This window comes from Staurois parvus, unplaced genomic scaffold (assembly GCF_062004578.1).
Source record: "Staurois parvus isolate SC_StPar_1 unplaced genomic scaffold, SC_StPar_1.0 ptg000030l, whole genome shotgun sequence".
NCBI lineage: Eukaryota > Metazoa > Chordata > Amphibia > Anura > Ranidae > Staurois > Staurois parvus.
The window spans coordinates 8,986,576-9,058,664 of NW_028317826.1; the positions used below are offsets into that span (position 1 = coordinate 8,986,576).

The 72,089-nt window shown below is 43.7% G+C and overlaps 1 long non-coding RNA gene and 2 pseudogenes across 1 annotated transcript; all 3 read left to right on the forward strand.

Annotated features, from left to right (window-relative positions):
- The first annotated feature begins 1,720 nt into the window (after nt 1-1,720).
- LOC149470872 (uncharacterized) lies at nt 1,721-32,876 on the forward strand. Its single transcript, XR_016307828.1, has 3 exons — nt 1,721-2,278; nt 11,623-11,830; nt 32,514-32,876. It is a non-coding gene; the product is annotated as an uncharacterized LOC149470872 (long non-coding RNA).
- Nucleotides 32,877-38,753: 5,877 nt separating this feature from the next.
- On the forward strand, nt 38,754-38,869 carry LOC149470873 (U2 spliceosomal RNA; annotated as a pseudogene).
- A 17,853-nt stretch (nt 38,870-56,722) lies between these two features.
- Nucleotides 56,723-57,574, forward strand: LOC149470874 (forkhead activin signal transducer 3 pseudogene; annotated as a pseudogene).
- Nucleotides 57,575-72,089: the final 14,515 nt, after the last annotated feature.

Here is a 72,089-nt window from a genome sequence, read left to right on the forward strand (position 1 = left end):
AATGGCCTCAGTGGGACGGATGCGATTTAATATTAGAACGACCCGGCCGCACAGAGGGAGCTGAAGATTTCAGCAATGTTCATGTAACTCATGCTGCTTCCCTCTCCGGAGTCTCTGCTGTGATAAGTAGGTGGAGGTCATTACAAATGCAGCCATGATTACCTCCACGGTATAAGTGCCACACACTACGCCGGGAAAGAGAGCGCCGTCCCCGAGACATAGGAGACACTTCTGGGGGTCAGCCCACCTAAACGGATCTTGTAGTTTTAGGTGGTTATAGGAAGACTGACTCTCCCGCGTACTTATTTTACCACCCACTTCCTTCATGGACGTCTGTGCTCAGACTATGCAGGGCAAAGCAACAAGTTCCCTTTAATGCACTTCTCCCCAGCAGCATACTCCATACTGACTTTCCTTGTACCTCTCCGCCGCTCCGTTCAGCTGCTGATAGGAAAGTCCAGTATAAGCTTCAAGTCATGGGGATTGTAGATGACACATTGCTGATTGGCCCAGCACGGTCACATGGGGTAAGTCACATGCTTCTTCATACCTGGGGCTACCTAGTATTGCCTTTGTTTCCCAGCACAGAAGTGAAGGAAATGGCAGTGGGTGGGATTAACCTGGGTATGTTTCTTCTATTGTCTCTTTCAGGTGGGTGGTTTCGGGGGTGTTAAAAACAAAAAGTTGAGCTGAAGTTTTACTGTCCACTCAGCTTGGCACAATACAGCCAGCTGGGGCTGTACGCATGCATGGCTGCAATGTTTTGGCATTTTTACTGTGGGGAGCAGATTTTGACAGACGGTACCTTCTGCCAAACTCACCCATTGAGTTCAGTGCATGCAATTGCAGGGCTGGAGTGCAGCATTACAGGGTAATATCAGGCAGTGAGGAGGTGATATCTCGCCTCCTCACTGCCTTTCAAATGTCCTCTGAAAATATGGATTGCTCTTCAGATGGCACTGCAGTTCTCCTTAAAGTGGTTGTAAAGTCTGAAGGATTGTTACCTTTATGTATTCTATGGATGAATGTAAAAAGCCTTCTTTGTGCAGCAGTGCCCCCATCCCCCCAATACTTAGCTGAGCCCCATCGAGATCCAGCAATATGAATGACAGCCTCGCTGTCCCAGGTCTCTGCCTCCGCATTGGCTGAGACAGCAAGCAGGAGCCATTGACTCCTACTGCTATCAATCACAGCCAGTCAGCCAATGAGGAGATAGAGAGGGTGGGGCTAAGCCTTGGCTCCCTGTGTGAATGGACACACGGAGCAGTGGGTGCCCCCATAGCAAGCTGTTTTCTGTGAGGGCACCCGACAGGATGAGCCAGGAGAGCCTGCGGGGGGACCCGAGAAGAGGAGGATCCGGGCTGCTCTGTGCAAACCGCAGGTAAGTATAGACATGTTTATTATTTATCCACTTGCCTACTGGGCCAATTCTGACATTCCTGTCCTACATGGAAAAATTCTCTTTTTTTGCTAGATAATTACTTAGAACCCCCACACATTATATTTTTTTAAGCAGAGGCCCTAGAGAATAAAATGATGGGGGTTACAATATTTTATGTCGCGTGGTATTTGCACAGTGGTTTTTCAAAAGCATATTTTTGGGGAAAAAAAACACTTTAATGAATTTTAGTGAACACAAACACAATATAATACCCAATTTCTTTGTAAAATATAAAAGATGATGTTATGCCGAGTAAATAGATACCACACAAGACATGCTTTAAAACTGCGCACACCAATGAAATGGCGGCAAACCGGTACTTTAGTTTATCATTAGGCAACGGTTTAAAAGGAGGGGCTCTGACGTCACGACGCTATTAGGAATCACACGGCGAGTACAGATAGTGTGCAGAGCACACACAGAGGATGGTTACTATTTCAGAAACACATTTAATATATAGATATGTGAGTGAAGTACTTATGCAGTATAAATAAACCTTTTACAGAAAGATAAGGCACTATATGTATTCTTTTTTTCATGGTCACCAACAATATGGAGGAATAAAGAGGAGAGGTGGAGGAAGTGGAAAGCCCCCTGGAGGATAGAGGGAGAAATCCATCCATCCATATTACAGACAGGGATCAGCAAGCCTAAGAGACCCCCTGAGGGAAAAGTGAATGATTACATCCAGCTACCCAACGGTTTACAAGTCTTTACAGGTTACCAAATGAGAGTTCCAGAGGAGATTTGGTGCTGGAATTATTGGTGTGACGTTGGCGGTGATACCTCGCATGTGTCGTGCGATCGCTGGGCCGACACGTGTGTTCACCTTTGCATGTAAGCACGAGGGGGATGGGGGTTGTTTTATTTTTATTATTTCTTTTTTTCACTTTCATTGCTATCAGAAGGGATGAACAACATGCTTTATGATCACATGGGCCATGACAGGTCCTCTTCTATCAGACCCCAGATTTCTCCACAGATTGGTCTGATTGGCTGCTTCCCCGGCTGGCAGGCGGAGAGTAAACCCAGAGCTGGAAGTGACAGAATCCTTGTTGCTTCCAGTTTCTCATTTCACATAGTGGGAAGAACAACATCAGTTCCTCCCATTGTGTGTGGGGGAGCCGATGCCACCGGTCGCATCTTTGCCGGGCTTCCCGATTGCACAAGATACACGGGAAAGGTGGCGGGGGGAGGGGATGAGACCCCCTTCTTCCACCTGAAAAGTAATCCAACGGCGCATAGTCGCTCAGATTACTTTTACATAAAAGAGAATCGTTGGCACTGAAAAATGATACGTGATCATGGTTGTCGCCTCAGCCATTGTCCCGGTATAACCACTTCAGTACCAGGCTGTGTATATATACGTGCATCCGTATTGAAGCGGTTAAAGAGACCCTGTCACCACCTTAAACAAATGACAGGTCACAGCACACACAGTATTTTATATGCCTACTTCTGGTGTTTTTACTTTCTGTGAATTAGTTTTTATTCACCTGCAATGTGTCTTTGAAGCTAAAAAATGTGATTAGCACAGCCCCCTCCCTTCTTGCATACCATAGCCCTCCCCTCTACTGCGAGTGTCTAATTACTATGTGTGCTGGCCCAGCTCCTCTGCCCCTCCCCTCACTATATAACCTTTTATGGAGGAGACGGAATACTATAGTGTGTCACTTGATTTACAGCTTGAAGTCAACATCCAAGATGGTGGCGACCAGCAGCCGATGCTCAGTTTGGTGTGTATTGATAGAGAGGTTTTTTGTTTTTTTTTGTTAGGAGAGTGCATGTGATCAGCATTGTCCAGACAGAGGGTCAGGGGTCCTGTAGTCTCATAGGACAGTCGGAGGAGAATGAAAACTCCTACAAGCTTTAACCACTGCTGGGTTAGACACTGAGAGAAGTCATAAGACTGCTATATATTGCTGATGAGAAAAGGTATTTAGCAGTTTATATTTACTAAAATAATTGTATTTCCATGCTGTGTGTACTGTGGGAGAGCGGATATAGTGGATGCAGGGTCCGGAGAGACCAGATATAGTGAATGCAGGGTCCGGGGAGAGCGGATATAGTGAGTGTAGGGTCCGGCGAGAGCGGATATAGTGAATGCAGGGTCCGGGGAGAGCGGATATAGTAAATGCGGGGTCCGGGGAGAGCGGATATAGTGAATGCGGGGTCCGGGCAGAGCGGATACAGTGAATGCGGGGTCCGGGGAGAGCGGATATAGTGAATGCGGGGTCCGGGGAGAGCGGATATAGTGAATGCGGGGTCCGGGGAGAGCGGATATAGTGAATATGGGGTCTGGGGACAGCGGATATAGTGAATGCAGGGTCCGGGGAGAGCGGATATAGTGAATGCAGGGTCCGGGGAGAGCGGATATAGTGAATGCAGGGTCCGGGGAGAGCGGATATAGTGAGTGTAGGGTCCGGCGAGAGCGGATATAGTGAATGCAGGGTCCGGGGAGAGCGGATATAGTGAATGCGGGGTCCGGGGAGAGCGGATATAGTGAATGCGGGGTCTGGGGAGAGCGGATACAGTGAATGCAGGGTCCGGGGAGAGCGGATATAGTGAATGCGGGGTCCAGGGAGAGCGGATATAGTGAATGCGGGGTCCGGGGAGAGCGGATATAGTGAATGCGGGGTCCGGGGAGAGCGGATATAGTGAATGCGGGGTCCGGGGAGAGCGGATATAGTGAATGCAGGGACCGGGGAGAGCGGATATAGTGAATGCAGGGTTCGGGGAGACCGGATATAGTGAATGCTGGGTCCGGGGTTTAGTAACACTTGAACTCCACTCTTATCTTCAGTCTTGCACAGTTGTAAAACGCTCAGCTCCTCTACGGAAATATCTAACTCTGATGCTACTGCGCTCTGTGAGATTCATACAGTTTGTATTAAAAGCTGCAGAAAGTTAAACCGAGCCTTCCTCATTTCCTGGCTGGTGGACATCCGGCATCATCTAGCACTTTTCTCCCCAACCTTACTGTCCCTGGCCCACTGCTTTCATTCATTGGATTTCCGTTCTTTCAGGCATAGAAGCTGCACATCACATGTCAGCGTTACCTAGAGACATCTGCATAGGAATGTTCACTACACCAGACTGACACCCACACAGCCAGGCAGATTGATATTTCCAGAACTCCCTCAGGAGCCAGCCCACTGATTGCATCAGGGCTGAGGACTCTTGGGGGGAGTACTGAGGAGGGGCCCTGATGTTTTCTGGGAACTATGTACAGCACCCTGCTAGCCCCTCCCACCAGCCATGACTTCATGACAAATGTTACCAGTGATGACATTTACATTCACCCAACACGTGCAGTACGGCCGGATTCACACTCTGCATTGTGACAATATACGTGGTTTTGTGCGCCGTTAGCAGTGCGTTCTCATTGGGTTGATGTGGTTTCCCGGTAACAATAAAACATGAAATCTAGTTGCGCTAGTCATGCAGTATGCGCTATAACACCTAAACAACACAGCACACCTTGCAGCAAGTAACTGGAATAAGTAGAGAACATGTAAAAGATGAAAGCTTGCTCTGGGATCAGAGGATTTATTAATGCCTCCTGATGGTCTTTGTGATGAGTGTAACTATACTCGGCCGAAGTCCCAACTATGAGCGGCTTACTGGACAGATGTCCCAAAATATGTAAGTGGTGGCAGCACAGGGGGGGTCTAATGGTCCTGAATACTGTTCCTTGTGCTGTCATCCAGTGAGCCGGTTACATTACTGACTTTGAGTGGCTTGGGCATACTAGGTCCTCTCTTTGCCTCCATGAAGATGAGTGAGTCTGGTGATGGAAGGACCATCCCCAAGACCATGGAGATGTATTATGAAGCCCTTTGAGCCCATGGGTTTGTGTCATTTTTGGTATTGTGTAGCTGCATGTATTACATTTACTGTGTGCTCTGTTCTTTTGTTAGCATGCTCTCGTTCCTGAGATTATTGCAGAGCTGCAATGAGAGGTGGCATGCCCTGTAGACCAGCCTTTCTCACCTTTTTTCAACAGTGAAACCCTTGAAATAATTTTCAGACGTCGAGGAACCCCTGCTAAAAACAGTTACTTGGGGATCAATTTGAAAAATGCCCCATTTGCAGTGCTGATTGCCCCCCTTAAAGACAGCTAAAAACATAATTGGTATCATGCCACTGGCCCTTCATAGTGACGTTGGCCCCAGAACTGTGCAGGCACCATCACATGGGAGCCAAGCAGCTATAGCTAAGGGATCCCCTGCCATGGCTAGAGGGAGCTGAAAATGTCCCGGCGTCAGTGGGAGTAAACAATGTCCTATCTTTGGTAATAGGGGAACTATTAGTGCCCCATTGTTAGTGTCACTGGGAGAAATAGTGTCCGATCATTGATGTCTCTGGAGGGAATAGTGCTCCATCATTGATGTCTGTGGAGGGAATAGTGCTCCATCATCGATGTCTGTGGAGGGAATAGTGCTCCATCATTGATGTCTCTGGAGGGAATAGTGCTCCATCATTGATGTCTGTGGAGGGAATAGTGCTCCATCATTGATGTCTCTGGAGGGAATAGTGCTCCATCATTGATGTCTGTGGAGGGAATAGTGCTCCATCATTGATGTCTGTGGAGGGAATAGTGCTCCATCATTGATGTCTGTGGAGGGAATAGTGCTCCATCATTGGTGTCTGTGGAGGGAATAGTGCTCCATCATTGATGTCTGTGGAGGGAATAGTGCTCCATCATTGATGTTTGTGGAGGGAATAGTGCTCCATCATTGATGTCTGTGGAGGGAATAGTGCTCCATCATTGATGTCTGTGGAGGGAATAGTGCTCCATCATTGATGTCTGTGGAGGGAATAGTGCTCCATCATCGATGTCTGTGGAGGGAATAGTGCTCCATCATTGATGTCTGTGGAGGGAATAGTGCTCCATCACTGATGTCTGTGGAGGGAATAGTGTTCCATCACTGATGTCTGTGGGAGATATAGTGTCCGATCATTGATGTCTGTGGAGGGAATAGTGCTCCATCATTGGTGTCTGTGGAGGGAATAGTGCTCCATCATTGGTGTCTGTGGAGGGAATAGTGCTCCATCATTGATGTCTGTGGAGGGAATAGTGCTCCATCATTGATGTTTGTGGAGGGAATAGTGCTCCATCATTGATGTCTGTGGAGGGAATAGTGCTCCATCACTGATGTCTGTGGAGGGAATAGTGCTCCATCATTGATGTCTGTGGAGGGAATAGTGCTCCATGATTGATGTCTGTGGAGAGAATAGTGCTCCATCACTGATGTCTGTGGAGGGAATAGTGCTCCATCATTGATGTCTGTGGAGGGAATAGTTCTCCATCATTGATGTCTGTGGAGGGAATAGTGCTCCATCACTGTTGTCTGTGGAGGGAATAGTGCTCCATCACTGATGTCTGTGGAGGGAATAGTGCTCCATGATTGATGTCTGTGGAGAGAATAGTGCTCCATCACTGATGTCTGTGGAGGGAATAGTGCTCCATCACTGATGTCTGTGGAGGGAATAGTGCTCCATCATTGATGTCTGTGGAGGGAATAGTGCTCCATCATTGATGTCTGTGGAGGGAATAGTGCTCCATCATTATAAAACAGAGAATAATAAGCGAGCGTTTTAAATGTACAAGTAGCTGAGGCACACAGGATAACCAAAATAATCCTCACATGAAAATAAAATAAAAGTGCAGCGCTAGGAGAATATATAAATGTTTCACAATAGATAAAAGTGATCAAAAAAGTCCCAACAACGGTGACCTAGGGTAACAATGCACACTAACCAGAAGTGCACATTATAAGTGCAATGTAGCCAAGATGGAGCTCATAGCGTAGTCATCCGCATGGAAAGGGTAGATGCATTCCCTTGGTCAGTGAAGATCCTCACGATGGTACAGAGCTGGGCAGAAGAAATCCACTAGATGGTAGAAAATGATCACTGCTCCACCAAAAGAGCACTGTTCCTCCACTGTGCAAGAACGATATCTGGGAGAAAAGGTGCTCCCCACAGGGGATCAAGAAAAAATGCCCATAGTGAAGTAAAGTTTAAAAACGAATTTATGCTCCATCATTGGTGTCTGTGGAAGGAATAGTGCTCCATCGTTGGTGTCTGTGGAGGGAATAGTGCTCCGTCATTGGTGTCTGTGGAGGGAATAGTGCTCCATCATTGGTGTCTGTGGAATGAATAGTGCTCCATCATTGATGTCTGTGGAGGGAATAGTGCTCCATCATTGATGTCTGTGGAGGGAATAGTGCTCCATCATTGGTGTCTGTGGAGGGAATAGTGCTCCATCATTGATGTCTGTGGAGGGAATAGTGCTCCATCATTGGTGTCTGTGGAGGGAATAGTGCTCCATCATTGGTGTCTGTGGAAGGAATAGTGCTCCATCATTGGTGTCTGTGGAATGAATAGTGCTCCATCATTGATGTCTGTGGAGGGAATAGTGCTCCATCACTGATGTCTGTGGAGGGAATAGTGCTCCATCATTGATGTCTGTGGAGGGAATAGTGCTCCATCATTGGTGTCTGTGGAGGGAATAGTGCTCCATCACTGATGTCTGTGGAGGGAATAGTGCTCCATCATTGGTGTCTGTGGAATGAATAGTGCTCCATCATTGATGTCTGTGGAGGAAATAGTGCTCCATCATTGGTGTCTGTGGAATGAATAGTGCTCCATCATTGATGTCTGTGGAGGAAATAGTGCTCCATCATTGGTGTCTGTGGAGGAAATAGTGCTCCATCATTGGTGTCTGTGGAGGGAATAGTGCTCCATCATTGGTGTCTGTGGATGGAATCGTGCTCCATAATTGGTGTCTGTGGAAGGTATAATGCTCCATCATTGGTTTCAATTGGAGGAATGGTTCCCTACTGTTGGTGACAGTGCAGGAATTATTGCCCAATTGTCAGTGGGAGGAATAGTGCCTCGTATCAGTGGGAGAAATAGTACCCCAAGGGCCAGAGAAAGGTATGCAAAGGGCCACAGTTTTGAGACCCCTGCTCTGAAGCAGGGGTCTTCAAACTTTCTAAACAAAGGGCCAGTTTACTGTCATTCAGACTTTAGGGGGGTTGGACTGTGGCCAGTGGAAGTAGAAAATCTCCTGGCATTAGTGGGAGTAAACAGTGGTCCATCTTTACTGTTAAAGGGATGAATAGTGTCCCGTCATTGGTGTCAGTGGAAGGATTAGTGCTCCATCATTGGTGTCAGTGGAAGGAATAGTATGCCATTGTTGGGGTCAAGAATTAATTCTATGCTGTTGGTCACAGTGGGAGGAATAGCATCTCATATCAGTGGAAGGAATAGTGCCTAAAGGGCCATATGTAAAGTAAACAAAGGGCCACATTCGGCCCGTGTGCTGCAGTTTTGAGGCCACTGCTCTAGAGGTATCCTAGGGTTTCATGGAGCCCTGGATGAGAATAGCTGCTGCAGGCTACACTTTTTCCTGGTGGGAGCCTTTCTTGTTTTAATGGTCCTATAAAAGGCTACATAAAAATGCAGTGTGATTTACAATGCTTCAGTTTATATATTTGGACCTTCCAATTCACTAACCCAAAACACGTATTTAGATTAACACAGTCATAAATTGTCTGTTCTAAATCTCTGATTCATTCCATTTAAAAGAAGAGAGTCAGCATGACCTTTGTCAGATCTCCATTGGAGTAGTTCAGGCAACTACCTGAGGCCCCAGCTTCCTAAGGGGCCCATGCATGCCCATGTCAGGGTAACTGTACTTTGGGCATACCTTGTAGACCAACGGTGTCATGTTCTGTCCAGCAAAATCCACTTGGACCGGCTGTCAGCTTGACAACAGGGTCTCGCCTTGTTCCTCAGGAGCCCCTGCAGCAGTGTAAATGCAGCCTGCTAGCAGTGTTTGCCTTTTTCACTGATAAATACTGGATGTCCTATCAATATTATTGTCATGAATAAAGTATTTGGACGTGTTCTTTTATGTGCATATCAATAAGCTTTCCTTTGATCTGAACATGCCATCAATTTAGGTCTAGATACAGTTTAGGAGACAACGTCTCTTATTTGTTCCCCTTTGATCTATTAGATAATAATTGAAAGTGTTCCGTTATACCTGTTCAATAATTGCACAAAAAATGCTTTTGTTATCTAGTGAGCTTGCAAGTTGCAGCGTACTCTGCAGTAATCTCTCAAGCAGTACAAGACAAGCTCAACCGAGAACTTTGGAAATATCATGAGCCTGGGTTTGGGTAGGGACAGGTCTTTACCATCTTTTACCAAAAGTCTAACTCACCAATGATCTACTAACTGCTAAAACCAATGGCCACTACTCCGTACTCATCCCAACCAATGGCCACTACTCCGTACTCACCCCAACCAATGACCACTACTCCGTACTCATCCCAACCAATGGCCACTACTCCGTACTCATCCCAAACAATGGCCACTACTCCGTACTCATCCCAACCAATGGCCACTACTCCGTACTCATCCCAACCAATGGCCACTACTCCGTACTCATCCCAACCAATGGCAACTACTCCGTACTCATCCCAACCAATGGCCACTACTCCGTACTCATCCCAACCAATGACCACTACTCCGTACTCATCCCAACCAATGACCACTACTCCGTACTCATCCCAACCAATGACCACTACTCCGTACTCATCCCAACCAATGACCACTACTCCGTACTCTTACTACTTGACCTCTCTGCGGCTTTTGATACATTTGATCCATTCAAATGGCAGTTTTCTGTTTACTTTCATGTTTTGTTTTCCATTTTACAGCATTTGAGATCATTTTAGCTGAGCAGCCTATCAGTTTCTGCGCTTCTTTATATATTTTCTCCTCTCCAATGAACTTTTTAATCAAAGTACGCTGTTTTTCTACACTTTGTCTGGAATGACCCGTTACTCAGATTTTTAGAGATATATTATATATAGAGGTATATCCCTTTCAGCAACACTGGCTATATCCATATGAACATCCAACCTCCAGGAGCCACAATATACCGGGCAGAAAACAAACCTTCCTCACAAATTCAGTATGCAGTGTCTCTCCAAAGAAAAGCCAAAGGGATCTGCAATAATGTTCTGCCATAAAAAAATGTTTTTTATTAAAACCCGACCGGTACTTACATAATAGGAAGAAAGAAGAGCGCACAATCATACAAAACGCACTCATATCTACATCTCATTGGTTTCTTTGTATTCCCACAGATGGGGTGCCCAGTTTTTATTTCTGGGGCCTGTTTGTTGCCACCTTAGGCAGACTGTAATGGTTATTATATGTGATTTATTTTGTTATTATATACAGTACATGTTGTTCCTTAAAGCAGTTAGGGTGGATACTGTCATCTCTAGGTGCATGGAGTACACTCACAGTCCTAGAAAGCTGTACTCTAAATACATATATGAGAAATGTTTTTCCTGTCAGAAGATTTTTATATCTGTTCATCCATTGCTGGGATTTCCACAGCTCTGCCAGACAGCACAGCCAAGCAGACAAGACTACTTACAGTTAGGAAATACATTGGTGTCCTCTGTTCACCCCCAACCGTCTGATTGGATGGTGAAACAACAACAGCAGACTGATTAGGTCATCTCTTTGCTCTCTTCTCCTATCAGTATGTTCTATGTTGGTACATGTGCATGCAGCACACCTGATTGGCTCTCGGTTCTGCCCCTTCTTCTTCCAGTGCTGCTGCATAGTAAGAGGCTGATACCAAATCAATTTCAGGCACTTCCACTAGTGGCATTAAAAAACACACATTTCAAGATTTATTAAGCCCTTCCTGTCGGATGTATGTATATATGTGGCAGCACAGGGATTGGCCGTATTCTGTGCCTCCACGTATACGCATACCTGTTTTGTGTTGGCAGCATGCCCCCAGCACTCTGACAGTACCGTCGCTGACAATTGGAAGCTGGTAGGATGGGCTTCCAATTATCTAATCATCCAATCACAGTGATCACATGGTGCGGAAGCTGAACAAGCAGGTAACGATGCTTCGGTGTTACTATCTCTTAAAAGGCTGGGAAGAAGGGGTTAATGAATACAGAGTTGCATTCATTTGTGTCTATTATATCTGTCTGGAGATTAGTCCAAAGATGTACAGTTTTTATTCAACTGTGTGTGGCAAAATATCCTAAAAATCCAGAGCTATGAACAGGGGATTATAAGAAGATCCTGGGATTTCCCGCTGTAAACGCATGTGTTCTGTATTGCAGACATCTAGAACTGCATTCACCTGATGCCAAGCATACTGCGGTGCTGCGAGGAAAAGATCCTGCGGCGGCCCAGACCTGGTTCAACGCAATTCACGGGGCGGTGACGGAACTTCTTCCCAAGGTGATGGCCGAAGTCCAAACTCAGCTGAGAAAAAACAGAATCTCTGGAAGTCATGAAATTCGGCACATGGGCTGGCTAGCAGAAAAGGTCAGTTTGTTGTGTCTTTGGCTTTATATTGTTTATCTCATGAGCTAAATGACCATAAAAATGTCTCATCTGAAGTCCCTTTAACCCTTTTCCGCCTACTCCGGTGTCCTTGTACAAAGTTTTGACTGCCTGGGGGGTGGGAAGATTTTTGATCATGTGACTACTGTGTTTTGCTGTCATAGTGGTCACATGATCAGGAGTCGTTCCACTGGCTATGGATTATTAGTGAGGGCCGAGAGCTGTCTTTGACAGCCCAGTGTCTGTGCTGGGAGCTTGCAGTGAGCTTGTTCTCAGCACAGAAACATTGGCTGCCCAACAACGCACATGTGTGGGTGTTAAAGCCTGCCCTTGTGGCTGCAAATATGTGTAATTTGGGTGACAACAGGTTAAAGTGGAACTTAACCCCCCCAGGTTTAATTTTACTTTAAACCCCCTCCTACCTTGTGTGCTGGGGTGAACTTAAATAACATACCCAGCCATCAACTGCAGCATTGCCCTGCAGTAATCTGCTGAAAGCGGAACCCACAGGGCCTTGTGCCGCCATCATTGGAGCCAGCTTTCTCTTCCAGGTCCTAGCAAGCAGCTCCCGATGACACTCCACTGAGCATAGACAATATTCGTAGTCCTCCTGGGCTTAGGTGAACCTGTGGCTAAAGCTGCTAGTACCTAACCATATACCAGAAATGGTCATTCCAAAGTGTAAAGTGAGGTGCAGCTCTAATAACTAAACTATATGTAAATCCCAATGTGAATAAGTGGTGAACAGTAAATAAATGAGTGAACAATACTATAATACCCAGTGACTATATTAACAGCATAAGGGACATCAACCCCAAACTAAACATCTACACCGCCTCTCCTAAATGGGTGAAATCAACATAAAAAAATCTATAAATACAATAATTAAATACACATACATATAATGAATGCCGTGGTACTGGATATGCGCCTATTACACAACACCAGTAAATACATATCATGTGGTGACATAAACGCATGTATGCTTTACATTCCCAAAACCAACTGATGTGAAAGAAATGGCAGTGATCCCACTAAGGGATAAGAAACAAAGTGAATCAGTGAAAACACTCCTTGTGGTAAACGTACGAAAAAGGGAAGAGGAATCAGATTATAAACGCATGTATACCTACATGCTCAAGGATAACTGGTGAATAAGAACAATAGCAGTGATCCCACTAAGGGACAAACAAAGTGAATCCGTGAAACCACAAATTGTGGTACTTTTGAAAAAAGAAAGAAGTCAGGCTCACGGCCTGTAAATCACTAACAATCACTAAATGTACACAATTGTGACCCCCCTACTGGGGATAAGTGAACAGAAAACCTATAAATAATGAAGGGATTTGTAACCCCAAATGGGGGGTTCTGAATAAGCAGAGAAATAAGTGACGGCAAACAGAGCCTGCAGTAATCTGCTGAAAGCGGAACCCACAGGGCCTTGTGCCGCCATCATTGGAGCCAGCGTTCTCTTCCAGGTCCTAGCAAGCAGCTCCCGATGACACTCCACTGCACATGCACAGCGTATTGTACATTGCCCCAAAGCCACTTGGGACACATGATGTTGGTATCCTAGGGGGCTTCAGGTGGGGTGGGGAGGATGTCATTCGTGCCTAAGCGAGGAACGCGGAAGCATGGGGTGTGTTCTCCTAAAAAAAATTAAATACAGAACTACAGGAGTTGGACAAAAATATGGAAACACTACATGATTTGCAGGTGTGAAAGTGACGACATGGTTTGCCTTGAAAGCGGAAGTGACGTAACATTCTTTTGCTTCAGCTGTGTGATGAGACACCTAGCTAACAGGTGGAAAACTTCACTTCCATCATTTACTGCGTGCGCAGCTAATAATATGGAGTCATGTCAGAGCTTACTGAGCTTCAAAGAAGGCCTGTAGGAGAAGATATATGGTCCTTGCTTTCCATTGACCGTCTGTATATGCTGTGTAGGACCACATGACCTATGGTCTTATTCTTTGGTAAGAGGCTGTGTATGGTGTTGGTGGAGGATCTCTTCTCTCCCTCTTTGGGGCAATTCACCACCCTTTTTCCAGCATGTACTACAAGTCCCAACAGTCTTAGTGGCTGTCAGCTTTTGGTCCTCAATGAACTACCACAGTGCTGTTAGCGTTGTGGTGGTACATTGGGTCTTCCTGCCAGGCTGGATCTGCTTGCCCATACGGGATGTGCGATCACACTGGTAGTCTGCAGGAGACCTACATGGCTCCTGTGATCTGTTGATCGCTGGTGTAATGCTTTCCAAGGTCCTAGTTCAAAGTATAATAAATGCACATTTTTTTACTTGCAAAAAAAGTATAATTTTTTGTCAAAAGGTGAACTTTTCCTTTCAAAATAATATGTCGTCGACATTCCCATATGTACAGTATTTTTTGCTCCATAAGACGCACTTTTTCCCCCCAAAAAATGGGGGAAAATGTCTGTGAGTCTTATGGAGCGGCTGGCCCGGTGTTCCCCCTGTCGCCGCTGCCGTGTTAGAATACCGGGCTGGCCGCTCGGCTCTACTGTGCAGAAGATCCTGCTCCTCGGTCCAGCGGTGTCCTGCTTTCACCGGCTGTCTTCTCCCTGGCGCTGGCATCTTCAGTGTGGGCACCCAGCTGTGACAGCTTGTGTCTTCACAGCCGGGTGCCCACTGCGCATGCGTGAGGAGCGCTGTACTTTGTGAATGGCCCCGTAGTTTTGTAGGACCTGTCTGGTGTCCCAGGTGTCCGGATTACTGAAGATGCTGGCACCTGCACCCAAAGCCAAATGAAGAATCGGCTCAAGGGAGGACAACGCTGGATACCTGGACAGGTAATAGTATTTGTAGCTGCTGACTTTCATTTTTTGGGGGGGAGCCTGGAGGTCCACTTTAAGCACTGGCTCCCATGATGGCGACCTGTGTTCTGCGTGTAGGCAGCCCATTCATTTCACTGGTCTGCCCTACCTGCAGAAACAAGAATAGAAGAATTTTCGCATCACTACGATTGAAAGAACATTACTGAAGATTATAAAATCAAACTCATGTTTCTGAAATTAAAATGTTCTACTGAAGTTCTAGCTTTGAGCACAGAAATATTGAAATAATCATATCGCTAGGGAGGTTAAAGTGATAATCAACCCTTAGCTTTTTTTTTGCTTAACACATTGGGCACAATGAAGAAATCTTTCCCTAGTAAACCGTTCGTTAGAATTCATAACCCAGCACTTGCAGTTTACAACTTTCAATGCGTCTGGCTCCTGCTCTCTCAGTGCTGCTTCCCTGAACTTCCAGTTTTCACAGGAAATAATTAAAGTGGAATTCCAGGCAAAACCTACTCTTAAAAATGCTCCCTCCTAACACCTATTCTGACTAAGCTGTATAAGAAAGATTTGAATACTTAATTGTCACATGGACTCAGCACAGCTGCAGAAGAGAGGAGGGAGCACCGACAATGGATGGGCTTTTGAAGCCTGTGGGTGATGTCACCACTCCAAGGCATCACTAGCTGTTGTTGGAGCGCTCTCTCTCCCCTGCAGCCTCTGCTGGCTGATCCAGGGAAGATCACATGACCAGATCAAAGTGGCCTGGAAATAGCTAAGTATACATATCTTTCCTACATGGGTTAGTCAGAATAGATGGGCGGGAAAGGAGCATTTTTAACAGTGGACAGTGGAGTCTCCAGCCTGTTAGCTTGAATAAGAGAGTGGGGAGGAGGAAGGTGGATCAGGGGAGTGCCTTGTCATCCTAGGCTACAGGGCTGTGTGTTTCTATTGATGCACACAGTGTAGAGAGACTCAACTCAATGCAAGAGTGGCTCCATAGGATGCTGAAAGAGAAAAGAGCCACTCTGAAACAGGAAACCTGGGGCACTAGCTTACACTGGAACATAAAAAAAGATTAAAACATAAAGAAGTTGCATACTGTGTGAGCGATTAAATCAGCTGCTGAAAGTGCTTAAAAAGACTGAGCGCTTAATATCACTTTCAAGCTTTTCTATTGGAAAACTGCCGTAAAGCATATGTCCATCCAGAAGTTTTTTTCTTAGTTTTGGATATACTGGGGAAGGGATTGGACCCTTGTCATGTCAGGGGGTCTTCAACAGAGATATTTCTCCTCAATTCCTATGCAAATATCAATGTTTTACTAAACAGGAAGTGGGGAGAACTCTCCAATGGCAACCAGACAAACACGGCCTTCAGTCTATCTGCAGTGTTTTTACATCTTCTCTGCATATGTGCCCAAAGGGCGCCAAAAGCAAGAAAAGAGATGGATTTTGTATTTCCGATGACTGTGAAGTCCGTCTCGCTGCTTCCCTCTACTGGTGGCCAAGAACAGCTGCTGCAAGAAGAGAAAAAGTGTGCATACTGCTCACAGGCTGGAGATTTCTGTGTCTGAAATGCCTGGTTATCACCTAAACAGGAATTGGACTTATTAGGGCATTCTTCAGGCCAAGTAATTAAGGACAAATGTTTAAAGTGCACTTATGCTTTAAGGAAATAGACCAGCCTTTCTCAACCTTTTGTACCATGAAGGGACCCCTGAAACAGAAAGGTTTTCAGGTGTCAGGAGCCCTCCAGTAAAATGATTAGCCCAGCAGTTCATAGCACATTAGTCTGATCAGTAGATTGCAGAGAGTTTAATAACAGACTAAAGAATGGGGTGCACTTAAGCTCTTGCCAGCAGTGCAATGCATATATGCAGCAGCAAGAAAGGTGGGCTGTAATGTCCGGCCACCGCACATACTGTATGTGTTGCACATACGGTAAATAATTCAACTGTGCGAAGGATGGGTCGGGTGAAACCAGAAGTGTTTTATTAGGAATGGCTGTAACAAACACAGAAAACCCTTAATTACATGTGACTGGATATGTTCACTGTAATCACTGTCCTCTATACATTACTAAATATTTCCATATACATTACTAAATATTTCCATATACATTAATAAACATCTTTAATCGCAATATTGAATATCTAGACCTCTGCAGATATGCTAGTGACCTATTCTGCATAACAATAGCATATTACAATAGAAAAATCACATTCCCTGTATCTTAGCGCCAAATCACATAGCTGCAATATATATTCACATTTATGCTACAAGTAATCTGATTGCATAATAGTAACAGCGGCATTCACTGATCACCAGGGTACATGTTAAGTCATTTTGTCCTATTTATCATGTTAAACAGCCTCCTGCTTACCTGTAACAAACACAGAAAACCCTTAATTACATGTGACTGGATATGTTCACTGTAATCACTGTCTTGTAGGAAACAAAGTGTAGCTTTTTAGTTCCTACTTCTGTGTCTTCCTATTATCACAGGATGTAGTTCTGCCCTCTTGTGATGGTACAATAAAAATGCAATCACTAGTATCTTCTATTGACAAAGATAGATTACTGTTATATTAGGTATTTTAATTTTATGGGGCTGCCTATTTTCTATACCTCTTACACTCTCCCCCACAAATTGTTATGTCGTCCCTGACATACGCAGAACTTTTTTAAGAAAACATTCTTTTACTTGTCTAGTAGTAACCATAGGAAGCCAATGGTAAGTAGTAACCAAGTTACTTGAGGAAACATCCTCCCTGTGACATCTACTCCCTATTACATCACAGCTTCCCACCAGGCCCACAGCGCTATAGTACCTGGCAAGATATAGTTGCGTGTAACCAACTATTTAGTAAAACCCCTTTCTATACATATCTGTATAGGTTACTAAGTTTAGACAAAGGTGATGAGAAACTAGGGAACATCTTATTACTTTTATACCTTATTATCATAATGGCAGAATACCCATTGTACATCAACAATGCAGCATAACGTTGACATCAACTGCTCTGTACTTTTATCGGCCGACTTTGTATCTTTGTAACATCTAGTTCCCTCACCTAAAACTGTTTCTGCCTGACCTACAATATCTGCAGTACAAATGCAATTATATTTTTCCTTACTTGAACCAACAGAAAAGCAACATATAATTATTGTGGTTTTGGTAATTAACTTTGGTATAGTGTCCCAAATAGTAAACAATGGATCAATAAACATAATCACTTCTACCAACTTCTATAGTCTTCAGCAAAACATTCTGAACTGAAATACCAGATAGAGTCAACAGGTAATGTAGGAATACTGTCTATAACCTGTATAGATGAAACTCTGGTAACACTACTGGGTTGACCTAAAGTGTCATATGTCAAAATCTTTGGTTGTCTCCTGTTCTTGTAGGGTTGTATTCTACATTGAGGAAGTGAATCTGAAAGGTCCTCATTCTCCTCTACATCACTTTCAACAAGTTGTTCTGTGTTCTCTGTTGCTGGGCATTCTTCTTCTATACCTCCAAATGCATACTCAGTTTGTTCAATTTGATCTGTAGGCTCAGTCTCTCTGACTCCTTCTATATCATACTCACTTCCAGCTGACGTGGGTAGAACTCAATAGCTTCTGGATTTAGCTCTGTACTTTCCTCTGGGTGGTCATGCTGGGTGACTGGTATGAAAGATCTCCAGTGTCTTTGTTCGTGATCTGATTCATTTTCTGATTCTCCCTCAGATGTCTGTGTAGGTTGTTGAGTTGTATTTCGATCCTTCCCTTGCTTTCTTGCACTGGTTCTTTTGGGTATTTGTTGACCTTGGTCGCTAGGTAGATAATCACATGGCAATAGTAAGTTGCGATGTAAAATCCTTGTTCGGCCTTTTCCAGTTTCTGGTTTGATTTCATACACTGGACTGTCTGCACACTTCTTTTTAAGAACAACATGTATGGTATCTTCCCAAAATGATCTCAATTTTCCTGGACCTCCTCTTTCGGTAAGATTTCTGACTAGAACTTTGCTACCTGGTAGAAGTTCAGCTCCATGAATTTTCTTGCCATAGTGTTCTTTTCCTCTCTGTGCAGCTTGAGTAGCTATTTTTGAAGCAACCTTATAGGCCTCAGACATTCTATCTGTCCATATGTTCACATATTCAGTGTATTTTTCAGTTACTGGAGTGTCAAACATACTATCAATGGGTAGTCTTGGAGACCTTCCAAACAGTAGAAAGAATGGAGATTGTCCTGTAGCTTCACTTCGAGTACAATTATATGCATGGACTACCTTTGCTAGTGAATTTTTCCAGTCCTTTTTGGAATCTGGTGACAGGGTACGAAGCATGGATAGCAGGGTACGATTAAATCTTTCAACTTGCCCATTACCTTCTGGGTGATATGGCGTTGTGTGAGAATTTTTGATGTGGCAGTGCTTCCCTAGTGTCAAAAACAAGTGATTTTCAAACTCTCTACCCATATCATGGTGAATTCTGGTAGGAAATCCGAATTTCAAGACAAAATCATTGAGTATTTTGTCAGCAACAGTTTTTGCGGACTTGTTCTTGGTTGCATATGCCTGAGCAAATTTTGTAAAATGATCTATTACCACTAAGATATACTCATATCCACCTTTACATTTCTCAAGATGAAGAAAGTCAATGGAGACCATCTCAAAAGGATAAGTTGTCACAATATTGTTCAACGGGGCCCGAACAAGCTTATTTGGCCGTTTGTCTTTCAGACAAGTACATTGACGTGTGATGTAATGCTCAGTGTCCCTTTGCATATGTGGCCAAAAGAATCTTTCTCTGATTAAATTTACAGTCCTTTCTACTCCTAAGTGTCCCATCTCTTCATGTAACTCCTTCCATACTAAGTGATGGTACAACTTGGGCAACACTAGTTGAGAACCAGATGATGTTTTCCGTCTCAAAATGTTATTGTCGTCGAGGTAGAGTTTGGTCCACTGTTTCATAAGTATGAAAAGATCAACAGGTTCACCTTGTCGTTCCTGTTTGGATGGAAACTTGTTTTGGCTTTTATACTCCCATACTTTTCCAATCACAGAGTCTTCCTTCTGTGCGGTTCTTATTGTCTCTTTTGGTATTTGAGTTACCTTCTTTGGTGCTGCATCAGTTGTATTGGCAATCGTCATTGGACATAGCCAAGGTATCCTTTCTTTTTGATGTGCTTGAATTGCTTGGGTTATGCAAGTGATGACTTTGGGGTCTACTGCTTGTGAACATTGTTGCATGTATTGTTCAGGACTCAATGGCATACGAGAAAGTACATCTGCATCAGCATTCCTTCTCCCAGGACGATATTTAATAGTGAAGTTGAAGTCAGCTAGTTCTGCAACCCATCGATTTTGCTGTAGTGAGGACATAGGTTAGTGGATTGTTGTCAGTATATACAACAAATGATGGACAGTAATATAGGTAATCTCGGAATCTATCACATATTGCCCACTTCATTGCTAGAACTCGAGCTTCCCTGAATGCATGTGGTAGTTTTTCTCAGCAGGTGTGAGAGTTCTAGACCCATAAGCAATCACCTTTAGTTTCTCCTCTTGCTCTTGGTATAATACGGCTCCTAGTCCTTCTTGTGAGGCATCACAGTGAAGAACAAAGGGTTTGGAATAATCGGGGTAACCCATAACTGGAGGATGAGTTAACACTTCAATGAGCTGGTTCAGTACTATCTGATGATGGTCAGTCCAGGCTATAGACTGATAGGATGGAAGTTGACCTTTTGACTTTGGGATTGGTTTCCTCCTCTTCTTTGTCTGGTTATCTGGTGTTGAGGTTGTGGTAGGTGTCAAACCTGCTGACAATAGTTCATAGAGAGGTTTGGCAATTCTGGAGAAGTTTTGAACATAAGGGCGATAGTAGGAAATAAATCCTAATAGTTTCCTGAGTTCTCCGACAGTCTTTGGTTGGTTGTTTCTTAAGGCAAGAACAGGTGCCGTGTCAGCCGGGTCCATAGAGTGGCCTTCTTTTGACACAATCTTGCCCAGGAATCTGACTTTATTTTGAAAAAGTTCACACTTCCTGGCTGTTAACTTGATTCTGTGTTGTTGGTAACGTTGGAGTACTGACCGGACATGCTCCACATGCTCCTGGAATGATTTACTATGAACAAGGTTGTCATCTAAGTATGGCAGGCAAATCTCATCTCTCAGTCCTATTAAACATGTCTCCATACTGCGTTGGAATTCGGCTGGTGCAGAGCTCAGACCAAAGGGTATTCGGATCCATTCATACAAACCCCAAGGTGTAATGAATGCTGTCAATGGTCGACTGGCTTCTTCCATAAATCCTTGATGGTATGCTTTCCCCTGGTCTAGCACAGAAAACCATGAACTTCCTCCTAGACTGTCCAGCATGTCTTGGATTCTAGGAATTGGATGACGGTCAGGAATGGACTTCTGGTTCAACTCTCTATAATCGCAACACAGTCTTAAACTGCCATCTTTCTTTCTTACGCACACAATGGGTGAGGAATATGATGATTTTGATTCTGCAATCCATCCTCGATTTATCAGATCCTGCAGATATTCCTTAACTTCTTGGTGCAGTGGTTTCGGCACAGACATGTAAGTTCTCGTGACTGGTGTACTGTCTTTGAGACGAATCTGTAACTGTAAAGAAGGAATACATCCTACATCAGAGTCATCTTTGGCAAAAGCATTGCATTCTTCCCTTAGCATTTCTTTGACGATTTGTTGATCTTCAGGAGGGAGGTGTTTCAAAGGCACTGGCGGGTCCCAGCACTCATGATTATCATCCCCCACCCGCGGATAAGTCTCATTTGGATTTCCAATTTTCCCTTTTGGTCCTACCTTGAGTGTCTGTGGTTCAGAGGTCACCGAATTAGTAAACACATTTGCTGATTGTTTCAATTGTACTTGAGCCGGATATGTTGTTTTTATGGGCTCTACACCTCCAATCTTTGTTTGACCTGGTAACACAATGTCCCGTTTAGTTGTATTCCAAACTGGAATGGTCAGTTTGGAGAATTGTCCTCTTTGAAATGAGACTAGTGTCTCACCAATATGCAGTCCATCCGGCAGGTGATAAGCCTCACTCGGTGTAAACAAAACTGTCTGAGCCTGCAAGGACGGTTTGGTGTGAGCACTACACCGGATGTATGTTACAGTATTTGCAGGGATTCTTTGGTTCTCAGTACCAGTCTTTACGATAGAACCACTGGTTTCCCTACAGTTGGCTTGTAGTAAGCTTACAAGGACTTCTGCTTTGGGGGTTGGCAGTTCCAAAGCTGTTCTTAATATGTCCACAAAACCTGGGATAACTTTCTTCCCATCAGCAACTGTCTCTTTGAATGTTTCTTCAATTATATTATAGCCGATAATTGGCTTCTCAGCCACTTTCTCATCCTCAGAGACTACTAGTGGTACTAATAACTGTTTGGTAGTATTACTGCTCGATGTAAGCTGAAAGGTTACCTCAATCCAACCTGAGAACGGAATCTCTGTCTCATTTGCTGCTTTCCCTTGGAGTACCCCTGGTCCCAGCAGTTCTTCAAACGATCGGAGCACAGTGTGTGGCAGTACTCGCTGTCTCCAGCCCTCATTGATAATGCTAACCTGAGAGCCAGTATCCCATAAGGCCTGGACAGGAGTGTTGTCCATTTCACAGTTCACAAGGCATCTCTTTCCAATAAGACCCAGTAGCTTGTTGTGCTTTTTCAAAGTGATGCCATTCACATTGGTTGGCAATTTTTCAGCTGTCGGGGATAGACTTTGAGCAGGGCAGGTTGACGTTTTCCTCCAGTAGCCTGCGTTTAACTTTCCAGCCAGAGCTCTGATGGTAGGTTGGGGACTGGTTTCTTTACTACTGACATGATTTGCACTTTGGGACGCAGGTTTGGTTCTGGCACAGGTTACTGTCGGTCCCTTAACAGCAACCTTCTCCCGTTTAACTGATTTTGTTTGGCCGCTCTACATTGTCTCGCCCTATGTCCAGCTCGACCACAGTTAAAGCAATGGTCACATGCAGTTCTCTGATCAGTCTTTTCACAAGATTGACAAGTCCCTGTCCCTCGTCCAACAGTTGTTCTAGGTCCTCCAAAGCCATGTTCTTGTCGAGTTCTCGAATCTTGGAGAAGTGTTTTCATATCGAATATTTCTTGTTGCAACTGTATTACAATCTTTTCAAGGTCAGAGTTACTCTTTGAAGGCTGTTGGATTGCCAGACTACTTGTTTGTGATGGAAGCAAAGGGATGGTGCCTGGTACCTGAGAACAATGGAGGATGTTGGCCTGGCACTCTCTTCCCTTCGTCAGGTTACTGTGCTCAGATTTCTTTTGTTTCTGCTCCCTTTCCATCTCCATGTTTGTAGCCTCATTCATCTTCTCTATGAGCAACTCATCTGAGACTGTAGGATCGTCCAAGTGTTGTTTTAGTTGAAACTTGATATGGTCACTTCTCAGTCCAGTGCCCACTGACCTTAAGAATTTCTTTTGTATAAATTCAGTGCCAAAGTGTTCATCTGAACCTTCCCCTTGTGAAACGAACAGCAAACGGTCCTTCAATGCAATGGCCCTAAATAGCAAGTTCTGGGGAGTCTCTTTACTATTCTGTGATATATTGATCAATTGTTGGTATAGTTCGGAAGCATTTTCCTCTTTATAATGGCTTTTTAGGATTCTCTTGAGTGGCACTAGGGTCAGTCCACTCTTCAGCTCTAGCATGCCTCTGAGACTTGACCCAGGACTAATGGCTTTCACCACAGCTTCCACAAGCTCTGACTCGGGATACCCCTTTTGCAGTCCCATGTCAATCTGGTACATGAGGTTAGTATAGGACAGCTTATCTTTCTGTTCCTTTTCACCTATCTGACCAGCAATTTTAAAGTCCTTTCTGATTGTAACTTCTGGCAAGTTAGTATGGGAAAGTCTCTGAGCAAATAGATTAGGGTCTTGATTTGCAGAACTTCCTTTTGAGTCTTTGTCTTTAGTGCTAAGTTCTTTCATCTGTCCCTCTATCATCTTGGCCGTTTCTTGAAGTTTTTCCTGTATACTGTAGTATTGCTGTTTTAAATCCTTTAACTGTTGTTCTGCCTAAAGGTCTTTGCCACTATCGCTTGGTGCTTCCATGTTATCTCTCTTCTCTAACTCACCAATGAATTTCTTGGTTGCCTGCAGAAATTGTGTCACCACTTCTTCACTTTCAGTCTCTACCAGTTCATCTAACACCTCATTCACTATCCGCATGTAATGGCGCCGGGTTTTTCCTTTTGCCATACTTGCTTCGGAGGCCTTTATAAACTGGCAAGTCTCCATGAGATCATCGACTGTCATGTGAATCAGGTGTCCACTGATTTCGTCTTGCAACTTTTCGATATCCATACTCCTAATGTTTTTCTGTAACTTCACCACGGACAGCGTAGTCACTCCTTTTCACTTCCGTGACCTTTTGGCGTGCCTTTCACCCGGCCCCACGTTGGGCGCCAATTTTGTTGCACATACGGTAAATAATTCAACTGTGCGAAGGATGGGTCGGGTGAAACCAGAAGTGTTTTATTAGGAATGGCTGTAACAAACACAGAAAACCCTTAATTACATGTGACTGGATATGTTCACTGTAATCACTGTCCTCTATACATTACTAAATATTTCCATATACATTACTAAATATTTCCATATACATTAATAAGTATTTTCATATACATTAATAAACACCTTTAATCGCAATATTGAATATCTAGACCTCTGCAGATATGCTAGTGACCTATTCTGCATAACAATAGCGTATTACAATAGAGAAATCACATTCCCTGTATCTTAGCGCCAAATCACATAGCTGCAATATATATTCACATTTATGCTACAAGTAATCTGATTGCATAATAGTAACAGCGGCATTCACTGATCACCAGGGTACATGTTAAGTCATTTTGTCCTATTTATCATGTTAAACAGCCTCCTGCTTACCTGTAACAAACACAGAAAACCCTTAATTACATGTGACTGGATATGTTCACTGTAATCACTGTCTTGTAGGAAACAAAGTGTTAGCTTTTTAGTTCCTACTTCTGTGTCTTCCTATTATCACAGGAAGTAGTTCTGCCCTCTTGTGATGGTACAATAAAAATGCAATCACTAGTATCTTCTATTGACAAAGATAGATTACTGTTATATTAGGTATTAGGCTTTGGATTTTAATTTTATGGGGCTGCCTATTTTCTATACCTCTTACATATGCATCCACGCCGGTCTGAGGTTGACAGCATTCTTTGATCATACTGACTCAAAGCTGCTGACTGGGAGCCAGCAGGACAGGCTTCTGATCTCGTGACCAGTGTGGGAGCCAATCACAGCAGTCATCTGATACAGAAGCTGTGCTGGTGACCCTTTAACTGGGCTTCAATGCCCAGGAGGCGGCATGTTGTGATTGGCTCCCACAGTGATCACATGATTGGGAGACCGATGGCTATTAGTTAGCAGCCTTGATCAAGAGCTGTCACTGACAGCTTGGTCAGGGTGCTTGAAGTGCAGTTAGCATGCTCTCCTCAGACCTCTATGGATGCTGAGCCCCTTTCTTTGCTCCGCATTACATGGTCAGAAAGGGGTTAATTAGGAAATTAAAGCAAAAATAGTAATTGTCGGTGGTGGTCGGTGTAAAAGTCACTTCTTACGTTGGTGGTCAGTGTACGCAATCTGCCACTACTCTCTTCTCAAGGAACCCCCTAGTAACCTCTAAAGCAGGGGTCTCCAAACTCTCTAAACAAAGGGCCAGTTTACTGTCCTTCAGACTTAAGGGGGGCAGACTGTAGGAAGTCAAAGAAGAAAATGTCCTGGCTTCACTGGGAGTAAATAATGCTAAATCTTTGGAACTAGGGGAGGAATAGTGCCCTATCATTGGTGTCATTGGGAGCAATAAAGCCACATCATTGGTGTTGGTGGGAGGAATAGTACCCCATCATTGGTGTCAGTGGGAGGAACAGTGACCCATCTTTGGTGTCAGTGGGAGGAATAATGCCCCATCTTTGGTGTCAGTGGGAGGAATAGTGTCTCATCAGTAGTGTCAGCGGGAGGAACAGTGCCACATAATTGGTGTCAGTGGAACGGCTTGTGCCCCAACATTTGTGTCAGTGGGAGGAATTGTGCCCTAATGTTGGTGTCAGTAGGAGGAATTTTGCCCCATCATTGGTGTCAGTGGGAGGACTAGTGGCCTGCCGTTGGTCTCATTGGGAGGAACAGTGCCCCATCATTGATGTTAATTGGAGAAATAGTGCCTCATGGTTGGTGTCATTGGAAGGAATTGTATCTAACATTGGTGTCAGTGAGAGAAATTGTGCCTCACTGTAGGTGTCAGTGGAAGGAATAGTGCCCCACTGTTGGTGTCAGTGGGAGAAATTGTGCCCCATCCTTTGTGTGTTTAGGAGGATTTGTGCCCCACTGTAGGTGTCAGTGGAAGGAATAGCGCCCCGTCGTTCATGTCATTAGGAAGAATAGTGCCCCATCATTGGTGTGATTGGGTGGAATTGTAGACTATCATTTGTGCCAGTGAGAGGAATTGCGCCCTATTGTTGGTGTCAGTGGCAGAAATGATGTCCCATTGTTGAGTTACTGGATGGAGTAGTGCCCCAAGGGCGGGATGAAAGCAAGCAAAGGGCTACATTCACTCCGGGCCACAGTTTGGAGACTACTGCTCTAAAGGAACCTCTGGATTCCCCCGAAACCCTGGTTTAGGAAAGGCTGAGTTAGACACAGTATTATATACCCAATCTTTTGTTTGTTGGGATTTCTGGTCTCCCCGTTGCATACAGTTTTATGAAAATAGAGCTGTTCTGGTTGATAAATTGAAGCGATAATGCTGGAGAAGCAGAGTCTTCCTATCCATTGTATGTTTCTCCAGCTCTTGAGGCCGATGTCTCACTCATCTTCCCCGTGCCACGAAAATGCTGATAGGAAGCTGCATTAACAAGATCACATTTCCTAATAGGAAAATGAGGTAAAAGCCTGAGGGAGCCAGGCACGCATTTCCCTATAATTTTGGTTTATCTGTATGTTTTCAAGGCTCTGTATAGGCAGAATTAGATATCTGAGTATTTAAGTGAGATAGAAAGAAATATGGTGCCTGAGTGTTCAGGAACACTATTATTATCAACAGATAAGAGATTGTCAGCTGTAATATGTGTACATATAGACGGGGTGGACAAAATAACGGAAACCTGATGGATGTGCCAGCCTGGTGTTTTTGGACCACAAGCGGTTGTCAATGGTTTAAGAATTTAGATTAATCTAGGTCCCAGTTGTATAAATTTCATTTTTTACTATATTGTTAAGTACCAATAGTTACAAGCAGGAGACGGTAAAAGGTGAGTGTGCCAGCATCAGCTGCCATTGAGGCTGTAGGCATACGGTCCTAGGAGGTCTCGGATCTGCAAGAAAGTTGGTTCTGGAAGACTTGCCTCTGCCAAACGCTGTGTTCGCAGGTCTGTGCAGGAAGCAACTGGTTATACAGTATGGGTCACTGACTGGGGTCTGATTGATGATATGATCAATGTCTGAATGGTGAAGAACCTTCACTCGGCACCACCAACACAACACACACTTTTAAGTAGTTTTTATTATTAAATCATAGGTACAGACAGCATTATCCATCAAAATCTTCAAAACCAAAGGAATGATACAAAAATTGTAGACAATACTCATATCTGTGGTAAACTAGGTTATCTAAGGTATGTACAGCTATCTCAGTTGTACAGTATAGCATATCAAAAGTAAATTGCGCAGTTTACACAAACAACCTAAAGAAAAGAATAAGGAAAACCCTTTCAACAAGCACCATTGGTCATGAAACATCCGATAAAGGAGCTTTAGCGAGTCCACAATTTTCTCTACTTTCCTATAACATTAAACATATGGTCCCAAATTGACCACTTAGCATTAAAAGCCTTAAGGCCTTGGTTACTAAACACAAGGAACATCTCATAGGTAAAATGGAAATGAACTCTATCGATCTATTAGGAGTTAATATATTAGGAGTTCATTGATTTCTAGTTATAAGTCATAGTTAGACAAGCCAACATCAGAATATGGGAAACTACAGTTCTAGATTGAACCGGGCAAGTGTCCATAGACAAAGTGAGTAGAGCGAAGTGTGAGGATGGGGTAGAAAGAATAGCAGCTACTTTGGATCCAAGAGAAAACACTGTATTCCAAAAGCTACATACACTTATACACTCACATACAATGTAAGTTACCCAATCTCCCACATTGTCGCCTCCTTGTCGCCAGCATACAGTATGCCCTTTCAAAACTGGTCTGAGCTTGGGAAAAAATAATATTTCAATTATGGATGAAATCTTCCAGGCTGGGGTTCAACCATTGGCTTCCCATATCTCTTGATGACTCAAGACATTTATTTATTTCAGGTACTTATATAGCGCCGTCAATTTACGCAGCGCTTTACATATATATTGTACATTCACATCAATCCCTAACTTTCAAGGGTTGTACAATCTAAGGTCCCTAACTCACACTCATACATACTAGGGCTAATTTAGACATATTCCAACTAACCTACCAGCATGTCTTTGGAGTGTGGGAAGAAACCGGAGTACCCGGAGGAAGCCTACGCAGGCAAGGGAGAACATGCAAACTCCAGGCAAGTGGTGCCATGGTTGGGATTTGAACCAACAACCCTAGTACAGCCAGGCGGGAGTGCTAACTATTTAGGCAGTGTGCTGCCCCATGGGGTGTCTTGTGTATTTCCAAATTCTGTCCCTTCACATTTCGGAGTTTAGAGTGTTCCTGACCAGGATGAAGCTCATCCTGTTTTGAGTGGGAAGCTTTATAGCCACTACAGCAGTTATGCAGACCTGAGAAAACAAGACAGAAGGTCCACCAATAGAATATCCAAATAAATAGAAGGAACATGTTGGAGGATATAACTCCCCAACATTTACCAAAAACATAAATACCAGTTTTGGTTGGACTGGCCCACTGACTTCCTATATCTCTTGATGACTCCAGCCATGGGATGTCTCTTTTGTAGTTCCTGGCTCTGTTCCTTCACATTTTGGAGTTTTGAATGTTCCTAATCATGTTGGCAGGTTCTAACTCATCCTGGTCTGGGTGGGAAGCCTTTTAATGGCTACAGCAGTTGTGCAGACCTGGGAACACAAGGCAGATATCTCACCTAAAGAGTCTCCAAAGAGATACAAGAAAATTGTTGAAAGGTATAACTTCCCAACATCTAAAAAATATATCATAACCAAAAATGGTGCAGCACATTTAGATTAAATACCCCAAACCTTATACAATAAATGTACTCCAAAAAATACTCCACATATATAATTCTTCACAAACATGCAAAAAAACAAAGTGCATTATCCTAAAGTACAGTAATGAGGTAGATTACTCATAAAGTGCAATACTAAAATGTCGGTCTAATTCTTCTCTTGTGTATCTTTCAGAGATGTTGTAGTTCATTAAATAATGCATATAACCATAACTGCAATACAGTGTTCTTAAAATAAAGTGCTCTTGAAATGCATATAATGGTGACTGCAATAAAGTCCTCTTGAACCAGGGACTTGTTCCCCAGTCACTCTAGTGCTCGTGTATCACCTTCCAGCACCCCTTAGTGGGCGCCACTCACCAGATCTCATGGAACCCCATACATACATAAGAAGGTCTTTTGCGCTTGTGTCATGCCTCCACAGCTTTCTCCTTCTAGCTCTCCCCCGACTCTCCACCAGCTCCCGGCAGCTCCATCATAAAAAGAGGACTCCCAATAGTGTAATACCGCTTTTATTAGATTTAAAAAACAGTCCAACGCACCAGCATGCAAATAATAAGAATTCAGCTTAGGGTTCCATTGGCTCCGTGCATTCCATGACACTGGAACCTGCATCACCAGAGGTGACATAAACAGCCGTAGTTAGCGAGGCTCCACCCAGCACGCTTTGTCTGTTATGATGTCTTCAGGGGATCATTGCATTGGATTTGGTTAGATTTTCTGCACTATCGCCCCAAAAGGTAATTGGAGGGTACTCATCAGATAAATTGATATCGGAGGTGAAACCAAAAGCGCAGAGTTTGGTGGTTTCTGGTTTTATGTAAAAGAATAAAAAATATATCAATTTTGGAAGGACTAACCCTTTTAAATAAGGAATATAAATGTAAAAAATATAAATGTAAAAACCAGCATTGTTTGCAGTGTTATAGTTGTTAGATGAAGAGCTTGCTGTATCTTCCCACTAATCAGAATTCAAGGAAATAAGTTTTCATTTTTGTAATGCCTCTCCACTCAGTATTCCACTCAGGAAGTTTTCCAACTATTCTTATACGTTAATGAGGGAAACAAAAAGCTCCGAGAAGGTTATTAAGCTTCATAACTCACTCCACTCTGCCTGCAACTTCCCTTTGTCGTAAACAGCAATACGGCAGATTAATAAAGGTCTGAAAATAAATTGCTAGTTCAGACTTTCAAAGGGATTTATGTAGTGGTGCACCAAAATGAAAATTCTCGTGACGAAAACGAAAATTCAGGATGCACTTGGCCAAAAACCAAAACCAAAATGGACAGTTTTTAACAATTTTTTTTGGAATAACATACACTTTAATAATTGAAGAAAAAAAGACAACATATACCTGTGACAGAAAGCCAGGAAGAACTAGGGGATGTGTCCAGGATGGGAGGTATATTTGTCCCAGATTCATGCTCTACACTGACTGTCTCTCCTTTGTGCTGTGTAGTGAGCCTGTTTAGCTCACTGATGATTTAATGAGCTCAGCTGTAGCAGGTTAGGAGCTCTGGGCTCTATAAAACTCCCAGGCTGCTTAGGGAGAATGCTCCAACCTGGAACCAGTTTGCTGTGCAGGACAGACTGGGGAGCAACCAAACAATACTGTGATGAGAGTAAATCTCTGTGATTTTGGACTTGGAGACGGTCTGTGTGAACAAGGAAAAAATGTCACCAGCACACCGAGGATCACCAATGTGAGTCCAAAGGTTTTAATAAACCATCACATAGTTACAGCAAGGCAACGTTTCGGAGTCTCGCAGGACCCCTTCATCAGGCATGTGACTCACTAACCCTCCTGTAACCCCAACACACCCTAACACTAACCCCCCTGTAACCCCAACAGACCCTAACACTAACCCCCTTGTAACCCCAACAGACCCTAACACTAACCCCCCTGTAACCACAACACACCCCAATACCCTCCTGTAACCCCAGCACACCCTAACACTAACCCTCCCTGTAACACTAAGATCAACACTAATCCCCCTGTAACCCCAACACTACCCCTCCTGTAACCCCAACACATCCTTACACTAACCCTCCCTATAACCCTAACACTAATCCTCCCTATAACCCTAACACTAACCCTCCCCGTAATACTAAGATCAATACTAACCCCCCTGTAACCCCAACACACCCTAACACTAACCCCCCCTGTAACCCCAACACACCCTCACCCTAACCCCTCTGTAACCACAACACACCCTAACACCGCCCTGTAACCCCACCACACCCTAACACTAACCCTCCTGTAACCCAAGCACACCCTAACACTAACCCCCCCCCCTGTAACCCTAACACTAACCCTCCCTGTAACACTAAGATCAACACTAACCCCCCTGTAACCCCAACACACCTTAACACTAACCCTCCCTATAACCCTAACACTAACCCTCTCTGTAACCCCAACACACCCTTCCACTAACCCTCCTGTAACCCCAACACACCCTAACATTAGCCCTCCTGTAACCCCAACACACCCTTCCACTAACCCTCCCTGTAACCCTAACACTAACCCTCTCTGTAACCCCAACACACCCTTCCACTAACCCTCCTGTAACCCCAACACACCCTAACATTAGCCCTCCTGTAACCCCAACACACCCTTACACTAACCCTCCTGTAACCCCAACACACCCTTACACTAACCCTCCTGTAACCCCAACACACCCTAACATTAGCCCTCCTGTAACCCCAACACACCCTTCCACTAACCCTCCCTGTAACCCTAACACTAACCCTCCCTGTATCTCTTTGGTAACTGGTGGTATAAGGCCTGAAGCAGGTGTACAGGTGACTGTCAACAGGTACCGGTAAAGCCAGGACGGGTCACCCTACAGATGCCGCCACATGCAGGAAGGGTAGTATGGTTTCTGTGGGGTTCTATAGAATACTGTTCTGGCAGGTCCCTACCCTGGGACTGGTTGAAGAGTGGACAGCTCCCCTTCTACATAACAGAAGTATTCCTTGTTTCCCATTTGGTTTGACATCCAAAGGCTCATCCCATGAGCCCCTTCTGTAGAATAATGAAACTCTCCAAACCTGTCAGGCACATCCACATAAAGAGGCCCTGTCACCTGTCTACATTCTTGCTATGGCAGGTTTACCTTATGTGAAGTCAATATAGATAAAAGGTATTTTCTGTATGTCACAGGCGCCATGACTGCATCTTATCACGCAGAATATCCTCAGTATAGGCTGAGAAAGTGAAATCCAGCACCAGTCTGCCAAGTCACTTTGGCTGGACAAAATCTGCTCTAAGAACATAACTGTCTTCTCTTTGGAATGATATGGATACTCTGTGTCAAGGCCAGCTGTGTCTCTTGAAACTCCGGTGCCAGCAGTGATTTAGCGGAGCGACTGTGTTATGACTCCACCATTGTTTGAAAATTGTACTTTATTGCATTCTTTGGTGAACCACATTTACCTCAATGTTCATTAAGTGGCAGATAATACATTTCTCAATACAGTTTTTACTCCGACCGAATCTACTACTTTTATTGATGGGAAGGCATTGCGGTTCATGTGAATTTCATTTTATTTTTATATATAAATGTTCAGAAATCCATAAAGGCTTTCTTTTTTTTTACAGGTCAGTAAATTTCACTGCCAAATTAGTAATCCGTGCTACCACACAATGGAAGATAGCTCCGCTGTGGGCAGGTGACAGTCCTCAGGTGGTCATGTGATGTCAACTATGCAGCAGTTGGTAAATGTACAGATAAAAGAAATCATTGTCATTGCTCATATAGAAATGATGTAACTAATCTTCAGACATAAAAGATGACATGCCTTTGAGGTTAGATCTCATCATAGTTTTTTTAAATTGCAACATGATTTTCTGCATTTGTGAACCTAGAATTAAAGTGGAGAAATAAACTTGATGTTCTGTCTAGTTGTAGCTAACGTGTACATTTGTGGTGTGTTATTTTATATAAATAAATCTGATAAAATATGTATAGTACAGTATGATTTTCTTTTGGCTGTTCTGTTGTGTTCTTATCTGTCCATATACTGTATACACTGACCGACCACTTTATTATGTACACCTGTTCAATTGCTTGGTAACACAAAATTCTGATCAGCCAATCACATGGCAGCGACTCAATGCATTTAGGCATCTAGACATGGTGAAGACAACTTACTGAAGTTTAAACTGAGTATCAGAATGGGGAAGAAAGAGGATTTCAGTAGCTTTGAATGAGGCATGGTTGTTGGTGCCAAACGGGCTGGTCTGAGTATTTCAAAAACTGCTGATCTTACTGGGATTTTCACTCACAAACATCTCTAGGGTTTATAGAGAATGGTCCAAAAAAGAGAAAATATCCAGTGAGTGGAAGTTGTGTGGACGAAAATGCCTTGTTGATGTCAGAGATCAGAGGAGAATGGGAAGGTTGCTGCTACATTCAGATGGTAGGGTTAGAATTTGGTGTAAACAACATGAAAGCATGGATCCATCCTGCCTTGTATCAATGGTTCAGGCTGGTGGTGTAATGGTGTGGGGGATATTTTCTTGGCACTAGCAATGTGTACCTAATACAATATGCCAATCAGTACTGTTAAATCACCTTTTAAGAAGTGGAAAGTTCGGGGATCTCTTGACACCAAGCCAAGGTCAGGTAGACCAAGAAGCTTGCAGCCACAACTTCTAGAAGAATTGTTCAGGATACAAAGGGAAACCTATAGGTAACCACAAGAAAAATACAGGCTGTTCTGGAAAAAGACAGTGTGGTTGTTTTGAGGGAGCACAATATGATGACACTTGAACAAAAATAACCTGCATGGTCGAGGTGCCAGAAAGAAGCCTTTACTGCATCAATAACACAAAAAGGCCCGGTTAGGCATGTCAAAGTGTTGTCGGCCATATTGTAACCGGGCTTTTGTGTGGCATTGGTGCAGTAAAAGCTTATTTCTGGCACCTCGACCAAACAGCTCCTTTTGTTCAAGTATCACCGTATTGTACTCCTGAAAAACAACCACACCATCTTTTTCCAGAGCAGCCTGGTTTTCTTTTGAGGTTGTCTGTGGGTTTTTCTTTGAATCCCAGACAATTCTTCTGTCAGTTATGGCTGCAATCTTTCTTGGTCTACCTGACCATAGCTTGGTATCGAGATCCCTGAACTTTCCACTTCTTAATAGGTGATTTAACAGAACTGATTGGCATATTCAAGGCTTTGGACATCCTTATATGTCCTTTTCCATCTTTATAAAGTTCCATTACCTTGTTACGCAGGACTTTTGACAGCTCTTTTCTGATCCCCATGGCTTAGTATCTAGCCTAGTCAGTACTTCCACGTAAGAGCTAACAAACTCATTGACTATTTATACATTGACACTAATTGCAATTTAAAAAGCCACATATGTGGGACATTAACCTCTAACTGGCATTTTAACCCGTGTGTGTGTCACTGTGTGTGTGTCACTGTGTGTGTGTCACTGTGTGTGTGTGTGTGTGTGTGTGTGTGTGTGTGTGTGTGTCACTGTGTGTGTGTGTCACTGTGTGTGTACCAAGGCCAAACATTCCAGGGGATGGAAACGTTTGATGCTGGCCATTTGGGTGATTTCTGTTATTATGATTTAAAAAGGAGCCAAACAACTATTTGATAATAAATGGCTTCATATGATCATCATCCTTCAATAAAAGAGCATTTTTTGGCATGATCAGTCTTATTTTCAATATCAATGCCAAAATTTCACAATTTCTGCCAGGGGATGTAAACTTTTGAGCACAACTGTAAGTTCCCACTGACACCAATGATCTTTTTAGCTATCTGTAAAGAAGTAATTCTTCCCAATGTGTAAGGGCCATGTATAATTGGAAAAAAAAAAGAGTTAATTCCCCCATTCAATGTGGGTGGGGGAATCCTCCCACCGTCCTATTGTATTCTGATAGTGGGGAGCCTTCACTGCCAACAGAAAACAATGATCAGTGTTGCTGGCTATAGTGGCACTGATCATTCAGGAAAATCTCAACAGGTTGGTTGTACACAATTCGATCGATAGATCGACTTGAGTACAACCAGCTAGTGAATACATGGATTGAAATTCGGCTGGTCTCTGCTGAACCGGCTAAATTTCTTTCCATGTATGGCTGGCTTGAGAAGCATTCTTCTCACTGACCATCACACTAATGTATCATGAATTGTACATACATTCATTTTTACCAGGGGTTCCCTGATACTGGAAAGTTTTTTTTTCAATGGTTCCCCTGTGTTGGAAATGTTGAGAAAGGCTGCTATAGAGTGTCACTAGAGTGACAGCTCTGGGTCTGCTGGAGCTGCTGACATCACAAGATGGCGGTGCCCAGGAACAGTCTTGGGGCTTTTGAGAGACACAATGAAGACTTACACGGGTAAATAACAAGCCTAAAATACATTAAAAGTACATCATCGTACGGAAATCTTGTTCAAGTGCATGGACTGGTAACCAGGTCTCCAAGTATATAGCTTGCAAGCTTACCACTCCCATTCAAAGTGTGAGACACACCAGTCATTGGTGGTTTCATATCTAGAGATACAATTTTTTACCTTCACCCCAGAAAAAGATAAGTCATTGTTGAGACTGCCAGAAGAAGGATATTGCATTAAGCAATCTCATTAGTGAGATGACAGAGAAGAGTCTCCAGAGCTATCAAATATACAAGGCCGGGTTATAGAGTCACCTCATATAATCTGTGATATCTGGAGAAATCTGATCTCTTTAGTTTGGTGACTAGCTGAAGCTCCAGACTTCCCTTGACAATCACGAGTTGTACATGAATACACACACTTCTGGGAAGGTAATTCTTTACAGATATGTTACATACAGTCAGGTCAATAAATATTGGGACATCGACACAATTCTAACATTTTTGGCTCTATACACCACCACAATGGATTTGAAATGAAACAAACAAGATGTGCTTTAAATGCACACTGGCAGCTTTAATTTGAGGGTTTTTACATCCAAATCAGGTGAACGGTGTAGGAATTACAACAGTTTTCTACATTTTCTGCAAATTAAACACAATTTTTATAGGTTGGCAATTTTATGCTTAATTTTGAGTTTATTTGTACATATATAATACATTATTTCTTGGGATTATTGTTACTAATTATATATTGAAGTTAATGTAGTGGATACATAGTGTATTCTGCAGCGATATAAAATGTACTTCACGGTATTACTTTATATCAGGGGTCTCCAAACCACAGCCCGCGGGCCACATGATGCTGGCTACAAGATGTTATCTGACCCACAGCTGATGTGCACAGTCTCTGCTCTGATGGGGTCCCTGATGTAAGGGGGGACTGCTCTGTGAGGGGCCATTCTGATGGACGCTCTGATGTAAGAGTGGCTATGATGGGGGCCCTAATGTAAGAGGGGACTTTGATGTAAGAGGGGACACTGATGGGGACTAAGAGGGAATCTGATGGGGGCTCTAATAGGGACTTTGATATAATGGGGCTCTGATGGGGACCCTGATGTAAGGGGGGACTCTGATGGGAAATTTGATGTAAGAGGGGGCTTTGATGGGACATTTGATGTAAGGGGGCTCTGATGGGAACCCTAAAGTGAGAGGGGACTCTGATGAAGACCCTGATGTAAGGGGGACTCTGATGGGAAATGTGATGTAAGAAGGGGCTCTGATGGGAACCCTGATGTAAGGGAAAACTCTGATGGGGACCCTGATGTAAGATGGGACTCTGATAGGGACCCTGAAGTGAGATGGGATTCTGATGAGGTCCCTGATGTACATTTGCAAGAAAAAGTATGTGAACCCCTTGGGATTACATGGAGTTTTGCATGAATTGGGCATAAAATGTGCTCTGAACGTCATCTAAGTCACAAAAATAGAAGAACACAGTCTGCTGAACATAATACTACACAAACATTAGATGTTGGCATGGTTTAATTGCACATAATATGTAAACATTCACAGTGCAGGGAGGAAAAAGTATGTGAGGCCCTAGCTTAATGACTTCTCCCAGAGCTAATTGGAGACAGGAGTGGGCCAACCTTGACTCCAATCAGTGTGATGATATTGGATGTGTTGCTGACAGCTGTCCTGCCCTTAAAAAACACACACCTGTTTTGGGTTTACTGGTTTCAAGAAGCAATGTCTGATGTGAACCATGCCTCGCAGAAAAGAGCTCTCAGAAGACCTACGATCAAGAATTGTTGACTTGCGTGAAGCCTGGAAAGGGTTACAAAAGTATCTCCTAAAGCCTTGATGTTCATGTGTCCACGGTAAGACAGACTCTACAAATGGAGAAAGTTTAGCACTGTTGCTACTCTCCCTAGGCGTGGTCGTCCTGTAAAAATGACTGCAAGAGCACAGCGCAGAATGCTGCATGAGGTAAAGAAGAATCCCAGAGTGTCAGCTAAAGACCATTGTCATTGATGAGAAAATGAATTCCAGAGTTTATCAAGACATTTTGCAGGAAAATGATTGGGACTCTGGTTTAAAAGAAACTCTTATGGGGACCCTGATACAAAGGGGACTTTGATGAGAATAGTGCAGAATGGGTGTATTTTTGTTTGACCTTTATTAATGGCTCAGGTTTAGTTGAAATGTCTTTGCTTTGCTTTAGTGAAGTTCTTTCTCTGTTGTGAATCATATTGTGCCAATTACAAAAAAAACTCAAAGGAAAATGGATCCATTCTCTTGTAACTCATATATTTTTTTAGCCCGCAGATATTGGCCCTCGTACTGAAAAGTTCAGAGATCCCTTTATATGATTTGGACATTGATAGCTTAGTAACGATTTCCTGACATTTCTATTGGTTAGCGGTGAGATGAACTATTATTCTCCTGTATGGTATATATACTACCGAGTTGTCTTCACACATTGAAGTCTATGATGCTCACAATCTATAAGGGGAAAGCACATTTTAAATTCATGAGATTTGTCATAAAATAATAAAAAATGAATGAATAAATAATGAAATATAACATCAATTTCCACATTTATAAAGATTCCTGCAGGTGTATTATTTGTATTTTGAATACCTGGGATCTACTTTCCTGACAATGAGATGTTGTGATGATTGTACACATTTAGTAGAGGTATACCTAGTGGGAGAGGAAAGAAGAAAAAAAAAGGGGGGGAGGGGAGTAAGGGGGAGTGGAAGGGGAGAGGATGGTTTGTCTTGTTCAGGTGGGGTGGGGACTGATCTAGCCTGAATTCCATACTAACTTATGGGCCTTCTATGTTCATCTAGAGATAATAACTCCTTTCTGGGGGGCTCAGCATAGAATTCTTATGTCCATCAGTCAATTTCCACCTTTATAATAATTCCTGCTGGTGAATTATTTGTATTTTGAATTCATGGGATCTCCTCTCCTGACAATGGGATGTTGTGATGGTTGCACACATTGAGATACATGGCAATCTGCATAACAGGCACTGTTTATGAACAAGGCTCCAGGCCTCCCTCACCATGGTTGGGGTTGTTGAGTTATAAATGAAGGTTGGAGGCACACAGGGAGTGGAGATCATTCATGGAGGGGGAGGAGTGTGTGTTTCCCCCCTGATGGGATACATCAGGAGAACATTGGGGTTTTTATGAATTACTTTAGACTTCTGACATGTACTATTTACTGTGATCAAGATTCAGGCTGAGAAGTGAGACTCCTCAAGGCACATTATGGAAAGTCACTTTCATAAAAGTAATGGAACTGATCACAGGAATGGTGTCAGAATTGTCAAATTAGCCATAAATATTCCATGTTCTTGTGTAAATGGTAAACTGAGAATACTTCCTACAATCAGATACAAATGTGTTGAGATGTAATGGATCTCCTTTAGATCTACTAACAACCATGTAGTGCAAGGGGCTTGCCTGATTGGATGCTTCTCGGCCTTTTGGCTAAGATCAAGTGTAGTATCTGTTCTTATCAGTGTCCAGTGGGGGTGCTCCCGGCCATTCTAGCTTTGCGGGGATGGCTGTTGTATAGTACCCTCACTGGTATGATGGGGGTCCGGAAGGCTGGACCGGAGGGACAGAAACCAGGGAGCGCCATGATTCGTTCTGGGGCCTTGGGAGTAATTCCTCTGGGAAAGCTGGAAAGACCCAGTACCTCCTGATTCGGACGGATCTACCTTGGTCTGGCCAGGGGCTGGGGACGCAAAAAGTCCGCAAACTCAGTGCCCCCTGGGGAAGACGCTCTCAGGAGTGTCACTAGTAACACTTGGGTGTGGGACCCCACGGTGTGAAGATGACACATGGCCACTGTTTTTCACTTCTTTTTGCACAGCGCCCTAAGGACCAGGCCTTTTGGCCAAGTCCAGGGCAATTTTTGCTATGGGCCTCAGGGCCTGGTCTGTGCACGATTTGGCACGGTACCACTTTTTTATTTTCTATTTATTTAATTTATTTCACCTCCCACGTTTGTCACTTTTTTCTTTCGCTTATGTGTGTGTTTTTCACGGATGGAGGGTGTGGGTCCTCGGGCCTATCCTGAAGTCTAGGGGGAGGATGTGTGGCCTTTTGGTTCCTTCCTCCCCTGATCCCTAGGGGGTTTTCTCTTCGGGAGAACCCCCTTGCCTAGTACTGGATGTCCGGCTTCGGCTGGATATAAGGAACGGTGGTCCACCAGGCCTTTTGGCCAGGAGGACCAAATGGGAACCTTGTCCCCGTCAGGAGCTTCGTGCCCCGGGGGATAAGGTGAACGGTCCAACCCTTTCGGGGGTAGGACAAACACACCCCTAAGTGCACTTTTTCGTGTGGTGTTCGCACTTGCACATTTTTTGTGATCACTTACGGGTTTTTTCGTTGTAGTTTGCACGTTTCCGGACTTAAAAAAACAAAAAAAAAAAACCTTTTGCAGAAAGTCCGCAAACTCAGTGTCCCCTGAGGAAGACGCTCTCAGGGGTGCCATTAGTAACACCTGGGTGTGGGACCCCACAGTGTGAAGTTGGCACATGGTCACTGTTTTTACACTCTTTTTGCACAGCGCCCTAAGGACCAGGCCTTTTGGCTAGGACCAGGGCAATTTTTGCTACAGGCCTCAGGGCCTGGTCTGTGCACAATTTGGCACGGTACCACTTTTTTATTTTCTATTTATTTAATTTATTTCACCTCCCACGTTTGTCACTTTTTTCTTTCGCTTATGTGTGTGTTTTCACGGATGGAGGGTGTGGGTCCTCGGGCCTATCCTGAAGTCTAGGGGGAGGATGTGTGGCCTTTTGGTTCCTTCCTCCCCTGATCCCTAGGGGGTTTTCTCTCCGGGAGAGCCCCCTGGCCTAGTACTGGATGTCCGGCTTCGGCTGGACATAAGGAACGGTGGTCCACCAGGCCTTTTGGCTAGGAGGACCAAATGGGAACCTTGTCCCTGTCAGGAGCTTCGTGCCCCGGGGGATCAGGGTAACGGTCCAACTCCTCCGGGGGTAGGACAAACACACCCCTAAGTGCACTTTTTCGTGTGGTGTTCGCACTTGCACATTTTTTGTGATCGCTTACGGGTTTTTCGTTGTAGTTTGCACGTTTGCGGACTTAAAAAAAAAAACAAAAAAAAAAACCTGTTGTTCCCTGTAGACCCCAGCACCTCCAAAGCCCCGAACACACAATGAGAAAATTGGACGAATGATTGTCTGTTTTTTTTTGCATTCTAGCCTCCATATGAAAAACGAAGAGGTTAGGAAAACTCTCCTAAGACAAGACAGGATCCTTTAGAGCAGCGGTTCTCAACCTGGGGGTCGCGACCTCTTTGGGGGTCGAACGACGCTTCCACAGGGGTCGCCTAAGACCATCGGAAAACACATATTTCCGATGGTCTTAGGAACCGAGACACCGCTCCTCGCCGCCGCCGCCACCTCCAGGTGTGGGCGGGATGACATGCAGCCCCTGTCATCTGGACACACCTCGAGATCAATCCTCGCCTGTGATTGGCCACCGGCACTGTAGCTCAGGAGAGGCACACAGGCGGCCAATCACCGGCAAGGAGGTGGAGCTTGGAGAAGAGGAGCCGAGCGGCACCGCGAAGATCGAGCGAGTGAAGAGGAGGAGAGCGGCCGGAGAAGGAAGACATCTGACAGGTAAGTGTCGGTACCATGGGAGAGGGAGGGAGCGAGCGAGCCCAGGCTGGAGCAGGGGTCTGCAAGGTAAGTATCATTGGTGTCAGTGGGAATAGTGCCCCATCATTGGTGTCACTAATACCAATGATGGGGCACTATTCCTCCCACTGACACCAACGATGGGACACTATTCCTCCCACTGACACCAACGATGGGACACTATTCCTCCCACTGACACCAACGATGGGGCACTATTCCTCCCCCCACTGACACCAACGATGGGGCACTATTCCTCCCCCCACTGACACCAACGATGAGGCACGATTCCTCCCCCAAATGACACCAACGATGAGGCACGATTCCTCCCCCAAATGACACCAATGACGGGGCACTATTCCTCCCACTGACACCAATGACGGGACACTATTCCCCCCCACTGATACCAATGACGGGGCACTATTCCTCCCACTTACACCAAGGATGGGGCACTATTCCTCCCCCCACTGACACCAAGGATGGGGCAGTATTCCTCCCCCCACTGACACCAAGGATGGGGCAGTATTCCTCCCCCCACTGACACCAAGGATGGGGCAGTATTCCTCCCCCCACTGACACCAAGGATGGGGTAGTATTCCTCCCCCCACTGACACCAAGGATGGGGCAGTATTCCTCCCCCCACTGACACCTATTATGGGGCACTATTCCTCCCCCCACTGACACCTATGATGGGGCACTATTCCTCCCCCCACTTACACCTATGATGGGGCACTATTCCTCCCCCCACTGACACCTATGATGGGGCACTATTCCTCCTCCCACTGACACCTATGATGGGGCACTATTCCTCCCACTGATACCGATGATGGGGCACTATTCCTCCCACTGATACCGATGATGAGGCACTATTCCTCCCACTGACACCGATGATGGGGCACTATTCCTCCCACTGACACCGATGACGGGGCACTATTCCTCCCACTGACACCGATGACGGGGCACTATTCCTCCCACTGACACCGATGACGGGGCACTATTCCCCCCACTGATACCGATGACGGGGCACTATTCCTCCTACTTACACCAATGACGGGGCACTATTCCTCCCACTGACACCAATGACGGGACACTATTCCCCCCCACTGATACCAATGACGGGGCACTATTCCTCCCACTTACACCAATGATGGGGTACTATTCCTCCCACTGACACCAATGATGGGGCACTATTCCTCCCACTGATACCAATGATGGGGCACTATTCCTCCCACTGATACCAATGATGGGGCACTATTCCTCCCACTGATACCAATGATGGGGCACTATTCCTCCCACTGACACCAATGATGGGACACTATTCCTTCCACTGATACCAATGATGGGGCACTATTCCTCCCACTGACACCAATGACGAGGCACTATTCCTCCCACTGACACCAATGACGGGGCACTATTCCTACCACTGATACCAATGACGGGGCACTATTCCTCCCACTGATACCAATGACGGGGCACTATTTCTCCCACTGACACCAATGACGGGGCACTATTCCTCCCACTGACACCAATGACGGGGCACTATTCCTCCCACTGACACCAATGAAGGGGGCACTATTCCTCCCACTGACACCAATGACGGGGCACTATTCCTCCCACTGATACCAATGACGGGGCACTATTCCTCCCACTGACACCAATGACGTGGCACTATTCCTCCCACTGACACCAATGACGGGGCACTATTCCTCCCACTGATACCAATGACGGGGCACTATTCCTCCCACTGACACCAATGACGTGGCACTATTCCTCCTACTGCAAAATTACAGTTATGAAGTAGCAACGAAAATTATTTTATGGTTGGGGGTCACCACAACATGAGGAACTGTATTAAGGGGTCGCGGCGTTAGAAAGGTTGAGAACCACTGCTTTAGAGATACTACATCTAAGGGATGTGGACTATTATCTTACCATGTGGTGTGAAATATAACACCGAAACTCCATTAACGGTATCCTTACATCTTTTGATATTACAATTAGGAACTGTTCAAAGCTTTTCGAAAATTCTCTAAGGAAGTTTTTTTTTTTCTATCATACTTCTCTGCTTGTGACTGTCCAGGGACATCCTTATTTGAAAAAGATTTTTGATACAATATTCTATACCTGTGGCCTACCATGGCTTTCAAAAAGGGTTGTTTTAAATGCAACTCTTTAAAGCTTAAGTGATTTTAATTGAAGATGATCTTTTTTGCAATACAAAATAAAGATTTTTTTTTTCTTTTTATATATTTTCATTTTAGATATGTGGTCATAATACTTTCTAAACAAGAATGAAGGTAAAAAAAATCCAAAATGTTAAATTGTCACCTGGAGAGGTACAGAGGGGAAATCATCATCCAGTGGGACAAGCTGTTCTAATGACAACTGTCTAAAGCTGGCCGTACTCTAGTAGATTTTCAAACTAATGTTTGAATGGCATTCTTCAACATATTGAATGTAACAAACAAATGTTCATACAAAGATACTTCAAAATTTCTTTTGCTTTTAACAGTTGATTTTGGAATGAATACATTTTCCTGAACAAAAAAATCACATACACTGTTAGAGATTAGTTTTTGTTTTATTTTAAACATTTTCTATCCTGCTCCTTTCAATTTTGTAGTCACTGCAGTCAAAACAAATGTTGATTCACTCCACTAAATCTAGCCATAGATGGGTAGAATTTAAATGACAATTCTTGGGAAAAGAAGGTTCTAAAGGTCATTTGTTTTTCTAATCATTAGTGCGGACAAATTGCTGTTCATTTTTGACCGCAGTGATGAGAAAATTCGAAGGAGTAGGATGGAAATGTTTCTTGAACAAACAAATTCCTAACGCCTAGTATATATGATGAGAAAATCGGACAAACAAACCTACAAGTGTAAAATTAAAACCTTGTCACATATTGTCAAAAACCAAACCCTTTTATTCTTTTTTAACCTCTCCTCACATTTTAACCTCCCAGCTTCATGTCTCTTGATTCCTGTAGTTGCCCCATGCTCTTGGCTCTCAGTTTCCACACAAATCCCATCCGATCTTGAACACTTAGGACGACATGCTTTGAGAAACCCACCTGGACTATCTACAGCCATCTCACCCTGCTAGCCATTCCTTACCTGTCCTCAATCATGCAAAAGTGGCTGATGGACATTCTAGACCTAGACACTGATGATAGGAGGGAGATGTGGGACCTTCCTTCCATGCATTTAGTCTCCATAAAGGATAAACTTATTGCATTTAAAAAGATACTTAGAGCTGATGACACCTTATACACGCTCCACGTGAGGCTTTCCTCAATCTCTTGGCCGGGGTGCTCTACAACTACTCACTGGGGGATTCTCACACATGTCTTCTAGTCCTGCCTGGCTGTCATGCAATACTGGCAGGACGTAATAAATGTTGTTGATGGGATAACTCATAACTGCTTTTCTCCCTCTCTATGGATCTGCCTGGTTGAGGACTTACGTGAATTTGCAATTCCGGGTAGGGGGCACGCACGCCTTAACCACACCACCATTGCAGGCCTTAGCTGTTGACCACCGAGTCCAGGCCGGTGATTCCCCCACCATCACCCAGAGATCACCAAGTATCGCTGATGGGAGAGGTCTGTATGCAAAAAATATAGATCTCTCCCCTGTCAGCTCCTGCACACTGCTTTGTATTGCAAGAGCAGAGCCATACAAAGCAATGTGCTGACACAAGCGCACACACAAGGTGCACAGTTAACCCTTTGATCGCCCCAGATGTTAACCCCTTCCTGCCCAGTGCTATTAGTACAGTGTCAGTGCTTTTCATTAACACTGATCACTGTATTGGTGTTACTGGGGATGTCAGTGGCAGTTAGTCAGTCCCCCCCAGTGTCGGAATGCCTGTTGCAGTCCCGCTATTACTAGAAGAAAAAAAATAAATATCAGTATCCATACCGCCATTGTAAATGCTATAACTTTCATGTAAACCAATTAATTTACACGTATTGGGATTTTTTTTTTTAGCAAAGCCATGTCGCAGAATACATTTTGGCCGAAATTTATGACGAAATTTATGACGAAATGTGATTTTTTTAAAAAAAATTTCTACTGGACATGTTTAATAGCAAAAAGTAAAAAATATTGTTTTTTTCTTAAAATTGTCAGTCTTTTTTTGATTACAGTGCAAAAAAATAAAACCCGCAGAGCCCAACAAATACCCCCAAAAGAAAGCTTCATTTGTGTGGGAAAAAAAAGACATACATTTCATGTGGTTGCAGCATTGCATGACCGTGCAATTGTCAGTTAAAGTAACGCAGCGCTGTATTGCAAAAAATGGCCTGGTCAGGAAGGGGGGGGGGGGATCCTCTGAAGGGCGAGGGGTTAAAATCAAGCAGACTAATTTGCTCCAGCCTTTTTTTTCTCTCTTTCACTTTCTCTCTCCTCCTCTTTCTCTCCTGTGCTTTCTGACTTATTGCTCTTTCCTATCTCTTTGTCTCTCTTTTTGTTTAACCCCCCTAGCGGTATGATGATTTCAGATTTTTGGTGCTGAAAGCGGTACCATTATTTTGCATGGAAATATGTAGTTTTTTTATTGCAGGCTGTAATTTTTAGGAATAACTCACTGAAATCTGTCCGAACAAGAGTCTATTAAACATCCCGGGTAGGATAAAATTTGAAACACGAAATCATAAATTATAATTTAATAAATAATCATAAAAAATAATAATATAATAATAATACATTTAATTCAATAATATAATCAAACCAAAAACACTGATATTTGAAATAGAGCGCCAAGTTCGCACATCGCTGAGCAAAGTCGCAAAATCGTTTTCAGTGTCTGATGACGAATTTCCCCCACGAATCATTATCACTCAATTCTGCAAGTGGTTCTGATTTACTATCACTGTTCTCTAGCTGATCTAAACCTGCTTTTGACCTAAAGGGACGCTTTTTGGACGCCATGGACTTTTCTAAGTTTACAGGCGGAAAGAACAGACAAAATACAGGCAGGGCACAGGACAAAGCACTCGGGACAAAATGTATGTGAAATGGGTTGAAACAGCAATGTTTTACTATGTAAAATTTGTTTGGAAAAAAATGACTTTTTTTTAAATTTTCAAATTTCCCGCGGGTTCCGGCACCCGTACTTCCCGACGTCACAGGGACCGGAACACAGAAGCCGGATGCCGGCATCGGCAGGAGGAGATGGCTGGGGACGCTGCAGGGGACACATTGCGGGAGCGTAGGACAAGGTAAGCTCTGCAGGGAATCCCTATGCAGCGCCGCATGGTAAGCCCGAGTGTAGCTCGGCGTTACCGCTTTTGGTACTGAAATTTTACCCCGAGCTACACTCGGGAATACCGCCAGGGGGGTTAAACTACAGGGGGGTTTTGACATTTGTGTGTGCACTGAGTTGCCCTGTACACTGCCTTGGGATTGCATTTTCCCTGTACTACTTTGGAATTTATACATGCTTGTATCGCTTTTGATACCGTTCTTCTGTATTTTGTGTATGTTTATATGGATACATGATACGTGTCTTCTGCTGTTCCGTTGTTTTAAGTAAAAATAGAATTTGAAAAAAAAATAAAATCAAGCAAACTAAATCTTTCAAATGACAAACACATTTTCTGAGAATTTTCGTACAAAGTTCCTATTCCTAGCCTTCCTATTCCTTCTGTACTGAAATGTATTGTAATTGTATTGTCTCCCTTCTATTGTAAAGAGCTGAGCAAACTGTTGGCGCTATATAAATCCTTATTTGAAAAAGATTTTTGATACAATATTCTATACCTGTGGCCTACCATGGCTTTCAAAAAGGGTTGTTTTAAATGCAACTCTTTAAAGCTTAAGTGATTTTAATTGAAGATGATCTTTTTTGCAATACAAAATAAAGATTTTTTTTTTCTTTTTATATATTTTCATTTTAGATATGTGGTCATAATACTTTCTAAACAAGAATGAAGGTAAAAAAAATCCAAAATGTTAAATTGTCACCTGGAGAGGTACAGAGGGGAAATCATCATCCAGTGGGACAAGCTGTTCTAATGACAACTGTCTAAAGCTGGCCGTACTCTAGTAGATTTTCAAACTAATGTTTGAATGGCATTCTTGAACATATTGAATGTAACAAACAAATGTTCATACAAAGATACTTCAAAATTTCTTTTGCTTTTAACAGTTGATTTTGGAATGAATACATTTTCCTGAACAAAAAAATCACATACACTGTTAGAGATTAGTTTTTGTTTTATTTTAAACATTTTCTATCCTGCTCCTTTCAATTTTGTAGTCACTGCAGTCAAAACAAATGTTGATTCACTCCACTAAATCTAGCCATAGATGGGTAGAATTTAAATGACAATTCTTGGGAAAAGAAGGTTCTAAAGGTCATTTGTTTTTCTAATCATTAGTGCGGACAAATTGCTGTTCATTTTTGACCGCAGTGATGAGAAAATTCGAAGGAGTAGGATGGAAATGTTTCTTGAACAAACAAATTCCTAACGCCTAGTATATATGATGAGAAAATCGGACAAACAAACCTACAAGTGTAAAATTAAAACCTTGTCACATATTGTCAAAAACCAAACCCTTTTATTCTTTTTTAACCTCTCCTCACATTTTAACCTCCCAGCTTCATGTCTCTTGATTCCTGTAGTTGCCCCATGCTCTTGGCTCTCAGTTTCCACACAAATCCCATCCGATCTTGAACACTTAGGACGACATGCTTTGAGAAACCCACCTGGACTATCTACAGCCATCTCACCCTGCTAGCCATTCCTTACCTGTCCTCAATCATGCAAAAGTGGCTGATGGACATTCTAGACCTAGACACTGATGATAGGAGGGAGATGTGGGACCTTCCTTCCATGCATTTAGTCTCCATAAAGGATAAACTTATTGCATTTAAAAAGATACTTAGAGCTGATGACACCTTATACACGCTCCACGTGAGGCTTTCCTCAATCTCTTGGCCGGGGTGCTCTACAACTACTCACTGGGGGATTCTCACACATGTCTTCTAGTCCTGCCTGGCTGTCATGCAATACTGGCAGGACGTAATAAATGTTGTTGATGGGATAACTCATAACTGCTTTTCTCCCTCTCTATGGATCTGCCTGGTTGAGGACTTACGTGAATTTGCAATTCCGGGTAGGGGGCACGCACGCCTTAACCACACCACCATTGCAGGCCTTAGCTGTTGACCACCGAGTCCAGGCCGGTGATTCCCCCACCATCACCCAGAGATCACCAAGTATCGCTGATGGGAGAGGTCTGTATGCAAAAAATATAGATCTCTCCCCTGTCAGCTCCTGCACACTGCTTTGTATTGCAAGAGCAGAGCCATACAAAGCAATGTGCTGACACAAGCGCACACACAAGGTGCACAGTTAACCCTTTGATCGCCCCAGATGTTAACCCCTTCCTGCCCAGTGCTATTAGTACAGTGTCAGTGCTTTTCATTAACACTGATCACTGTATTGGTGTTACTGGGGATGTCAGTGGCAGTTAGTCAGTCCCCCCCAGTGTCGGAATGCCTGTTGCAGTCCCGCTATTACTAGAAGAAAAAAAATAAATATCAGTATCCATACCGCCATTGTAAATGCTATAACTTTCATGTAAACCAATTAATTTACACGTATTGGGATTTTTTTTTTTAGCAAAGCCATGTCGCAGAATACATTTTGGCCGAAATTTATGACGAAATTTATGACGAAATGTGATTTTTTTAAAAAAAATTTCTACTGGACATGTTTAATAGCAAAAAGTAAAAAATATTGTTTTTTTCTTAAAATTGTCAGTCTTTTTTTGATTACAGTGCAAAAAAATAAAACCCGCAGAGCCCAACAAATACCCCCAAAAGAAAGCTTCATTTGTGTGGGAAAAAAAAGACATACATTTCATGTGGTTGCAGCATTGCATGACCGTGCAATTGTCAGTTAAAGTAACGCAGCGCTGTATTGCAAAAAATGGCCTGGTCAGGAAGGGGGGGGGGGGATCCTCTGAAGGGCGAGGGGTTAAAATCAAGCAGACTAATTTGCTCCAGCCTTTTTTTTCTCTCTTTCACTTTCTCTCTCCTCCTCTTTCTCTCCTGTGCTTTCTGACTTATTGCTCTTTCCTATCTCTTTGTCTCTCTTTTTGTTTAACCCCCCTAGCGGTATGATGATTTCAGATTTTTGGTGCTGAAAGCGGTACCATTATTTTGCATGGAAATATGTAGTTTTTTTATTGCAGGCTGTAATTTTTAGGAATAACTCACTGAAATCTGTCCGAACAAGAGTCTATTAAACATCCCGGGTAGGATAAAATTTGAAACACGAAATCATAAATTATAATTTAATAAATAATCATAAAAAATAATAATATAATAATAATACATTTAATTCAATAATATAATCAAACCAAAAACACTGATATTTGAAATAGAGCGCCAAGTTCGCACATCGCTGAGCAAAGTCGCAAAATCGTTTTCAGTGTCTGATGACGAATTTCCCCCACGAATCATTATCACTCAATTCTGCAAGTGGTTCTGATTTACTATCACTGTTCTCTAGCTGATCTAAACCTGCTTTTGACCTAAAGGGACGCTTTTTGGACGCCATGGACTTTTCTAAGTTTACAGGCGGAAAGAACAGACAAAATACAGGCAGGGCACAGGACAAAGCACTCGGGACAAAATGTATGTGAAATGGGTTGAAACAGCAATGTTTTACTATGTAAAATTTGTTTGGAAAAAAATGACTTTTTTTTAAATTTTCAAATTTCCCGCGGGTTCCGGCACCCGTACTTCCCGACGTCACAGGGACCGGAACACAGAAGCCGGATGCCGGCATCGGCAGGAGGAGATGGCTGGGGACGCTGCAGGGGACACATTGCGGGAGCGTAGGACAAGGTAAGCTCTGCAGGGAATCCCTATGCAGCGCCGCATGGTAAGCCCGAGTGTAGCTCGGCGTTACCGCTTTTGGTACTGAAATTTTACCCCGAGCTACACTCGGGAATACCGCCAGGGGGGTTAAACTACAGGGGGGTTTTGACATTTGTGTGTGCACTGAGTTGCCCTGTACACTGCCTTGGGATTGCATTTTCCCTGTACTACTTTGGAATTTATACATGCTTGTATCGCTTTTGATACCGTTCTTCTGTATTTTGTGTATGTTTATATGGATACATGATACGTGTCTTCTGCTGTTCCGTTGTTTTAAGTAAAAATAGAATTTGAAAAAAAAATAAAATCAAGCAAACTAAATCTTTCAAATGACAAACACATTTTCTGAGAATTTTCGTACAAAGTTCCTATTCCTAGCCTTCCTATTCCTTCTGTACTGAAATGTATTGTAATTGTATTGTCTCCCTTCTATTGTAAAGTGCTGAGCAAACTGTTGGCGCTATATAAATCCTGTATTATAATAATAATAGTAATAAAAAAGTTGCCTAAAAATTTTTGTTCAGAATTCTATTCATTTATGGTCAGCCTAAAAAACATTCAGAACACAAACATTTTCGAATTAGGTTCTACATAGAAACATAGAAAAATGACAGCAGAAATAAGTCTGAGCGGTCCATTGAGTCTGCCTGTTTTTTTTGTTTTTATTTAAACTTGTTTTTTTATTTGTGTTGTGTATTTTTTTCCCTCTTCTTTCTTTCTTTCTTTTTTTTTTTTAACTTTCTTTGTCTGAGTATAGATCTATGCTTGTCCCAAGCATGTTTGAAGCCATTTACTTTAGAGGAACTCACTACCTAGAAAAGTGAGGGCAGAAAAGGACTGAGTGGTCCATCAGGTCTGACCAGTTTTTTTTTGTTTGTTTTTTGGGAGGGGGGGGTTGTTTTGTTTTTGCCCCAAGCATGTTTTTAAGCCATTTACTGTTGACTTGCTCACTGTCTCTTTTGGGAGTTTCTTTCAAACATCAACTACCCTTTCAGTAAAATAATACTGTCTAAGGTTAGTTTTGAACTTTCCTCCTCCAGTTGAAGGTCATGTCCCGTGTTCCTGATCTTGGCTTCATAATGAAAATCCTGCCCTCCTGAGCCTTATTCACCCCTTTCATGTGTTTAAAGGTTTCAATCATGTCTCCCCTTTCCCTTCTTTCCTCCAGACAGACTGTACATATTAAGTTTCTGAAGCTGCTCTTGATATGTTTTATCTCCCAGACCTTTCACAATTTGTTTTACCCATCTCTGGACTGGTTCTATCTTATCAATATCTTTTTGTAAGTGAGGTCTCCAGAAATGGACACATGGGGGGGGGGGGGATATTTGCTAAAACTGGAGCACTCCGAATATGGTGCAGCTGTGCATGGTAGCCAATCGGCTTCTAACTTCAGCTTGTTCAATTAGGCTGCATTCACACTTGAGTGTTTTGTAGTTCCAAGCTCCAAAAAAGCTCAAACTTAAAAAAATCAATTGTTCTCTATGGTGCTTGTCTGCTCAATCAGGTGTGAACAGGCACCATAGAGAACAATTGATTTTTGAAAAGTTTGAGCTTCTTTGGAGCTTAGAGTTTCAAGCTACAAAATGCTCAAGTGTGAATGCAGCCTTAAGCTTAGGCAATAAAACCTGAAAGCGGATTGGTTACGAAGCAGAGTTGCACCAGATGCTGACTGGTTATGATGCAGAGTTGCACCAGATGCTGACTGGTTATGATGCAGAGTTGCACCAGATGCTGACTGGTTATGATGCAGAGTTGCACCAGATTTTACATTTAGTAAACAACCCCCAATATTCTGGTCAGGTTCTACAAGTGTATGGCCAGCTTAAGAGTAGATTTCCATTCTTTTGGAAAGATGTCCTGTGTTGTCTAGATCAGGGGTCTCCAGACTATGACCCTCCAGGTGTTGAGGAACTGCAAGTTCCATGAGGCCTTGCAAATCTTTGACAGCCACAGCCAAGACCTCCAGAGTCAGAAGCATGATGGAACTTGTAGTACTTCAACACCTGGAGGGCCATAGTTTGGAGACCCTTGGTCTATAGTATAGGAAGTGAAAAGAAATCTTTTCACCATTTTCTACTCTATCCAAATTTTTTAAAAAAGGTTTTACTTTTTATACATTTTTATATTAGGTTTTGGACAAAGTGTGGAAGATCTTCCATTAATGAAGGCAGACAGTAAGACATCTGGACAAAAGGTTTTACCCCGATCCCACTCCATCCAAAACTCTGCTTCCTCTTCAGACTAAATTCATTTTCCACTTTTACAATAAACAGTTTTGGCCGGAGTTACTTGACTTTATTAAAGGCAAATAGGCTGTTCACTTTGCAGGATAATATACTCCAAGTGTGATGAGTGAGGTGAACTGGATGGACTTTTGTCTTTTTCAGCCAGACTAAGGCTGGCCATACATTATACAATTTTCTGTTCAATTTCTGCCCAATTTCCTTTATATTTACCTTCAACTATGTAGTGCAAGGGCTTGCTTAATTGGATACAATTGAAAGTGTTGTTTAGGTTTGACCTCATATTATATAGTGTTTGGTAAGTCTGAAGCAAAATTCTCAAGAAAATTGTATAATGTATGGCCAACCTTTGGCTGGCCATATATCATACAATTTTCTTCAGGATTTGGGTTTAGATTTACCAGAAAACTTAAACACTTTCAATTGTATCCAATTAGGCAGGCCCTTGCACCACATAGTTGATGATAAATCTAAAGAAAATTGAGCAGAAATTGTAAGGAAATTGTAAGTCTATACAATATTAGGCTGGCCATACATTTTACAATTTTCTTGAGATTTTTGGTTTAGATTTACCAAAAATAATAAATATAATAGAAGGTCAAACTTAACAACACTTTCAATTGTATCCAAGTAGGTGGGCCCTTGCACTACACAGTTGAAAAAAATACTAAAGAAAATTGGGCAGAAATTGGACAGAAAATTATATAATGTATGGCCAGCCTATCTATGTAACTATGAATCTCTGGACTTCCATCATTCAATCATGTGTATGCGAAAATACAGTTTTTAAAAAATATTATTCTTACACATGGTTGGGTTTTTTTTGCAAAGTGAATTTTTACCATATTCACGAAGTTAAAGGAAAATTCCTTTGCAAAGTGACCACCTGTTTGCCTTTAGCAAGTCAACCCCCATTGCACCCAGTTCTGGAGACCTCACTTACAAAAAGATACAGATAAGACAGTTCGAGTCCAGAGATGGGAAACAAAAATGGTGAAAGATCTGAAGGACCAAACATATCAGGAGAGACTTCAGGAACTTAATATGTCCTGCCTGGAGGAAATAATGGAAAGGTTGGACATGACTGAAACCTTTAAATCCATGAAGGTGGTGAATAAGGTTCAGGAGGGCAGGAATTTCAATATGAAGGCAAGATCAAGAACACGAGGACACGGACTGAAACTAGAGGAGGAAAGTTTCGCGTAAACCTTAGAAAGTATTATTGTACAAAAAAAATACAGAACAGACATCCAGCGAAGGTAGAGATCTATACAATTTGAAAAAAGGAAAACAAAAACTCAAAAAAACCCCAAAACAAAACATAGAAAGGTGCACACTTGCTAGGTTGCTTTGTCTTTCACCATTCCTTTGTTTCTACCCTTTCAACTTGTAATAAGTAGGATCAGTGGGGTTTATTGACTAAAGCTGGTACGCTCAGAATCTCCAGCACTTCTGCATAGAAACCAATCAGCTTCCAGGTTTTATTTCTAAAGCCTAATTGAACAAGCTGAGGTTAGAATCTGATTGGCTGCCATGCACAGATGCACCAACCAGCTGAACCATCTTTAGTAGATCAACCCCACAGTCACTATAGCCTAATAATGGTCAGTTTTATATAATTCAATTTAATATGTGGCCTTTGTTATTTTCCTTAATTTATATAATAGCAAACAACACATTACACCAGGGTTCCTCAACCATGGTTCCCCCAGAGGTTACTAAGGGTTCCTTGAGCGATGAGCAATTTCTGCCTCTCAGATAAGTTCACTCTGACACCAATGATCTATTTATCTGTAAAGGGGGGGAATTCTTCCCAATGATCATAGATAGCATATAGAGCGGGGGTCTCGAAACTATGGCCCTCCAGGTGTATGGGAACTGTGAGTCCCATGAGGCCTTGCAAGACCCTGACAGCCACAGGCAAGACTCCCAGAGGCAGAGGCATGATGGGACTTGTAGTACTTCAACAGCTGGAGGGCCATAGCTTGGAGAAAATTGTTCCGACTGACCTAATGGGGTTTATTTACTAAAATCAGACTCCCTTCTGCATAGAAACCAATCAGCTTCCAGGTTTCATTGCCAAAGCTTCATTGAACAAGCTGAGGTTAGAAGCTGATTGGTTTCTATGCAGAAGGGAGTCTGATTTTGGACTCTCCAGCTTTAGTAAATAAACCCCAATGTGTCATGAGTTGTATATATAGCAATTATTAGCAAGGGTTCCCTGAGACCACAGCATTTTCTCAAGGGATCCTCTGCATTGAAAAGGTTCAGAAAGGCTGCATTACTGAAAAAAATGTAAATTTTCAGGAGCTGAGCTCCACTTGGAATCTATCCATTAATAATAGATTATATTATCTGAAATGTGGCACCTAATGGTAACAATTGTGCCATGCCAGCAGCTCCAAAATTAATTTCCCCGTATTTATAAACTGACAAAAGTATTTTAATATACATTTTGCTTGATACAGTATATTTATCATTGCTGGGTATATAATTCCCTAGATGTTTTCTCCTCCTCCGCGTTCTTTCTCCACTGTGTTCACCAATTGCAGATTGTTCCGGGAAATATTGAGCTGCAATACATGTCCTTATTTATAACATATAAGATAGTAAATTCAAGGTATGTCTATCATAGATTTAAAATGGAGATTTTATTACTGGGGTGTCAAATGTTTTAAAAACATTTCTGCTACAAGCAAGAGAAATAAAGTAGCTTCAAAACTGATCCCCATTACCCCTAAACCAATAAGTAATATGGCTTATTTAACTCTCATTAATAATACATATGTAATGCCCATTAACCCCTTGCCTACCAGGCACTTATACCCCCTTCCTTACCAGGCCAATTTTCAGCTTTCAGCGCTGCCGCACTTTGATTGACAATTGCGCGGTCATGCAACATTGTACCCATATGAAATTTTGATCATTTTTTTCTCACAAATAGAGCTTTCTTTTGGTGGTATTTAATCGCCACTGGGCGCTTTACTTTTTGCGCTATAAAAAAAAAAGTGCAAAAAATTTGAAAAAAAAAAGTTTATTTGTTTCTTTTATAAAATTTTTCAAACAGGTATTTTTTCTCCTTCACTGATGTGCGTTGATGAGGCAGCACTGATGGGCACTGATAGGCGGCACTGATGGGCACTGATAGGCAGCACTAAAGGGCACTGATAGGCAGTACTAATGAGGTGGCACGGATAGGCGGCACTGATAGACAGCACTAATTAGGGGTCACGGATAGGCGGCACTGATATGCAGCACTGATAGGCGGCACTGATAGGTGACACTGATTATGGGTACTGATAGACGGCACTGACTGGCATCACTGCTGGGCACTGACTGGCACAATCCCTGGGCACTGACTGGTGGCACTGACTGGCAGCACTGCTGGGCTGCACTGGTGGGTGGGCACAGGTGGGTGGCACTGGTGGGCACAGGAGGGTGGGCACAGGTGGGTGGCACTGCTGGGCACAGGTAGGTGGCACTTCTGGGCACAGGTAGGTGGCACTGCAGAGTGGCACAGGTGGGTGCACTGCTGGGCACAGGTGGGGGCACTGCTGGGCACGGGTGGGCGGAGCTAGTGGGCGCACTGCTGGGCGGAACCTGCGGGTCTCACTGCTGGGCACCGATCATCAGGGCACTGATCATCAGTGCCCTGATGGTCGGTGCCGATCCCCGCTCTGACAACTGCCGGTTCTCGGCAGTACTTTCCTCACGATCTGACAGCGTGAGGAAAGTGCAGCCGAGAACCGGCACTTGCATTTCCCTGTGATCAGCGTGTCATTGGACACCGCTGATCACGTGGTAAAAGGCCGGTATGATCGGCCTTTTACTACATCTCGTGATCAGCTGTGTCCGTAGGACACAGCGATCACGGAGATCGCCGGGTGCGCGCCCCCTGGCAGGAGAGAGCGTTCTGGGGGGACGTCATATGACGTCCACCCAGAACTGGCCGGCCGCAGTGCAGCCGTCATTCAGCTATCTGCGGTCGGCAGGTAGTTAAATAAGAATTATTAATCAATTATTATGTACATAGTTACATAGTTAGTCTTGTTGAAAAAAGACAAAAGTCCATCCAGTTCAACCATTAAAAAAAAACAAAAACTATTTAGTCATAGTTACCCGTTCCGTGTTAATTTGGTTATTATTAATACACCTCCCATGTTTAAAAGTCTAAAATATTATAAAATAATAAATCAAACAAACAGAAAACAATTGCAAATTTGTGTAAAAAGGCCAATTCTAATTTAATGAATGTACTCCCTAAATTAAAAGATCCTCCAAGAAAGTTACCTTTCCAAGTTTAAAAAATAAAAGTAATTACCAATTTGCAAATTGTCAGAACATCACAGGAGGGGCAGAGACAACACTCCAATAGGTTGATTTTTGTATTTTGTATATTCATGTATACTTAGACTTATACACAATTTTGATAAAAAAAGAACTCCAGCTAAAATCTTAGCACACCTGATAGGGGATCCTACCGTTTCTCACTCTATATAAAGCAAACATTTTTAATTTTGTACATATATTATCCATGTAAAATATAACCATTTATGATAATAGGGGCAGATCCGGGGAAATTATTTGTCTGTATTATAAATAGGCCGTAAGGATCGGTTACCCTGACCCGTAATAGATTTGTGTGAATTTGCTGTGCCGGCCTACGCCTCTAATGTCTTCTCACTCTTTGCAGGTCCTAAAAGATCCACTAAAGCCGCAGGCTAAGGGCAACTACTGGACGGTGGATGTGAGCCGAATTCCTGAGGATGCCATGAAGCTGCAGCATACGAGTGGCACCCGGCAAGAAGCCTACCCTCCTGACCTGGCTCCTTATATCCTGCATGGACAGCCCTACAGATTGTTAAACTTTCACCACCCCCATCTTTCAAACGGAAATACTGTGGTCAGATCAGATGCAGAGGCTGATCCCTCAGTACAAACCCAACCCCCAAATATAGATCCCGCCGCAACCTTCCCAAACATCTTCTGGAACCTTCCAACATTATATTCACAATATGTGCCCCCTAATGTGGTGGCCCCTCCCAGCATACTCCCTCTCCTGCTTTACCCCAACTTCCCCTTTTCCTCTCGATATAACTACATGCCTACCCCATACTCAAGCTCCACCTATGCGGAGCGGAGGGATGTTTACACTCCCAGTCTGATGCCCCCAATGCCTCACCCGCCCAGAACTTCCTCTTCAGATTTCCCTCCCCATAATACAGTCTTTGACATCCCCCACAACATGGGGGCTACATGCATACTCAAAATGTCTATGGGCCACAATTTTCTCAGGGTGGGGTGTACCCAGGGTACAGACCTAATTATTACTGATTGGCCAGTTGCTGAGACAAGGCTGGTCTTGGGCTAGTCACTTTTGCCTCAAGGACTAGCTGCACTTCAAGTCTTACCCAATGATGTTGGCACCCAACATGGCACATGGCCCAGCGGAGGTGGCATCAAACATGACCTACAGTCCAAAGGCATTAGTCAAAGATGTATATATCATAGTCATTTTCTATCATGTCTGTCTATTTTTACTTAAAATAAATTTGAATTTGTTTTTTAATCTCAAGTGATATCAAAGCTTTGTTTCGTTTTTTTTAAATAACAAACATGTCATACTTACCTTCTCTGTGCAGTGGTGTTGCACAGAGCAGCCCGGATCCTCTGCTCAGGTCCCCCACTGGTGCTCATGGCTTCTCCCCCTTGACCAGTGCCCCCAATAGTAAGCCTTTTGCTAGGGGGGCACTGGTGCGTGCTCACTCCTGAGCCCCACTCTGTGCATTCATAAGATACATAGAGCTGCGACTTGGTCCCACCCCCACTCTCTCCTCATTGGCTCACTGGCTGTGATTGACAGCAATGGGAGCCAATGGCTCCAGCTGCTGTGTTTCAGTCAATGAGAAGAAAGACATGGGACCCGTGTACATCGCTGGATCAAGAGGGGGCTCAGGTGAGTATTGGGGGGGGGGGGGCTGAGGGGGGAGCAACACACAGAAGGCTTTTTACCTTCAAGCATAGAATGCATAAAGGTACAAATCCTTCAGCCTTCACAACCAGTTTAACTTTATCATCAGTGTTGTAATTCTCTAGTTATATACTCTGTAAAAAGTACTGGAAGATAAGATAGGTACTTTAGGGGGCGTGGTTTGCCGCAAGCTGTGATGGCCGCTTAGTCCCGGAACTCCCGCCGGCCGGAACGTGCTTTAGCCTTGCACTGCGGGGACGGGTGAGACAGGCTCTCCCAGCTATGGGGAAATCAGACCGGATGACCTCCGATGCCCGGTCATGGTCCCCACGGGGACCAAATCACCAGGGAAGACATATAAAGGAGCTCTTCCGCTCCCAACAGAAGGAAGGGCCGCAGCCTTCTCCCTCTCCATCCCCCTCCTCCGCTCCCCCTGCAGCCGCAGACATGGCCAGCTCTCTCTGCTCTGCCACGCACTCAGCACCAAACACAGTTCCCCAGCACGATCTCTCCTCCGCTACTCAATCCCTATCACTAAGGGATCTTCACACTGTGGCCGCGGACATAAAGGTCACTTTCACTATCGCCCTGAATGACTTACGTGAAGATATCCAGTCATTGGGCTCAAGATTGGATCAGGTGGAGTTCTCTTCCAGACATAATACGTCCGCCATAGCTGATATACAGCAACAGTCAGCGCTACACACTTCTACTATCCGTGAATTTTACAGGCATATTGATGATCTGGTCAACCGTGGACGCAGACATAATATTAGACTCCACGGCCTACCAGAATCAGTGGAATCAAATGATATTCCTAGGGCGGTAGTAGCCATTTTTAATGACCTCCTCGGTCGCCCCCCAGCAACCCCGATTGACCTTGAGCGTGTGCACAGGGCGATCCGTCCTGGTGGGGAGACACAGACCCACCCAGAGATATCATCTTCTGCCTTGTCAGTTTTCCTCTCACAGAGGATATCCTTAGTGCCAGGGACAGAAGACATCTCTTTTATGAGGGGGCAGAAATAAATCTATTTCAGGACTTATCCAGTATGACCTTGCGCCAAAGGTGAGAATTGCACCCCTTACTGGATACCCTCTGCTCACGCAATATTCCTTACAGATGGCGGTTTCCCTTCTGCCTCTGTGCACAAGCCAGCGGGCGCACCTCCAACTTAGAGTCCCCGAAGATTTGCCCACCTTCTGCACTTTCTTGGATATCCCACTGATCGACCTGCCTGACTGGTATAGGTCCATGAGGTTGCCGTCTGCTCAAGACACGAGTCATGAAGCTAGTGCAATGGACTGGCAAAGCCAACTCCCCCGCAGACGCCGCTCAGTCCCATCAACTCCTCCGAAACTCCCTGGAGGGGGCTCCGCAGCCACCTCCAGCCCGATGGCTTCACCGGCGCTTAGGAAGCCGCAACATGAAGTCTAGCAACCCTACATCCGCCCATACTCCTGATCCTCCTGCGCACTCTCCAACAGGTGACAGACACTTACTATTAATTCTCACGTCTCATTACTGCCTTGCTCCAAGAGTTTTTGCTGTCTCTCTACCTCCCTTACAATGCTCACTGGACTTCCATTTCTTAAATATCCTATACACTTGCACAGTATGTAACCAACACTCCAGAAGGTCCACTCGCAGTCACTGACCCTTGTATACTCTATGGGCCTTTCTCCTCCTTCTTTCCCTTCCACGGGGAAAAGTATTAACCACGCTGCAGTAAGCTCTGCCTCCCGCCTCGGAGAACCAATCCCAAACTCTACCTCCGCAGCTAGTACCGGAGCAGTCCTGGTCCCACTACGGGACCTTTTGCATCCATCTGGTTTCCGCTACGCATCCCTATTTAAGCTCATCCACATTTCAACATCACGAAAGCTTCCTGGATGACCATCATCCTCTGCCTTATCTTCCCTGAGACTCTAGAACGTCATTCCGCCGCATCCGAAGGCACCCTGCTGCATCCATGGGAACGCCCGGGCGCACTGGGCCCATCCTGCTCTGGCTTCGTGTCTCTCTGCCTATCCTGTTCGGCTGGAAGCTATCCCTACCTATTCCGTATAGTATAATAACATATGTGAATGTAATGGAGGTCTTTTGCTTTTCCTGATTGAGGGATTGGGAGGCGGGAATACTGTATGTAAGGCACAGAGAGATGCTCCGAGGGGATTGCTGCAGCTAATAAGTTAACATGATTTTGGCTTTGTGAACGAGCATCACCTCTCTCCGCCCACCGCCTGATAACTCCTTTTAGAATTTTTTTTCTTTTTTCCTCTCCGTCCAGCCTGCAACCATTATCTGATCCTGTGTGGGAGAGTGGCCTGGGGCCTTCCATGCCTTTCTGAACTTTTCATGTAATTATCCCCTGCATCCTTGCTCCCTTTTCTCAGACATGCGAGAGGTGATGCTCGATTCCTCTGCCACAATAGGGGCCTTAACCAATCCACTTTTTCTTATATACTGCTCAGTTTTTCCCAATTGCATATGGACATTGTCAGGTTTTGATCCTATGGAGCATAGTTGGTCAGTGTATGTAGACGTGGGGCCTTATGTTATTTTTTCCTGTTATTGCACTGTTTTTCACATGCATTGCATATGTTGCATTGTTATACTTTTGCCTCTCTTTCAGGTATGCCTGTACTACTCACTATGGCCCCTATCAACACCCATTATAGACATATTTCTTATACCAGACCTGATCTCTTCTAGGCACACTTGACTTTCACTTATGTACCTGCTTCACATGCACCATGGTATTTTTTCCTTTGCAACAAGCAGCGGTGTTTCTTTGCTGGTTCCCTACCCCCCTTGTGGCACCCTTTTTCCACCCTCCTCGTGTGCAATCCCTATATGCTCTAAGACATGCCGTTTTTCCAGAGACGGTCCGTAAACAGGGGCGGACTGACCATTTGGAAACTCGGGCACTGCCCGAGGGCCCGGGGTCAGTAGGGGGTTCCATGAGATGTCCCTGGTACCTTTTTCATAGGCTATTTTGAGTTTGGGCAAGGACACATGGGCCCCATGATCCCCTATTGCCCGGGGGCCCATGAGTTGTCAGTCCGCCCCTGTCCGTGACTTTACCCTACATATTTGGCGCCGAGGGCCCATTGTTACATTTTCCCCTCTCAAACCCTTCCCCACAGAACCCTACATTTTTTTTCTTTACTCTTTGTAAGAAGCCACCGGCCGGCGGTTGTTCTCTTCCTGGTTCAACGCCTACTTCGTTCCCCACACAGTAGGCTCTGTTTTTACTGAAACCTTTTTTTTTCGGCTACTATTATTATTACTATCCTTCTTCCATACTCCTTTTCCCCTTTGTCTTCCTTTTTTTTCCTTTCTGATCCTTTTATTCTCTTCTTGATTCTTCTTCTCTTACGTGGAGAAGCGGGTCTTCTCCTCAAGCCGATTATCTCTAATCAAAGGGTCGGAAGTCCTCCTGCGCTATAAAAGGAAGTATATTTAACCTAAAGCTGCCAACACTCAAAAACTGATACCAAAAACAGTGTTAATCATATACAGTTGCAAGAAAAAGTATGTGAACCCCTTGGGATTACGTGGAGTTTTGCATGAATTGGGCATAAAATGTGCTCTGAACGTCATCTAAGTCACAACAAAAGAAGAACACAGTCTGCTGAACATAATACTACACAAACATTAGATATTGCCATGGTTTAATTGCACATAACATGTAAACATTTTCAGTGCAGGGAGGAAAAAGTATGTGAGCCCCTAGCTTAATGACTTCTCCCAGAGCTAATTGGAGCCAGGAGTGAGCCAACCTTGACTCCACTCAGTGTGATGATATCGATGTGTTGCTGACAGCTGTCCTGCCCTTAAAAAACACACACCTGTTTTGGGTTTACTGGTTTCAAGAAGCACTGTCTGATGTGAACCATGCCTCACAGAAAAGAGCTCTCAGAAGACCTACGATCAAGAATTGTTGACTTGCATGAAGCTGGAAAGGGTTACAAAAGTATCTCCAAAAGCCTTGATGTTCATGTGTCCACAGTAAGACAGACTGTCTACAAATGGAGAAAGTTTAGCACTGTTGCTACTCTCCCTAGGCTTGGTTGTCCTGTAAAAATGACTGCAAGAGCACAGCGCAGAATGCTGCATGAGGTAAAGAAGAACCCCAGAGTGTCAGCTAAAGACCTACAGAAATCTCTGGCACATGCTAACATTTTTGTTGACACATCTATAATAAGGAAAACATTAAATAAGAATGGAGTACATGGGAGGACACCACAGAGGAAGCCATTGCTGTCCAAAAAGAATATTGCAGCACGTTTGAAGTTTGCAAAAGAGCACCTGGATATTCCACAGGACTACTGGCAAAATATACTGTGGACAGATGAAACCAAGATTGAGTTGTTTGGGAAGAACACACAACACTATGTGTGGAGAAAAAAAGGCACAGCACACCAACATCAAAACCTCATCCCCACTGTAAAACATGGCGGAGGGAGCATCATGGTTTAGGGCTGCTTTGCTGCCTCAGGGCCTGGACAGATTGTTGTCATTGATGGGAAAATGAATTCCAGAGTTTATCAAGACATTTTGCAGGAAAACGTACGACCACCTGTCCGCCAACTGAAGCTCCGCAGAGGATGGGTGATGCAACAGGACAATGACCCAAAGCATACAAGTAATTCAACAAAACAATGGCTGCAACAGCACAGAATACGCCTTCTGGAGTGGCCCAGTCAGAGTCCTGACCTCAACCCGATTGAAATGCTGTGGCATGACCTTAAGTGAGCGATTCACACCAGACATCCCAAGAATATTGCTACACTGAAACAGGTTTGTGAAGAGGAGTGGTCCAAAATTACTCCAGATCATTGTGCAGGTCTGATCTGCAACTACAGGAAACATTTGGTTGAGGTTATTGCTGCCAAAGGAGGGTCAACCAGTTATTAAGTCCAAAGGTTCACATACTTTTTCCTCCCTGCGCTGTGAATGTTTACATATTATGTGCAATTAAACCATGGCAACATCTAATGTTTGTGTAGTATTATGTTCAGCAGACTGTGTTCTTCTATTGTTGTGACTTAGATGACGTTCAGAGCACATTTTATGCCCAATTCATGCAAAACTCCACGTAATCCCAAGGGGTTCACATACTTTTTCTTGCAACTGTATATATAAATAGTGTAGCGCTCATATCAAATAAATGCATACAGTGTGACTCTTCACTGCAAAATACTAAGAGAATAATGAAATTAAAATAAAATAATGAAAATCATATAATGTGACTCATCACTCCAATAGTGCAAAAACATGTATAGTGTCAGACCTAAAATAAATATCTGTGCCCCTCACTTCAAACCGTGCTCACACACTAAATTAATACAATATCTAAAAATGTGCCTTCCACTTGAAAACAAACGTGCTCATACACTTCATATATTAAATATTAGATCATGTATCAACACACCCCCTAACACTTGTCATGAATATTTGATTAATGATTTTATATCCTGTAAAACTGAGGGAGTTGTGTATTGTTTGGAGTGTGATTGTGGACTCCAATATATAGGCAGAACAAAGAGGCCACTGTGGAAAAGGCTCAGGGAGCATGTTCAAAATATTAATAAAGGATTTACAAAACATAGTGTCTCGAGACACTTTGCCATATATCATAATAAGGACCCCAGCAAAATGAAATTTTGGGGGATTGAGAAATTTAAGAAGCATTGGAGGGGGACTAATGCAGGCCATAGATGGGGAGAAAAACGGCAGATTTTTCTTTTAAAAAACGAAAATTCGGTAGTTCAAGCGGCCGACGTTGCCATCAATGGTAAAAAAAATCGGCCGATTTTCATCCCTTCTACAGCCAGCAAAAAGTGTCCCTGAAGAGAGCTCTGCTATTTCTGACAGTTCCTTGACATTTACAGCAGTTGAAACATTGTATCTATTTATTTCCATTTAGGATACAGATGTTTTTATTCGGAAACAAATAGATACAATGTTTCAACCGCTGTAAATGTCAAGGAACTGTCAGAGAACTGTCAGAAATAGCGGAGCTCTCTGCAGAGACACTTTTTGCTGGACTGGAATTATTCTTATTTTCATCCTACTTCTTCTTCTTCATCCTCATCCTCTTCTTCTTCTTCTTCTTCATCCTCATCCTCTTCTTCTTCTTCTTCTTCTTCATCCTCATCCTCTTCTTCATCCTCATCCTCTTCTTCATCCTCATCTTCTTCTTCTTCATCCTCATCCTCTTCTTCTTCATCCTCATCCTCTTCTTCTTCTTCTTTTTCATCCTCATCCTCTTCTTCATCCTCATCCTCTTCTTCTTCATCATCATCCTCTTCTTCTTCATCATCCTCTTCTTCTTCATCCTCGTCCTCTTCTTCATCCTCATCCTCTTCTTCTTCCTCTTCTTCTTCTTCATCCTCATCCTCTTCTTCTTCTTCTTCTTCTTCATCCTCATCCTCATCTTCTTCTTCCTCATCCTCATCCTCTTCTTCCTCATCCTCATCCTCTTCTTCTTCTTCTTCTTCTTCTTCATCATCATCCTCATCCTCATCCTCTTCTTCTTCTTCATCCTCATCCTCTTCTTCATCCTCATCCTCTTCTTCATCCTCATCCTCTTCTTCATCATCATCATCATCATCATCCTCTTCTTCATCCTCATCCTCTTCTTCTTCATCCTCATCCTCTTCTTCTTCATCCTCATCCTCTTCTTCATCATCCTCTTCTTCTTCCTCTTCTTCATCCTCTTCTTCATCCTCTTCCTCTTCTTCTTTTTCTTCTTTTTGTCTTCCTCTTGCAGGTCACTGCTCATGCGCAGTTTTTTTATCGGTAAAAAATCGGCCGATTCGCCCACTAATTGCCGCGAAAATCGGCCGATCGGCAAAATCGGCCGATTTTTTTCCAACTTTACCGGGGGAAAAAACGGCCAAAATACCGAAAATCGGCCGACCAAATCGCCCACTAACGATCCGAAAATCGGCCGATTTTATTTTCGACCGAAAAATCGGCCGATTTTCGACCCATCTATGGCCTGCATAATAAAATAAAATCGCTGAGTCAGGCTGAGTCCAGGTGGATGTATTGCATGAACACACTAGTTCCCAAAGGGTTAAATGTCGAATTCGACTTAAATTGCTTTATCAGTGACTTTTGAATTAGATATAAATTGCGTTACCAATATTTCTCTAATTTTAGTATAGATATTCTAATTGGTACTTATATGTGGTTTTACTATTATAATCAATTTCTCTTTTTATAAATTTCATTTAATTTTAATTTTATTTTTTTACTTTTAATTTTATGGCTGTTATAATTATTTAGTATGAAATATTGATTCTCTATGCATCAACTGTATTTATTAGGGTTGTATTCAATCATGTTAATGTGTGGGTAGATTGCATGATGAAGGGATAGATTTTTAGAATGTTTCTATTTTTATATATATATATTTATATATTTTAATTATATTCTGAGTGTCAGGTAGAACATAAGGTCATCCTCTCCATCCATCCCCTAGTGGTAGGTTGCAATTTAGCTCCTCAATATCTTTATATTGATGGGTATTATTTTTATATATATGTCCAATTTGTATAAGTCTTATTAATTTTAATATTATTGAAATAATGTATATTTTAATTATTTAGTTTACCGGGATTCCGGGACTCCGGTAAATAATGAAATCAGCGTGGGTATGTGGATTAAAGATTACGTTTTTTTCCCCACATAGTCTAAGGTGTAATATGTGGCATTTCAAATAAAGAAGGTCACCAAGAAAGTGGCCGCGGTTAGAATAGGGGTATGTCTCCGAGAAAATGGCCGCGGTCACCGCTGAATACATGCAAGGTATGCCGTGATTGCCGTTAATTAATAGGTCCAGTATAAAGGGAGGAGCTGCATTCATAATGCGATACCCCAAGGAAGTCACGAGCAGACAGTGACGTAACGCGTAGGTACGCGAGTACGCAGTTTCCGGTGCGCGGTGACGCACCTCCGGCGTGCGACGCCATCTTGGTATACCCAGGAAGTCCCACACACATGCAGTATACCCACACATCGGTGAGGAGGGAGAACTGCGAACTATGTGAGTGTTATTCCTTCTTTTGCAATAAAGGAGTCATATTTGCACTAATACTACACTTAGAGGGTCTCTTTTTTTGGCTCACTGGGCGGGTGAGCCACTGTTCTCTAGAGACATTTGGGCTGATTAGGGGCAATAGGAGCCCCACAAGGAGATCCACTGGAGGAAGAAGGCTGCTGAACCATATGATTTAAGGATCCAGGGTGATCCTGCAAGCGTGTTGGCCCCTAGGGGTCACAGGGAGGAGGTGAGGAGGCAATCTAGCCACATACAGAAGAAAAGTTTTGGCACAATCACGGAATTGTTGAACACCATTACACATTGCATGATTTTATTCATCACTGATTGGACATTTTTTTGATCATTTTGAAGAGTGGACACGTTTCTTGCACTTCAGCACTTTATGTTTAGCCCCATGTTTGTTAGGGGGTGTGTTGATACATGATCTAATATTTAATATATGAAGTGTATGAGCACGTTTGTTTTCAAGTGGAAGGTACAATTTTAGATATTGTATTAATTTAGTGTGTGAGCACGGTTTGAAGTGAGGGGCACAGATATTTATTTTAGGTCTGACACTATACATGTTTTTGCACTATTGGAGTGATGAGTCACATTATACGATTTTCATTCTTTTATTTTAATTTCATTATTCTCTTAGTATTTTGCAGTGAAGAGTCACATTGTATGCATTTATTTGATATGAGCGATTATCTCTAATACTTTTTCTTCTCTGTCTATTTCTCTTCCCTGGGACTGCTCCTTCCCTCTCCCCCCCCCTTTTTTTTTTTTTTTGTTTGTTTTTCTTTCCTTCTCTCATTCCCTCTTCATTCCCCTGACCCCCATGTGTTGCATCATCAGATTTATACGACATTGAACTGTAGATATGCCCTCCCCCAACTCTTTGCCAGGACAACTGTCCTTGAAAGTTCTCTCACTTAATGTTAAGGGCCTGAACACGCCAGAAAAGCGCTCCATGCTGCTTTCCTACTTGCATAAACAAAAAGCGGATGTAGTCTTTATCCAGGAGAAGCACTTCCGTCAAGATTCTATTCCCAAGCTTTTTAACTTCCGCTTTCCTACAGTTTTCCACGCCACTAATCACTTAGCTAAATCGAAAGGGGTCGCCATCCTGCTCGCCAGACATCTCCCCTTTAATATGACAGATACTCTTCTGGATCCCAAAGGTAGATATCTGTTTATAAAGAGCTCCTTCGCCAATCGACCCAACACGTTTGCTAACGTTTATGCTCCCAACGCCAAACAGGTTTCGTTCACATGCTCGCTCAGCTCTGCCCTAGCCGCTTTCCAAACGGGTGTGCTGATATTGAGGGGAGATCTGAATGTCCCTTTAAGCCCATTGTTGGACTCCTCTTCGGGCAGCTCCTTTTTGCCTTACAAAGCTCTTAAGCAGATACGCTTACAATTACAACACTTGCAACTACACGATTCCTGGCGAACTCTCTACCCTACTGTTAAGGACTACACTTTCTGTTCCACACCACATAACAAATACTCTAGGATAGATTACTTCTTCTTGTCACAGTCAGATTTCCCACTCCTTCATGCTGCCTCCATGGAACCGATGGTCCTCTCCGATCACCATCCCATAACCATGACGTTGCGGTTTCCCGAAAAACACATATGCTCGAAGTACCGGCGCCTGGACGCTTCCCTTCTTACTGACATTGCTATTGAACAAGAGATCCGTTACAACCTGACTGAGTATTTCTCCTTGAATTGCTCTTCAGACACCTCTCCCCTCACGCAGTGGGAAGCCCATAAGTGTGTCATTCGCGGTACACTCATAGCTATAGCGACAAGACGTAAAAGAGACAGACGAGCGTTTGAAACTCTTTACGGACAGGATTCAATCTTTGGAAAAAGCCCATAAGAAGACTCTAGCTGCGTTGACCTTGTCAGAACTTACGAACACCCGCATACAACTTCTCACAGAATTGGGTACGGTGGTCAAAAAAAGATACATTCTTTCACAAAAATTGTACTATGAAGTCGAAAATAAGAGCAGGAAGTTTCTAGCTAGTGCTCTTCACGAGAAACGGTCCAGCATGACGGTACATAAAATCAGAGGCTCCGATGGCACGGTGGCTACATCCAACCCCGACATTGCCTCCCATTTCAAACAGTTTTATAAATCCTTATATAATCTCCCTCCTGAACATCCCCCTCTGCAGACCGACAAAATCCAGAGCTTCCCTGATCTCTGAATTCCTTCATCTTTATAGCCCAGCTGCTCTCTTTGAGGAACAGGCTCACTCTCTGGAAAAAGATCTGACCCTGATTGAGCAACAGTGCGCTGTAAAGCAGATGAAACCTGGTAAGAGCCCGGGTCCTGATGGTTTTTCAGTAGCATATTATAAATCCTTCCTAGACATCCTAGGTGCCCCTTTTCTTTCCGCTTTCAATACTCTCTCTCAGTCTCCCCAGTCACATTCCCGACTTTTAGAGGCTTACATTATGGTTATCCCCAAAAGCGGTAAGGACGATACTCTGGTTCCCAATTACAGACCCATTTCCCTGCTGAATGTTGACATCAAATTGTTCGTGAAAATTGTTGCTAAACGGCTCCTCCCCTTGCTTCCCGCCCTGATCAATTTAGATCAGGTGGGTTTTATCCCTGGTAGAGAAGCAAGGGACAACACCATTAAGGCCCTTAATCTCCAACATTGGCTTTGTAAATCTAACACTCCTGGATTTTTTCTTTCTTTAGATGCTGAAAAGGCCTTTGATAGGATTGCATGGGACTACTTGAAGGCGTCTTTGATGGCGTTGGGTTTGGGGGAGAGAATGCTAAACTTCATAATGGCCCTATATGCTGATCCAACAGCTCGAGTCCGGGTAAAGAGACACTTATCAAACCCCTTCCACCTAAGAAATGGAACACGCCAGGGTTGCCCCCTCTCCCCGCTCCTGTTCGTCTTATCCCTTGAGCCTTTGTTAAGGAAAATTTGCTCAAATCCTGATATCAAAGGGATCAAGGCAGCAAAGAATATACTGTAAGCTTGCTGCTTATGCGGATGACATCCTCCTGTTTCTTGTCGACCCCCATACCACATTGCCGAATCTATTGAAAGACTTCGCTTTCTTTCAATTTCTGTCGAATCTTAAAATCAACTTCTCTAAGTCCTATGCTCTTAACATCTCTCTTTCCCCTGACCTGGTTTCATTTTGTCAGTCTCACTTTCCGTTTCAGTGGGAAAGGAATGCCCTCTCTTATCTTGGTGTGCAACTTACCTGTAATCTTGACGACCTCTACACCAAAAATTTCCTTCTCGCCCTTCGTTCTATACAGGAGGATCTCACTAAATGGCATCGCCCTTGCTTCTCTTGGTTCGGAAGGGCGGCGATACTAAAAATGAACATACTCCCCCGTCTACTCTCTCTTTTTCAAACATTGCCGATTCTTCTGCCACTCGCTTTTTTTGCCTTCTGTAAAAAATTGTGCTCCCTATTCCTTTGGGACCATAAGCGGCCACGCATTGCATTCTCCCAACTGATCCTTCCTAAACTTAGAGGAGGAATTGGGCTCCCTGACCTTCACCGCTATTATTGGGCTTGTCACCTTTCCCGCATAATCGATTGGCACGTCCGCTCGGCTACCAAAGATTGGGTCCATTTGGAGAATGCCTTTTCACCCTCACCCTTGGCGTCGATCCCATGGCTCCTACCAAGGCATACCCCTCAAGTCCTTCTCACACACCCTCTGCTGGGGCCCACCTTAAAAATTTTCCGCTTGGCTTGTAAGTCTGTATCCATTTCTGATATGCCCAACTCCTTAACCCAGACTTCCCTCCTGGCATGCATGAAGCCTTCCTGTCCAAACACTGGCCGCACCCTCAGATTATAGTAAAACACTTTCTTCATAAAGGCAGGATGAAAACATTTGCTGAATTACTAGACAGCCTGGGTATCTGTGATTTCCCTGTCTGGGCTTATCTCCAGATGAGACACTTCTTGCTTTCGCATAAAGACCGTCACAACTGGGCCCGTCCTCTTACCCTTTCGAATCCGTATGCTCTAAAGCCGAACCCCAAAAGCATTTGATCTCAGAGGTGTACCCCCTCCTTGTTGGGAGTAGGACCTACAATTCTCTTCCTTCATGCCGTGCATGGAACAGAGAGCTGGATACCAACCTGTCGGATTCAGATTTGGACCTAATTTTTAGTTACTCCCACAAATGCTCCCTCAATGTTTCGACGCAAGAAAACAGCTACAAACTGGCCTCCAGATGGTACCGAACTCCTTCAAGAATTCATCGCTACAACCCTTCCTTGCCCAACAGCTTTTTTTTTAGGATACTTTACATAAGTATAAAAAAACATGATACTCGTTATCGGGGTACAGCTCACCCTATACTGCGACGCAGCGCACCACATTGCAATATAGTTCCAGGCATACGATAAATACATTCAATAATACATTCACTCAGCGGTATGATGCCTGACGTGATGTGCGTGGCGGACGAATCCCCAGACCAACACGTCATGCATAACGCCGCTTACCCCGAGACCATAGCATCCTAAGACAAAGAACATTTCCTACCATTACAAAGTCATGCAAGATACGATTAGTTACAATATACAATAAGCATCGGGTGTGGGGGGGGAAAGGGTCACAGGCCCGAAGCTTTATTGAAGGGACAAAGACACGCAAGGGGGAGTAGGGGGAAGGGGAGATCTTCAGACGTCCTCTTCCTCCTTAAAGTCCATCAAGGTATAGTCCCTGAGCAGACTGAGGATCAGTCTGCGGCAGTCCTCAATGTACATCCTCTCCTGCTGGTGGATGAGGTGCTTCCTGGCGCACCATAAAGCGTCCTTAAAACAACACAGCACCCGCCAGGCGCTGTCAATGTCCTCCAGAGAAAACGTTCCACAGAAAAGTCCATTCAACACCCCAAAGTGTGTGATGGTTGTCTGTGGCACAAAGTCCTTGAGTTCAGGTTCCAGGGCCCTCAACAGGTCCTGAGCAAAAGAGCACTCCCAGAAAACGTGATGAACCGTTTCCTCGTGGATGATGCAGAAGGGGCAGTGTCTGTATCTGCTCAGGTTCCTGGCATGCATAAATGTCCTGAGAGGCAACCCCCCTTGGATTGCCATCCATGCCAGGTCCTTGTGCCTGTTGGTGAGGATGTTTGAAGACACATTCCTCCAGACCACCTTGCAGGTGTCTGAAGGCAGGCCTGGAACCGACTCCAAAATGTCACTTGCTCTGATGAGCTTGTAAATGATCTTTGGCTTCCACAAGTCAGGCTTGACTCCCTGTAGCCCCTGCTCCTTGATAAACTTGAAGGTATCCAGGTAGTACCAAGGAGTGTCCCAGTTGTAGGGGATGGAACTGTCCCAATTGTCCCATCCGAGGGACCTCCAGAGAGGCAACAGGAAGAAGCGTGACATTACGTTCCTGCCAGAGTCCATAATCCTTTTTGGCAAAGTTCTGCGGATGCAGTTGCAGGCAAAGAACACCCTCAGTTGGGTGGCGATGTCGGGCACGCCCTTACCGCCCTTGAGGGGTTCCTTGAACATGACTGCCCTCTTCACTCTGTCCATCTTGGAGCCCCAGATGAAGTGAAACACCACCCTGGTGATGGCCTTACAGGTGTTGACCCGTGGGGGCCAGGCCTGGGTGAGGTACTGCAACACAGGGAGAATCTCGCTGCGGAGTACCAGTGTCTTCCCTTCGATGGTGAGGTCTCTGAGGCTCCAAAGTCCAAACTTTTGTCGCATCTTTGACAGTCTCTCCTCCCAAGACTTCATGGCTGCACCCTCGGCACCAAACCAAACTCCCAGGATTTTCATGAAGTCTGTCTTGATGCCAAAGGGCATGGATGCAGAAGAAGGCAGGAACCACTTTCCGAAGAGCATGACTTCTGACTTCCCGCAGTTGACTTTTGCCCCCGAAGCTTGGCCGAAGTCCTCGCAGGTCTGGACGAGCAGGTCG